Consider the following 57,057-nt stretch of genomic DNA (forward strand, 5'->3'; position numbering starts at 1 on the left):
AAACTAGTGAAATCAACATTTATATTGTGTGGTTGGTGGATCCCAAGATGGAAAATGAGGTGTTTTTCCTCCAGGCATCAGGTGGCTAGGATTTGGCAGTGGCGGAGGCCCAGGACTGGCATGTCCTTGGTAGAATAGGAGGGGGAGTTGAAGTGGTTGGCCACAGGGCAGTGGGCTTGTTTGGTGTGTATATCTCAGATTTTCCCTGAAATATTCTGAGAGTTGGTGTTGTCTCTCCAATGTAGAGGGCAGTGGATGAGGTGTTCAGATGTGCAGGAAAATCTTTGCTGGATGTGGAAGGATTTTGGAGGCATTAAGTGGAGGTGAGGGCACGGGGGAGGGGGGAGTTTAGAAGAAGGTATAGTCCAGGTAGCTGTGGGAGTCAGTGGGTTTGAAGTAGATGCCTGTGTTGAGTTGTTCACTAGAAAAGGATCCTTCCACAGCCAGCAAAGACTTTTCAGCACATCCAAACACCTCACCTATTGTGTCCGTTACTCTCGATGTGGTCTCCTCTATATTGGGGAGACAGGACGCCAACTCATGAAGTATTTCAGAGAACATCTCTGGGACACATGCACCAACAAACAACCTCTCCGCCCTGTGGCCGACAACTTCAACTCCCCCTACAACTCCACCAAGGACATGCAAGTCCTGGGCTACCTCCACCGCCAAATCCGAGCCACTCAATGCCTGGAGGAAGAACGCCTCATCTTCTGCCATGGGACCCTTCAACCACAAGGCATCCGTGTCAATTTCACCATCTCCCATCTCATCCCAGGTCCAAGTCTCCAACTTGGCAACCCCTCTTGAACTATCCCATATGTCCATCTTCCTTCCCACTTATCCACTCTGACCTGCAACCATCACCTGCATCTACCTATCTCCTTCCCAGCTACCACCCTCCCAGCCCCACTTACCCCCTCCTATTTATTTCTCAGATGAAGGGCTTATGTTCAAAACATCAATTCTCCTGCTTGACCTATGTTTTCCGAGCACCACATTTTTCGACTCGTGAGTCCAGTATCTGCAGTCCTCACTTACTCCTAGTCTATATAAATCTTGTACAACAGAAGTTATTATTTAACACATTGCAACTTACTGGGACATATCAAGGAGCTGATCCAGGTCAACACCTCTGTAGGTGAATTTCCTGAAAGTCCTCTTCTTCTTCTGTTCTACTTGGTCAGCCTATGTTAAAAGAAACCATAAAGATAAGCAAAATAAACATTGCTACAAATACATGAGCTTAAGATACATTACTGTCAGAAAAGTTGTTCGGACACAGGGACAATCCACATTTTTAAAATGAATGTAAATTATGTGTTGTAAAATACATCTAGTTAAAACCCATCAGCTGTTACATTTTTCTTTTGTTTCAAAAATGTTTGATGCTTCCAAACAGATTGTATGAGGTCGAGCAACCAATTTTTATTCCCTTTAGCAGTTTGCTGATGTTGACAATACACAAGATATCCACAGGATCGGGTAAACAGTGCAATCTATTCGATTCTGCCTTTAGGAAATCTCATGCCTTGGAGCCTGAACTCCATAAACTTAAATTCCACTACCAGATGGTTCTCACATTAAACTCACATTGGCACCAAGTCTTAAAGCACCCACCCCATCCCGCACCATTACCAAATTTAAAAGGGCACCAAGTTTAAAATAAGCCTATTCCAGGGTTAAGGAGTAAGCGCACTTTCAACATTATTAAGCAGCCCTAGGCCCACAAGAGACCCGTACTGACTCGATTGATATAAATTGGTTTTGCAAAAGATAATCAGCCCACATTATAGTCCTGACTCCGTTCTATGATATTATCGCCGATACGGAGGTTCCGCTATTAATAAGAGCATGGATGGACAACGATTGCATTGGATTATCTCAGCTCTATCACACACAGACACCCACCATTTTCACCCGCTCTCTCTGGAAAGGACAAATCTCGTTTCCGCTGCAGCAAATATCGCGGGATTTGGGCCCTAAACCATTGCGCGTGCGCACACCGGCCAATGTCCGCGATGTTTATTCTCTTTGTTAAAAATCACACACTAGGTTATAGTCCAACGGGTTTATTTACAGTTTATTGTCTTTTATTGAAGAATCCTTTTCATATCTATCTTTTCTAATGAACCAGTTCAGAGATGGTATTACCAGGGTTGGAGGATTTGAGCTATAGGGAGAGATTGAATAGGTTAGGGCTGTTTTCCCTGGAGTGTTGGAGGCTGAGGAGTGACCTTGTAGAGGTTTATAAAATCATGAGGGGCATGGATAGGATAAATAGACAAAGTCTTCCTTGCTGAAAAGTGTGGTGCTGGAGAAGCACGGCAGGTCAGGTAGCATCAGAGGAGCAGGAGAGTCAACGTTTCGGGCATAAGCCCTTCATCAGGAATGTGATGAAGGGCTTATGCCTGAAATGGTGACTCTGCACCTCCTCGGATGATGCCTGACCTGCTGTGGTTTTCCAGCACCACGCCTTTCGACTCTGATCTCCAGTTCTCACTTTCTCCAAGGTCTTTTCACTGGGATGGGGGAGTGTAAAACTAGAGGGCATAGTTTAGGGTGAGGGGAAAGATTTAAAAGGGACGTGAAGTGAAACCTTTTCATGCAGAGGGTGATGAGTGTATGGAATCAGCTGCCAGAGGAAGTGGTGGAGGCTAGTACAATTACAATATTTAAAAGATATTTGCATGGGTATATAAATAGGAAGGGTCCTGAGGTATATGGGCCAAGTACTGGCAAATGGGACTAGAGTAATTTAGGATATCTAGTTAGCATAGATGGGTTGGACTGAAGTGTCTGTTTCTGTGCTGCTGTACATCTCTACGACTGTGACCTCTGGTGCAAGTGGGGATTTGAACCACTGCCTCCAGTCTAGGGATAGAGACATCACCATTGCACTATAAAGACAAGAATCCTTTTTAATAAATGAATTAGTAAACCTGGTCTTTTAGTTACCCACACCCCACCAAAAATATACTACATAGTACTCATAACACCTGGGTGAACATACTTGAGTACTACAAATACTGGTATATAGACAAAAACAAAAACAGAAAGTGCTGGGAAAGCTCAGCGGGTCTGAGAGTCATTCGTCCTAAACCTTAATGCTGACTTCTCGTCGCAAATGCTTTTCTAGCAAATTAGCGTTAACGTTTCAGGACGAATGGCCCCTTCCTCAGACCTGCTGAGCTTTTTCAGCAATTTCTGTTTTGATTCAGATTTACAGCATGCACAGTTCTTTCAGTTATTTTGTGTAGGTAGACCTGGCTTTATTTAGTGGTCTCAAAAATCTCATATATATACCCTGTATATAAAAGGTCTTTTTGAGTTCTTGTGGTGCAATGATAACATCAGGAATGATGAAGAGCTTATGTCCAAATATCATTTCTCCTGCTCCTTGGATGCTGACTGACCTGCTGTGCTTTTTGAGCATCACACCTTCGACTCTGATCTCCAGCATCTGCGGTCCTCACTTTCTCTTTGTGCAATGATAATGTCCCAACCTGTGGGCCAGGAGGCTCAGGTGCAGGTGCCACCTATACCTGACATTTTTCTGAATAGGTTGATTTTAAAAATCTAGTGAACACAAAAACAGGGCTCTAAGGGTTCATTTAGAAGAGTGGTAGTGCCCCTACATCTGTGCCAGGAGGCCCACTTTCAAATTCTACCTGCTCCAGAGGAGTGCAATAACAATTCTCAATATCAATGCTCATGTGAATCAGAACGCAAACTGGAGGTACAATATCTCATCTTCAGACTAGGCACTTTACATCCTTCTGGACTTAATATTGAGTTTAACACCTTCAAATTGTAAACCAACTCCCATTCTTCCCTTTCTTTTAGCTTTACTTGTTACATCCTCTGTCACCAGGTTCTCTCTCTCCCCTCCCCTACCCCAGTGGGACTGTCTTTTAAGACACACCATTGTTCTGCCATTCTCACATTCCGATCACTTAATCTGAACATTTTATCTCCCTCATCCACACATCCCAACTATAGCATAAATGCTGCCTGTTCCCTCTACACTGCATTTCAGCTCTGATGAAGAGTCACCTAGACTCAAAACATTAGCTTGCTCTCTCTCCATGGATGCTGCCTGATCTGCATTGGTTACTTCCAGCACCAATTCTAGTATCTGCACTAATTTGCTCCTTCAATTCTCAATAGATTGATTAGAAAATATTCATAGCTGGAAATGTGTTGCTGGAAAAGCGCAGCAGGTCAGGCAGCATCCAGGGAACAGGAGAATCGACGTTTCAGGCATAAGCCCTTATGTCCGAAACGTCGATTCTCCTGTTCCCTGGATGCTGCCTGACCTGCTGCGCTTTTCCAGCAACACATTTCCAGCTCTGATCTCCAGCATCTGCAGACCTCACTTTCTCCTCCTAGAAAATATTCATGACAGCTCATGTGTCATAGTGGTAGTGTCTGCCTCTGAGGTAGAAGGCTTAGATTCACTTTGTACCTGTTCCAAACTGTTTCACCACGTCTGAACCAGTTACTTAAAATTATCGAGCCTGGGTATTTACATTAATTCTATCATGCTCAACATGCTATACTCATTAATCAGAATCAATTTTTCCTCCTGTAAACACCTTTGACATACCTTACAGTGGGGCGCGTGGTCAAGCAGGCACTATAAGCTATGCTGCCAAAATACACAGGAGTTAAGGCATGCCCAATTCTAGCATTGGATGCTGTTGACATTTCAAAATGGTGAGCAATACCTTATTTCAGCACATATATCAACCCATCTTGGAGGAATTTTTCAGGTCAACTTACATGCCAACATCTAAAACAAAACTGAAATAATAGCTAAATTTATTTAAATGTTTAATAAAATTCTTTCTGACCAAGGGCGAACTCGCCTGGAGCACACTGCTCAACAACTGAGTTTACCTGCTACTTTGTGCTCCTCCATTGCATGCGCTTGTTCCAAGGTGAGATATCCAACCGACCGTGAGATGCATTTATGGAAGTCACATTCTACTTCGCCTCTTGTATCACATCAAACCGCCTCAGTTTATTTTTTTTACTCACTACATGTCTACTCTGCAGACCCATTTGAGAAAAAAAACTGGAATACAGGTAGAGACCTTCCAGAAAGCTCTCTGCCTTTAAGACACTTAAAACATTGACACAAGTTTTTGGTCACCTGTCCTAATGTTGCCTAATAAGAACAGAAAATGCTGGCAAAACTCAGCAAGTCTGGCAGTATCTTCACTAGAACCGCAGAAGAGTCACTGGACTAGAGATGCTTTCTTCCCACTGATGCTGCCAGACCTGCTGAGTTTCACCAGCAATTTTTTTTTTGTTTCAGATTTCCAGCACCTACAATTCTTTATTTCATTGCTTAATAAGGCTCAGAATCAGATTTTGCTTTGTAATACTGCTCTGAAGCAGTTGCTTTATTACATCAAAAGCACTACACAAATGCAATTAAAGCAATGAATAAAATATTGAAAAAAAATGGAAATGGAAAAAAAGTTTAAAGGTATTTCAGTTTTGAGAAATAATAGCATAAGTAGGTTCAGCAAAGGAGCAGGCAAGTTGAATAGGACTTATACTTGAGAGTGGCTAATTATAAGGAGATAAAATGTGACCTTGCCCAGATTAAATGGAAAAAAATATGACCAGAACTATAAGAGAGCCATGGGAACTATGTAAACAGGATTTTAAAAAGTTACAAATTATCAGTGAGGAAGTGAAGTATACATAAGGGTGGTGTTGTGTGTTTGTATGAATAAACAAATCTGATGAAATTTGAAACTTAAAAATTAAATGCTTGTGCACTGAAGAACAGATGCAAAGAAAATAAGAACTACAGCTAACATAAAAAATTAGAAATTGTCCCAAAATAGGAAATTAGAAATGTAAAGTGGTAATTTCAGAAGTTTTAAAAAAAAACTTTTATTTAATAAGGGAGATCTGTTCATTTGGACAGCCCCTCACAATTGACTTGTTTCAAATCGAGTTTAATGGGATTGGAAATGGCTGATCTGGCCAATGTGCAACTGACCAACCTTGCCACATGCAGGCCATGTGTCACTTGGAAGTGTCAGGTCGATAAGTTACCTCCATTTTGGTTGGTCACAAGTTAGAACATAACAGTACAGCACAAGTTCTTTGGCCCATCATGTCTGCATTGACCGTGATGCCATTCTAAATGAATGGCAGGATCCTTAGGTGCATTCATATACTGAGCAATCTTGAGATGGAAGTCAATAGCTCCCTGAAACTGGCAATGCATGTGGATAAATTGGTAAAGATGCTGTACAGCATGCTTGCCTTCAACAGTCAGGACATCGAATACAGAAGTTGCTAAGTCAAGTTGAGGCTTTAAGATTTTGGTTGGATCATATTTGGAGTCGTCTGTATAGTTAAGGCCACCACATAATATGAAGGATATGGAGGCTTTGAAGAGGGTGCAAGAGGCTTACCAGGATATTGCCAACACATTACATACCAGGCAACAAGAGGAGGCTGGACAAACTTGGATTGTTCCCAGTAGAGTTTAACAGGCTGAGAATAGGAATGTTTTGACTTTGAGTGATGCCTTCAAGACATCCTCAAAAACATTTCTGTCATCATCCTGGGAATGTTATAGTTACACAGCATGGAAACCGCTCCTTCGATCCAACTTGTCCATACCAAAATTCTCAAATGAAACTAATCCCTCTTGCCCTGCATTTTGCCCATATCCTTCCAAACTTTTCCAATTCGTCCAAAGTTTTTTTGCAATTGAACCTGACAACCCATCACTTCCTATGACAGTTCATTCCACATGCAAACCACCGTGTGCAAAAGGTGCATCTCAAGACCCTTTTAAATCTTTCACCTCTCACTTTAAAAATATGCCCCCCAAATAGAGAAAAGACCTTTGCAGTTCACCTTACCTATACCCTTTATGATTTTAAAAATCTCCAAGGTCATCCTTTAACCTATGCTCCAGTGGAAAAAAGACCCAGTTTATCTTTATAACTCAAGCCCTCCAGTCCAGCAACATCCTGGTAAACTTTTCTGAACACTCTCCAAAGTAATAATTTTCTTCCTATAGCTGGGTGACAAGAACTGCACAGAACTCCAAAAGTGGCCTCACCAACATCTTGCACAACCTTAACATGATATTCCAATTCCTATGCTCAAATAGTCTGAACAATGAAGATGTGTGCTAAACGCCTGCTTAACAACCCTACTCATGGATGTAGGTTTGCTCACTGGGCTGAAAGGTTTTCAGATGTTTTGTCACCATACCATGTAACATCTTCAGATGAGCCTCCAGATGAAGCACTGCTGATGTCTCCTACATTCTATTTGTATGTTTGCGTTTCTTTGGGTTGGTGATGTCATTTCCTATTCTTTTTCTCAGGGGTGGGTAAATGGGGTCCAAGTCAATGCACTTGTTGATAGAGTTCAGTTGGAATGCCATGTTTCAAATCTATACTTGTGATGCAACTTTCAAAGAATTATATACCGGAATCCCTCAGCCTCTCTGTTCAACACTACCCAGGGCCGTACCATTAACTTTTTAGGTCCTGCCCTCTTTCGTTTTACAAATGGCAATACACCTATCGCTCACTTCAACAGTTGCTTTGAAAGTCAAGTATCAGGCATATTATTAACTCTTAGGTTCTGCTTGCCAGAGCCGGTTTTGAGCAAGCAGGACCTTATTTTGGGCATGTTGGAGTCATACAGGAATGGAAACAGACCCTTTAGTCCAATTCATCCACAGGGAACAGACATCCTAAAATGATCTGATCCCATTTGCCAGCATTTGGCCCATTTCCTTCTAAATCCTCCCTATTCGTCTACCTATCCAGATGTCTTTTAAAAGTTGTAATTGTACCAGCTTCCATTACTTCCTCATTCCATACACACACCACCCTCAGTATGATAAAGGTGCCCCTTGGGTGCCTTTTATATGCTTCCCCTCGCATCTTGAATCTATGTCCTCTAGTTTTGGACTCTCCTAGCTGGAGAAAAGACCTTCACAACTTGCCTTATCTATGCCCCTCATGATTTTATAAACATCTATAAGATCACGCCTCAGCCTCCAATGCTTCTAGGAAAATAGCCTCCACCTTTAGCTCAACCATCCAACCCAGCAATGTCCTTGTAAATTTCTTCTGCACGCTTTTTGAACTGGAAGAGGATAACACACTTGTACTTTCTCAGTTTCTAATTTGGAGAATCTTGCAAAGTCACCGTGTGAGTTACTTTTTAAACCTTATTTTGTCACAAGGTATAGACATTGCAAGGGTCAACATTTGCTGTCCATCCTTAATTGCACTTGACAAAGTGATTGGGTAGGTTCACTACAGCACATCCTACATTGGATAGGTCTTTTTTGTTTAATATTGCAATTCAAAGAAGTGCTGAAAGGTTTCACAATGATTGTTTGGAAAAATAAAATCACTTGGCAATTCTTCATAGCAACAAACACCAATGATAATAACATTCCTTTACAGAGCAACCTGCCAAATATACAACTAACTGAAAGATTCCATTGATCCTATTTCTCCACCCAATGCTTGCACTGTTAACCATATCCTTGTGATGGTCGGTTAGGTCGAACAGAACCAGATTTTCACATCATATAAACATAATGTGGTTTGAGTGTTGAAAACACGATTCAACGCAGTGCTGGAATTGCTGGTTGTCTGCAGTCATGAAGGAGGAAAATCAGCCAGCTTCCATTTTGAAATCACTGATAAGCTATTAAGGCTGTTAACAACCACAATGCCAAAGTCTGCAATGTTGTACTGCGCACTACTTTTCTGGTGTTGACCAAAACAAAATTCAGGAGTCTTTTATACCATCTAAGTCAAGGCAGCATAGCATTAGCCGATAAGGGCTATCGCCACAGTTGAACGTATGAACAGATTCTTGATGAAGGTAGCAGTGTCTGCATTTTAAAAAAAAATCTCCCTATGAGCCTATCTTACTTAAAAAGTGATGTGGAAAATTGTAAAATTCTAGCCATGATACACTTCTTGCTCTATTTTCCCTTTTCCCTGCTTACAATGAGGATACCAGCACAAAATAAATTGCTGGGGATATTCAGAAGGTCTGACAGCATCTGTAGGGAGAAAGCAAAATTCACATCGGGTCTGGTGATCCTTTATCTAAAGGAGGGTTACTGGACATGAAATGTTACCTTGGCTTTCACTCCACAGATGCTGCCAGAGCGGTGAATTTTGCCTGCAATTTGTTTTTCTTACAGATGTCCAGCAGCTGCAATTATTTGATATATTTTAAAAGATATCAGAACCCCCAACAAGAACCTTCCATGGTCTTTGAATTATAGCGATGTTAGCACACAAAATGAGATAAGGATAGGATGTCGAGTCACTTCCGACTCCATTATAAACATTTCATAATACAGTTCCCTGTAAAATTTTCCAATTTCAGCCTCAAAGGATTGAGCAGTGCATCATGCTAATTAGTGCTCAAACATAAAAAAAAACTTAAAAAGACAGATAAACCTGATATCGATCTTACTGGTTTACAAAACCTTACTGGATAGTGATTGATTGGCATGCTTAAATAAACCACCGACTGCAAAGCACACTAGGATGTAGAGGACACTAAAATTTGTTCCTGAGATGCAAGTCTTCCCTTTTCTCACTCAAATATGTTTGAACAGTTATTATAGGAAAAGCATTAGCACCCACAAAGCTGCTCCCAACCTGATGTTACTGCATTTGGATGAAAAGGCTTCTGGTTCACAGCAACTTTAAGAAAACTTCAGAACAAACCTGAAAACTTTCAGAAAGGTGACAACAAGCCATGAACAGGTACATTGCTCAGACTGAGAGGTTCTGTTCACAAACATGCCCTTAAATTCTATTACGCTCTAGATACTCCATCTTAAATACTTTAAAATCAACCATTTCTAATAGACTATTGACAAATACATATAACGCTTAGAATCCTTTAGGACTATTCACAAATGACTCAGAGGCCATATGTTTTAAACGAAATGTGCTCTCTTTATTTAAACTGGGGTCATCTGTCTTTATTTTGCAGTTTATTCTACAGCCATTCTTAAGGGAAATCTACATCTTAAATTAAAAAATAAGTCAGATGTAAATAGTACAAAATTTCTCCTAAAAATTGTAACGCCTGTGTTCAAATGTTTCAATTTTAAACATAAAGTATACTAGGGTAAAACAAAGGCTCAGAATAAGGAACAAATCAAAAAAATGAAATCAAGAGTTATATGGTACAGCAGAATATTTCTCCTAAACCTTGCAACACTCAGAGCACAAAGAGGTCATTGTGCTATTGGGAAGAGAGAGGAGAATAAATTCAAAGAAAATGCAGTCCAAAGCCCACAGCGTATCTTTCAAACTCCTTTTAAATTTTTTTTGTTGTTTTTGTTATTTAATCAAGTGATTGTCACAAAAGAGTCACAAAATTAAGGAATTTCTGGCCAAGTTTACACCAGAATATACTCCTTTATTTCCTTTCCCTGCCATGGTTTTAACGCCTGTAAGGATGGAACCCCTGAGCATTGTGGTTCTGACCGCGGGCAAATCCACCTGGTGCCGATGGTGGAGCCCCTGGAGGTGCTGGTGCTGAGGGTCCTCCATATGAGGGAGCGGGTTGATTTGGATCCGAGAAACTTGGGGCTTGGCCAAAACCACTCATATCTTGTCCATAACCTATTAAACAAATAGAACAGAAAAAGTTATAACTGCTTAAAGAGCATAAGTGCACACTAAAATCATTAACTTAACAGAAAGCAACTTTACAAAAATCAAACTAATTTTGCATAATTAGATCATCCTTGTACCAGCACAACAAATGCTCAACTGATTTAGCACACTATTCTCCCATTTAAAATAAAAGCTAAGTGAGCAAGGACTACATCCTACTTAAGCTACTCATCTTTGTTGAAGCAAGGCATTTCAAAGTCTATGCAACACCTACCTGCTGCACTATATCCCTGCTCAGCCTGACCGTAAGTCTGAGAAGGACGTGTGGGTCCGTAGCCTGAAGGATCCTGAGGATAGTTACCCATGCCTATTAGGGAGATGAGGAAACCAGGATGACTACCCCAGTAAGCCTGAGCCTGCTTCAATCCATGGCATAGATGCATCAGGTCACCAGTGGTATATGGATGCACAGAAATGCCAGCGAAATAGAAATACATTTAAGCAGATGTTTGGTGATTTTTTAAAATTCCAGGTAAATTGTGGCAACAAACTATCAATATATTAAGTTAAAACAAATGGTGTCTACGTTAATCATCGGAATTGCACCCCAAGGGCAAGTACCTTCAGTGAACGTAGTACAGCCTGTAGAAAAGGTACTGAGCTGCACAGTATATTTGGGTATAGGGAGATAACAAACATGCACCCCATAACAACAAGTAAATGAACAGAGTGTATTTTAGTGAACTACATGCTTTGATTCAGCTACTTCCAAATGAGTAAAAAAAAGTTAAAATAAAAACTAAATGCAGTGCCAGATAAAACAATCACAATTATCTTTCAAGGACTCCATTATAATAACGTTACAATTTAAGCTTTTACAATTAAGTATTACCAGAAATTGAGAATTATAATTTAGCATGGGAGTCCATTTCATATATTGAAGCCTTTGACAAATGACCATTTCCTTGTATAAGCAGCCCAGTTTTCATTTTCATATCATGAAATTCCTGCAATAAGTTTTCACCTTAAAAATGAAATCTGGCTAAAGCAGTCATCCTGCTTACTTAAAAGACTGGAAGTTAGACCTTCAATCTAGAACAAAGAGCAGAGAGTTGCATTTAGTCATGTTTATTTAAAAACTGGAAGTAGATGGACCATGGTTAAGATTCAGATCAGGAACAGTACAGAGACCAACAGGTGGGTTAGAAAAGTCCACATTCAAACTTAGAACACTTTTTAGGGTGACAAAGGGAAGAGCAGATTAAACTAGAAATCAGGAGACAAAGCATTAAAAATTACAACATTGCGTAGATGTAAAACGTTATTAATTCGTTTTTAGTTTAAACACAGTAATCTGCACTTGTCATCTGCTCTGACCCTTACAGTAGAATCTATTTGACGAACTGTTATATAATGCTAGAAAAGGATGATCTAATTCAACCCACCATTCTTTACCTCCTTGTCTTCTGGTATTCACGTAATACCTGTTTGTATTCCCAGCAGGTAGAGGGACCTCGGACTTCAGGAAGACATCTGCACTGAAAGGGGTTTTGTGCTTTTCTAATCCTACAGCACCTCAAAATCCTACACTACTTATTACCTACCATACTGGTTGTACCCAGGGAATTCGGGCTGTCCAGCAGGTGGCTTGCTCATGTCCTGAGGTGTCTGTGTTGCTGGTGGGTAGCCCATCTGTCCTGCTCCTGGTGTGGCAGGAGGTGCTGGTATTCCAGGTGGGCCAAACTGGTCAGCTGGAGGTGCGCCAAATCCTCCATAGCCTGAATAGCAACAAGAATTAGCTCAGGTCAAACAGATGTAGATGTTTTTAAAAAATACAGGGAGTGAGTGGCATGATCACATTGTTTCAATGTTTGTCACAAATGGGACAAGAACATTAAATATTATGAACAAATAAAAACACCAGGCATGGCCAGGAACAAAATCTTTTTGGGCATATGCCATACTGAGGTGTACAAATGTGTATGCAAAACATGAATTCTGCTGTGCTACACTCGGCCTAGCTGTTTATTCCTGGCTGCTTGTAAAATTGACAGCAGGAAAGTAATCTGTCACAAATTCAGTACTGTACAGCTCACTCTGCTAAAAACAGAAAAAACACAGCATGCTCAGAGCCATATGGGATCAGGAAAGATATTAGATTTTTTGATGGGCAAGAAAATCTAAGAACATTCATATGGTCAAGTAGAGAGTGCCATCAGTTAAAGATAACCAGAGAAAACCATAGATCAAACTCAACAGATATATTGCCAAGCATAAAGTGCAAACCAGCTTGGTCCTTCAATGGACCATATTATTTTAAAAAAAGGTCAGCAACAATAGCAATGCAGAAACTAGAATTTTTTAAAAATGTACATTTGAAGATACAATGGCAAGGCTTCTACAGGCTGCACTGTTAGGGTACAAAATGCCAGTTCTAAAAAGCAATTAATTGATTTTACAATTCTGAAATTGTTAGTTTAAGATCTAAACAAAAGAAAGTGTGCAGACCTTTAATAAGTGCTATAATACCCACCTGAAACCTTTACTAACTAACTGTAGATGAAAAGCAAATAGTAGAGCTGGTCAGCATGTCCTAATCAGTTGTTCTGAACATTCATGTCAGTTGCCTAATGTAACTGAATTTCTCTCTTTGCACCATTACAAAATACTTCCTGAACTTGCCATTGGATTGCTTTTTCATAGTTTTAAACTGACTGCTTCATTGTTGTGTCAATACAGTATAACCATTATCTTTGGAATAAAAAAGATCTGGGCAGATTGGATATTACTGTAATAGATGTGCACATTGTAAAAAGCACTCCCATCTCAATTTATATTACACTGAAAGATTAAAAATGTCATCATACACAATATAATGCAATATGTTAACAAAAACACTGATTTGATCAAAGTTCTAAAGTTTTTGCAATGTTAGCATGTTACAGGCAATTTTGTTTCTCTATCTCCAACTCAAAACCTGCTAGTACGATCAAATTAATTTTTCATTTTTTCTGGGTAAGTGGACATGCAATGTTAAAAACATACCATATTGTGGAGGAGCACCAAAACCCTGTCCAAATCCCTGAGGTGGCGCAAATCCTCCTGGAGGCGGCTGTGGAACTACATAGGGATTAAAGTGGGGAGGCTGTGGAGGGGCACCCCTCCCTCCTGGAGGTGGTGGCGGCCCATACCCACCTAAAAAAAAGACAAATCATATAAACAGCGTACCTTCCTTTGACAGTAATATACCAAGCATTACTCTATTTAAAAATAACTTACCCATTGGCTGACCAGGTGCCATCCACATACCTGAAAAATATGCAACAGTTAAATCAAGCCTACATTCATTTACAATTACTACCCAAAAAGGTCCAAAAAAGTTACAACCTGCACAGGGTCTTTTTAAAAAACAGGTTCCGTTTAAGTCCGTATTGTTTGCAAATTGACACTCATTTAGATAATTCGATTTACAGATATCCTAAAACAATTGTGTCTCAGCTGAATCAAATATCTTTAAGCACAACAGCAAGAAGACGCATGAAACAGCTCAAGTTATTTTATGCCTTTTTTGACACCTCACTCATCTATGTAAAAGAATAGCGGGCAACACAAAAGGCACTCTGCCTATTTCCCATTTGCCAAATTCTTTAAACAATGTTTGCTTTGTCAGAATTATTTGTTAGCATTATCAAAAAACAACAGCCAGCTAATTTCTTAACAATGTACACAGACACTGAACATCTTAGATGATAGACAGGATACAATGGCAGAATTAAGGGCCTTTTCTATTTCTCACTTCCCTAATGCTTTCCAGTCATGCTTATCAAGACAGTCTCCAACTGTTGCATCTGTTGGCAAATGACACCCAAGCGTCCAATAATTGTGTTCATTTCAACCTACTCTAAACCCAGGAGCAATGGGGAAAGTTAAGCCAGCTTTTCCTTCTGTAAAGTAATTCAGTACAGATAAGCTAATCTTAGGGAGCTCTTGTGGTGCAATGGTAGCATTCCTACCTGAGACAGGAGACCTGGGTTGAAGCCCTAACTGATTCCACCTGCTCCAGAAATGTGTAATACCTCCCAACAGGTTGATTAGGAAATAGCTAGAGACAAGCTAATCTCACTAGTCAAAGAGAATGTAGGTTCACCAATAGCATTAAGAATCAAAGTATTAACAGCAATAACTTAGTACAAGATCTATTCTGGATCACTTGCACAGGAAGTGTTCAGTGCTGCACTGCCAGTCAAATTTTGGACAAGCACACACAGATGTTCTAACGTGGGCAGATGCACAATCTGCATCCCTTAAAAAAACTGCATTATATACAAAATGGTCAGTGGAAAATCTTTCAACGCCCATTACAGGAGGCTCAAAACTCCTGCTTACAGGTTCAAAAGCAGATAAGCATAATTTGTAACATGGAGTGCATCTGCTGACTAGTATTGAACATTTCAATTGTTAAATCAATACTGCTGCTGAAACATGCTAGTGGTATATACTTCACTGACACTTTTGTTTAAGGTGGTATCCAAAAAGAGATTAACCACAAAAATGAAATGCTAAATTTAAACTAGAGAACAATTCTAGAACTCTAATAATATAATTTCAGAAAGATTTACATGCTGAAAAGCATATCACCTTAAATCACATTCATGGTTATTTGAATGACTAACCCGTTTACCTTGTGGACTACCATAAGTCTGTTGTTGCCAGCCTTGGGAGGGCTGACCTCCCCAACCATTAGCTGCATTTGGCAAACTCCTGCTCCACTGTGGTGCTCCTGGCTGGCCAGGCCCTGGACCTTTACTGTCACGAGGCTCTGCACGTTTCACTTCAACCTAATTAGGATAACAGAGGGAAGGATAAAAACACCACTATCTTCTCTTGCATACCCCTCTCCCTTGACACACCCACATCTATCAAACTTAACATTACACTTACATCTTATAACTTACAACTACATTAAATAGCTTAAATAGGCCAATATATATGAAAATATGTTTCTCAAGCATAAATTACTGTTTTACACATGTAAATTACATAAATTAGGCTTATTTCAAATTAAGATCTAGTTTTGTATTTAACTCATTTCAAATTAATATCAAAATCGCGTGCAAAAATCAATCTAACCATCACTTTTTTTTTTAAAAAAAAGCACAGATTCATATTACCTGAGAAACATAGCCTTTTGATTGCCGTGGCCTTACTTAAAAATGTTATTTAAACATCTAATGGAAGATAATGACTTACCTTCCCCAGGCTATGCATAAAGAATCTCAATTAATTACTTGAAACAAAATGTCAGAAGGGAATGGATGAGCTAATCGAGTCTTAAATTACATCTTTAACAGAAAAAAGGAAATACATGCAGATAAAATGGACAGTTGAGTAAATTAGAAGCAAATCTTCATACTGTGTTTGAATAAATCACACATCCCCCACCACCACTTAGCAAATAGCATTTGAAGTTCAAAGGTAAACTGCCATTTTCAAGGAACATACAAACTAATCCATTCACAAGTGTAAAAACATTTAATTAACTGCTCAAAGTGTATCACAATAATTTGTACATAATACCTTATTCAACTTCCTTAAAGTTTTGTTAAGTCTACCTTTTAAAGTTCACTTGAAAAAGTTGATACTACTCAAACCGGCTGAGTCCTTACATTCATGTCAATACAAAGACATTGTACAGATAGGAGAACCAATTATTTCAATAATAAAATTGAAGTATTGCCCAAACCATTGTCCAGACATCCATTTCATTGAACTGTAAAATTTCATAAAAGTCATACTGCTAGGTGCAAGATGCTGCTAAACTGAATAATTGCTTTGCATTCTAGCAAGTAAAACTCATTGTGACTCTTAACCAAAGTAATTTGCATCCAGTTGATGGGGGTAAAATCTACATAAAATTAGTACAGAATCATTATTTAAATCAAAAAGGCAATTATTCTTTTCCATCTTCTGGGATTGAACTTATGAAAGAAAATTAAACATTTTCAAGCCATAACTTCATGCCTTGTGCAATGGTTAAATTCATATTTTCGTGGTGTACATGCATAATACGAATGTTAATGTTCCTGTGTTAGACATTTTCAATGTTCACTATCATGCAAATGGGATCTGACCTACTTATCCCTGCACTTAATTTAAGGATGCAAAGTTTACTCCCATTAATGATCTTAAATAAAAATTCCTGTCAGTTTAAAAAGCATCATAGTGTTTATTTGAGTGCTCTATGAGTGAGTTGGTGGAAAAGAAGATAAGGCAAGCCCTCACAAATAGAAGTTATATCATTTTTGACTTACAAATTTTTATATCTGGGCAAAGGATTAAACAGTTTGATATTTTGCTAAGTGTGCTAAACAAAGCATTCTTCAATTCTTATTCCAAAGTCAAACTCAATATTCACCTTTTCACACCCCATGCTGAAGAAGGGCAATACACTTGCATTAATAAGGGACATCAGTGGCAAATAATAAAAATTGTAAATTCTAAAACAGCAAAAGACAAAACATTGTTAAGGGTTAAATAAGAAATTAAAATTGTCTGGTTTGAAAAAAAAACTGCACTCTTAGGACGAGTTACCTTCCTATCTAGGAAAACAGTTCTACCCCAAGTCAAACACCAAAATGCTCATTCATTTCTGATTCATTATGTTTGACCCAACAAGAAACAACAATGCAATCTTGTTCTATTTCCAAAAAAACCATCATACAGCCTTTAAAACTGTAATCATGTTCTATGTCAGGAAGACTTCTATACTCACTCAGAACAGGAATCAGAGATTCCCTTAGTCCAAGCAAGGAGATCCTGCAACCAGATTTTCACCCAATGGGTAGATTGGATATATTAATATAAAATCAGGCAAAGGCTGTCTAGCCCTTTTTATTTTCCAATCCATAATACAAATTTATTGAAGGCTTTATTCATTTACTCAGAAGCGTTGAAAATTTGAGATTATCAAGCAAACTTTACTTGCAGCATTGTAAGGTGACCCTGAAAATTAAACTATAAAAAAGTGATCTCTCATCAAATCCCACTTATGTTTTTGCCCAGTAACTATTTTGCAGTGAGGTATTAAATTTGAACTTTGGGACTGGTAAATAATTATAAACATGCCTCTCAAGAGTTCAGCAGCAATGATCAGCAATTGCATCATATTAGCGCTGTCACATGGCATGAGCATAGTGGAATATTATGGCTGTTGCACCTTCAATAAATCTTGAAGGCTAAATAATACTCAAGCCCCAACAACTGGTTTGTCACCAGAATCTGAGGATTTCATGCTCATTTAGTAACAGCCAAATTAGTACAATTGAATTTTAAAAAAATCTTTTTGCCCAATGCACTAATCACAAAGTTTCTAACCTGACATTTTAAACTCAAAATTGTTGTACATGATCTGGAGGACAGTACATGATCTGGGGTACAGCTCATGCACAACAAGAACCAGACTGATACCTGAACATAACTCCCCCCTTTCCAACTTAATTCACCGCTTCCCGATATATAAAAGCAAGCATTTACAGGTTGCATTACAACACAGTATGAAGATCAAGCAAATGAGGCCACTTAACTGGATTTTTACATTAAAGCAGGTTATTATCGACTAAAAGTATACAGCAAGTGACCTCTGACAAAACAAAATAAAATTGACCACCAGTCCTTCAGCATGTCAATACAAATATAACACTCATTACAAACACTACTAATTTTCTTACAATTCAAAGAAACTTAGCTAGTCACAAATTCTGTTCTTAAAAACATATCTGAAGGAGTGGTTTCTTAAACGGAGACTTAAATGATTAATACAGATTTCACCGGTCTTCTGATGAATAGCTAACTAATACAGCTAATTAATAGTAACGTGCAAGTAGCTAATAAATTCTGCTTAAATGCATGCAGACTAATTTCTTATGTATGGGCACAATTAATTTTACTAAGTTCCACTGTTTTGAAAAAGTGATTTTGTATATATAATTATTCAAAAGGATAAAAGCATGAAATATAACAGGATTAAAATCTAGATCCTTCTAAGAGTTAGGTTACCTCTTAACAGGATTTGTTTCAATGCAGAGACAACACAATATAACCCCAGTGAAATCTCCAGTCACCTAAGCCTCGGTTCAGTCTAAGGGTAAAATAAAACTACAACTACACACTTTTTTGCCCATGATGTCGTGATAATGCATGTTGACAGCCTGGTCCACTGATTGCTCGTCCTCGAAAGTAATAAATCCAAAACCTATCCAACGACGAAGAGTGAATCAAGGTAGCAGGGTGTAGTGACACAAAACAGGATGATGCACAGTATTAGGGCGGGGTAATTTAAAGGATTATCCCAGGGTTTCAGATAACTGGAAGCCCCTTCTAGTTAATCACTGACAGGAGGACAAGTTTCAGCCAGTCAGGATTCAGCTACAATACAGTATTTTACCAGTGAAAACTATTCTGGATTACAAAAGCTCAAACTATTTTATGGCAATCCCTAAGTGAAGCGATGTTTAAAAAGCTGGGATGCTATGAGTCCCATCTGACTTTTGTGTTTTAGGACAAACTGTATTTTAGTCTGATCAATCAAGGCTTAAAGAAGCTGACCAGAAAGTATAGATACGCCATTTCTAACCTCAAGGTGCAAAGTATAAATGTAACACGGTGTACAGTGATTTAGAAATTCTATGAAGAGCAAATTAACATTGAACCCTGCGTTAATATAACACAAGGGGGGGGGCGGGAGGAGAATAATTCATATTAGGACTTCCACATTTCCATCAGCAGTTGCTGTGGGGATGTTTGAGGCAACGAGAAGGTGGGAGTCATCAAAAGGACAGCCCTCCATGAGCAACTGCGTAACTCCTACGAGAGTAAGGAATAGCCTAGCATAAGTCTCAGGGCTCTTCAACCAAGCTCAACCTCTTCACATTGTTACAGGTTGCCTTTTTTCCCCCCAAAAGTGTCATTTTTATTAACAAACAGATTTTATTGACCTACTTTAGGTAGATATATGTATTTGACCATTAAAAGTTAATAATGAAAGTTGTTGGCCTCAAATAAAAAAGTGGCACATTGCATTGCACCAAGTAATCCTATAAATTTGTATTTTAGAATTAAACATGGGTTCTGAAGTAGTACTGCAATCTAACAAGTCACCAATATATACTGCTTGGAATCTTTAAACATCAAACAATAAATCAATTCTAAATTAACAGGATCTCCAAAGACTAAAATGATGGACACTACTCGTCAACAAATGTAGACAGAACTATTAAAGAAAAATATACAATAAGCTAATATCCACCATCTTATAGTATTTGGCTTTCAAAACAAAATCATAACTGTGTACGGTAGGGACACCCAGTGGCAGTGTACCATTTTATAATGTGCTCTAAGAAGCACGGAAATTATAGTGCCAGACACATGAAGTGATACACTATCACCTTTTATTTGCTTGTGGACCACAACCATTTGATCATCTAGATATAATAATCTCAGGGAGGCAAGGGAGCAAAGTAATAAATGATTGTAACATTGTACATTTAGAAGAACTCATTAATGTTATATTAAAAATTGAATTACACCCTTTGCAACCAATTTCTAGAAAACCACTGGTGAAACAATATAATTTCGGGGCCAACCAGTTTTATCTGAAACCCTGCGTTTTTCCTCTTGGTAGGCACATTGCTTTGCAGCTAGTGCTGACAGCAGCAACATAGTGCTATAGCTTTATAAACCAAACTAAAATATATATTATAATATACATACAATACAGGAAGCACCCTCAAAGCTTATCCAACGGTGTTGGTCAGCCCAGAGAAGTTCTATTTAAAAAAAACATCTGATACACAAAGATACAGGCCAAAATGGTTTGCAGCAGAAAATTCTGCTGTCAGCAACAAGAGCAAATAACCAAAGTCCTGCAGTTCCCAGACAGACATATCCCATCCCTCCTGTGTGTAGAACTGGCCTGTACCTGTGTGATACAACTTATCACAAACCTAGAGAAGAAAATCTAAAGAGATAAGTTAATTACATTAAAACAATGCACATTTGTGTTTCTTACATTATTGCACTTAGATTTAACTAAATACTTATGGAAATTATGATACTTAAATAACAAAGCAAAACTAAGACTGAATTCTAATTAACTTATATATATATATATTAAGACAAAAAAAAACTTGAAAATGAATATCCAAAACAAGTGAATGGATTCAGATGACAAACTAATTACAGGTAAATTATCAATGACTGTGAAGGCCACATAATTATCTTGGGCTTAGATTTTTGTTAAAACTGACCTAGCAAAGAACTAGTTTCAGAAATAATAATTTATAGAACAAATTTTAATCAATATCTGACCAATTAACATCTACACAGGACACAAAATAAGCTTGGAAAACTTAATTCATCCAAAATAAAACAACTCTGCTTTAAAAAATGTGCATTCAAATTGTTTGGGGAATAACTGACTTAAACAAAAAGGAGCATGATGCTCAAAAGCTTGGGAACAACCATTTTAGCAAGCATACTTACTGGCATGGATTTTTTCATACAGTTTCTTCATAAAAATGGTTCTCAGAAATGTCAAATAGACTCTATTAGCAATTTACAGTTCAAAGTAAATATGAAAATGAGCACACACTACAAAGAAATTTACCGCTGAAACATCAAGCTGCAGCAATTTACCTGATCTCACCATTCAGCTAATTCAAGTACCGCACCACCTCTAAAATCTGGGTGCCTAGACTACTTCACATGTACACGTTTATTTCAGCTTACAGGAGAAAGTGAGGACTGCAGATGCTGGAGATCAGAGCTAAAAATGTGTTGCTGGAAAAGCATAGCAGGTCAGGCAGCATCCAAGGAGCAGGAGAATCGACGTTCCTGAAGAAGGGCTTATGCCCGAAACGTCGATTCTCCTGCTCCTTGGACGCTGCCTGACCTGCTGCGCTTTTCCAGCAACACATTTTCAGCTATTTCAGCTTACAGTAAAAAAAATTGAACCAGTGTACACGATAGTTACACTTACCACTGGATACTATTTCTTCTTAATGGAGCATTTTGGACTTAAATGTTTGTGGTATTGTAAAACATATTTTCTTGTATTGTATTGGGGTGGGGAGGGTGGGTGGAAGGAAGGGCAGTCAAACAGAATATCATAGCAACCCATCAGACTACATGTAGAAAACATCTTATTCCACAACTCAATTATACCCAAGCTATGAATCAAACTCAAACTTTCTGACGCAATCAATCCTCAGTGGCAGCCTTGAAAGCTCACTTCATCTATTTATGAACTTCACATAAAGTCATTGCTAACAATGATTTTATTGCTCCCTTCCAAAATAATACCATTTCTCAATATACAACTTTTAATACTGCCATGGTGCCATTGCTGCCATATTTTCATCTTTAGCGTCAGAGTCATACAGCGCAGAAACAGACACTTCAGACCAACCAATCCACGCCAAACATAATCCCAAACTAGTCCCACCTGCCTGCTTCTGGCCATATTCCTCCAAACCTTTCCTATTCATGTACTTATCCTAATGTCTTTCAAACATTGTAACTGTACCCACATTCACCACTTCCTCATAACGTTCATTCCACATGCAAACCTTCCTTTTTTTAAAAAAAAAAATTGCCCGTTATATCTCTTTTAAACCTCACTCCCCTGATACAATACTGAGTTAACCACAAACATGAAAATGGAGATGGTACCATGGTCAAACTTGGACAGGAAGGTCTGACACCAACAACATTATGGCACCACATTGTCCAAACAGCAGAATTAATACACCTTCCTAGTCAGCATGACCACTAAATGTAAACAAAAATCTTCCATTTAACACTTTGCAGCCTTTTAAACAAGTATTTTTCTAGGTGAAACAACTACTCAGGTTGTAAAATCTGACAATACAGTTCTTGTTGAGGGCTTCAAGTTGCAGGTTGATACACAAGAATGTAAATCAAATTCTCAACAGCATGGCTCAAAATAAGTAATTACTGCACAATCAGATCATTTTAATTGGTGAATGATAGCACTTGGGATCCAAGGTCAGGGTTTCCAAAGCCTCCAGAGTCATGTTACCCAGACCACAATCCATTTTAAAAAATATATATAAAGTAGCCAAAAGACATTCCAAAGCCATTTAGTGCAATGCCAAGACTGCACACTAAAAAAGGGTGAAACAATCCTGACTAAAAGCAACAAGGACCAATGGTTCTTAAATGCTAATAAAACATTACGTTAGAAATAACTTGCATTTGCACAACTTCAGAAAATAAAGCACTTTTGAAGCAGGTCACTTATAAGGAAATGCGGCAGCCAACTAGCACAAGGTCCCACAAGCTACAGTTTTGATCATTAAAAATATGGAGGAGTGGCAAGTATTGTTCAAGACTCTGGAAAAGACTCCCCTGCTCTTCTTCACCAAAGCCAGAGCATCTTCCACATCTACACGAGGGTCAGGCAGAGTCTTAAAACATCTCACCCAACACTTAAAAACTGTACTGAAAAGTGTCAGCCTGAATTGCGCACTTATATTTCTAAAATGTTGCATGGACTCTATTAAATGCATAACAACACGCTATGGAACTCAAACCTGCTGCTGATACACAAACTCTTTCACACAACTTGGGTTTCACATGTTGTAATTCTTAAAATTATGCAATTGCAGAACACTTACCAAACTTAAAATTGCACAATAATCCACCTAATAAATTAACACTTATGCCATACAAGAAATGAGCAACATCTGAGCTTTTTACAATTTTACAGGGTCCGCTAGATCTTGAAAATGAAGAGTTTTCTTGATTCTAGATCTTTTTGTATAGCAACAAAGTTACTGGGAAACGGCAAACTGGTAGTCTAACAAACAAGCTATTGCAATATCATGTTTTGACCAAGGTTTCTATTGGTGTTGTATGAAACACGTGAGTTTCCTGGGTATAGCAACTTAATATGTATCACCTGCCCTCACAGAAGTTAAAATACTTCTCATTTGCTTCCTCAATAGCTTTTAAAAAGGAAAAAAAATTGGAAAATTGAGTCATATGCACATTTTTGAGAACCCACATTGAAAAATACTGTATGGCTTCATAAGAGATAGTTTGTCATCTGAATGTAATAAAACGGATTAAATTAACAACATAGTGGATCAGCCTTTACCTCGGGGCCTCTGCTTCTCGGCATCATAGATCATTACCACTTCAGAGACCTGAAAGGAAGAACCAAAATATCAAGAGCAGCAAGACAATAGTAATGTAAATACAGGATTTAAAATTATGAAGCAGTTTCTATTTGGACAAAATCAATTCATATAGTTCTCCTTTTAAGCCCCTGGTCCATCAATCTAGCATATGACAGAAGCATTTAGGAAATAAAAGGAATAGTTTCCAAGCTTAGATTAAGTGAGTTGGCAAATATCTGACAAAGAGAGCAAAATTTTGACAGAAAAAACAATGGAACATATTATCTAAATGTTAAAATTGTACAACTCTGAAAAGCAGAGGGATTTGCGCGTCTTTGTGCATGAATTGCAGGTAGCTCAGATGAATGTACAACAATTAGGAAAATTAATCAAATATAAGCATTTATTGCAAAGAAAACTGAAGAAAAAAATTAAACAAGTTCTGCTGTAAGAATAGAGTACTGTTGAGATCAAATACAGATTAGTGTACAAATTAGTCACGTTATTTAAAGGAGAATACGAAAACACTGAAGCAGTTCGAAGGTTTACCAAACTAAGATTTATATTAGGCAAGCTGTCTCACAAGGAAAGGTTGAATGGGCCAAGCTTGAATTTAAAAAAGCAAGTAACTTGATTAAAACAGAGGATCTTGAGGGTTACTGGAGTACAAAGTGACAAGTTTTGGTTCCTAGCCAAAGAAAGCTCTAGAAGGACCATTTAAAAAGGTTTACCAGACACATTCCTAGTGTGATGGAAATGACCTATTGGGTCAGGTATTTATCTATATCCCTTCATGTTTAAAGGAAATAGGTCATCAATTTTAAACAGTAAAATTATTAAAGGGGGTTGGTGGATAAATGCTGGGAAAAAGGTTTTGCACTGTCTGGAAACCTTTATTGCTTAACCTTTGGTCTGTGTTCTGTAATTTAGAACTGGTGCACAGTATGACCAGTCAAATGTCACCATAAAATGTTTTAATTTTTATAAGACTAAGACAAAACTTACCAGCGCTCTAAAGGATGTAACTAGTAGGGTTAACAGAGAAGTTTTAGCTTATTCACTTTAGTCCAACTGGATTTCAAAAATCTATTTGATAAGTTGGTCCAGAGTTATTAACAAATAGGGGCTCAGGACGTTAAGCGTAATACATTATCAATTAAGGTATTTTTCAAGTTGGAAGACTGTGCTCAAAGAATAAACTCAACAACTTTCAACACTGCCTATAAACAGAAGTTTTAATGTTTTGCAAAGTTAGGGTCAAGTCTGAAAATGATTAGTTACTCACCACTCCAAACCTTTTGAAGTAATCCCTGAGTTCTGTCTCACTGCAATTGTGAGGAATTCCACCAACAAATACCTTCTTTGATTTATTGCTGCTCTGGTTTTGTGAACTCTTCTGCAAAAAAAAAAAAAATTACATGGCAACAACAGCTTGTACTGTGGTACAAAACAGCTGTGGCTCATTCAAGTATTAAGAAAATGTGATGACGTGCTTGGAATTCGAAAAGTTAGTAAGCATTACTGTCAGTTCTACAGCTGGCAGGGGTTGGTTAGTTCAGTTAGCTGAACCACAAGTTTGCGATGCAGACTGATGCCAACAACATGGGTTGAACTCAAACTCTAGCTGAGGTTACCATGAAGGACTGCTTCTCAATCTCTCCCCTCACTAATGCTTGGTGATCTTCAGGTGAATCCACCAACACTCATCTCTAGTGAGAGTATCCCTATGGTCCTCTGAGACAGTAATGACTTCAACTTATTGTGTCACATCATGACAGAATCCAAAGATTTTCACTGATAGGAGTGAAAGAACTATAAAAGTAAAACCACTTCAAAGCAACCTTGCATGGACAAGTTCAAATAGTGTCTGCAGAGTTGTTAAAACTATGGGACTCCCCAAAATTGAACTCCACTGGGCATGGAACGCTTGTACTCCAGCTTGCTGCACCACAAAAATGTTTTAAAACCTAGTTTACACCTGAATAAACACAGACTGATATCTGCTCTTTCCTTGCTCCCCAAAAGTAGTAAACTGAGAATTTACTGAACATTATCACAAAATTTACATAACAGAACAGTAGGTCATTCAGCCATTCACAAACCTGCTCCATTTTAGCTGATCTAATTTTAACCTCAACACCCTTGACAATCTTTCATTTCCTTCATAATCAAGAATCTACTCACCTTTGCCTTAAAAATATTTTAAGATTCTGTATCAAATGCCTTAAGGAGGGGAAATCAAAAGTCTCTCAACCTTTACATTTTTTTCCCTCCGTCTTAAATGGACAGCCCCTTGATCTAACTCAGTTTTAGATTCTCTCAGAAAGAGGAATTCAACACTTCCAAGAAACTGAGAACAGAGGTAAGAATTCTTCTAGCAATTTGGTGTAGTCTACAGCATAGTACCGTCTACCCAATACTTACTCCCCATCCACCTTCTTTTGGTTTTGGTTTTTCCTGCTGCATGGAACGAGGCGTACATGGTTTTGGATCAATCTGCAAAGCAAAATAGAAGCATCTAATTAGAGTGGGACCAGGGCAGACTGATCAACAGTTTTCTAAAGTTGCAAACAAAAATTTTGAAGTAACATGACATATGTTGTACTTATTCTTGTAAAACTTACCCAAGAAATGTTTTGTCTATAAATTAAGAACATAGAACAGTGCAGCAAATGAACAGGCCCTTTGGTCTGCAATGTTGTGTCGAACATAACACCAAATTAAACTAATCCCTTCTGTCTGCCCATGGTCCTTTCCTCCATTCCTTGCTTATTCATGTGTTATCTAAAAGCACCTTATATGGCCCTATTGTATCTGCCTCCACCTCAACCCTTGCAGCACGTTCCAGGCACTTAGTGCCCTGTGCAATAAAAAAGTTGCCCCCTCGTCTGCTTTGAAAGTTTTCCCCTCTTACCTTAAATGCATGCCTTCAAGTATTCAACTCCGACTGACTGCCAACCCTGTTTATGCCCCTAACAGGTCTCCCCTCAGCCTCCACCATTAAAGAAAACATCACTACTTTGTCAAGTTTCTTCTTCTAATCCAGGCAGTATCCTGGTAAACCTCTTCAGCACCCTCTCCAAAGCCTTACACCCTTCCCATATTGTGGCCAGAAGTGAACACAATACTCTAAGTGCAGTCTAACCAAAAAAATTTATAAAGCTGCAAATCACTTCCTGACTCTAGTCCTCAATTACTAACCAATAAAAGCAAACGTGCCACACACCTTCTTTACCACCCTATCTACTTGCAAAGTCACTTTCCAGAAGCTATGGACAAGAACCCCAGCATTCCTCTGTATATCAATGCTTTTAAGGGTCCTGCCATTAACTGTATAATTTCCTGGAACATTTGATCTCCAAAGAGCAACATGTCTCACTCGCCAGTATTAATCTGCATCTGCCATTTCTCCACCAATATCTGCAGCTGATCTATATCCCACTTTATCCTTTGACAGCCTTTTACATTATCCATAACTCCACCAATCTCAGTGTCGTCTGCAAACTTACTAAACCACCCATCTACATTTCACCCAAGTCATTATATAAATCACAAACAGTGGACCCAGTACAGATCGCTGCTGAAGCACTAGTCAATTTAGAAAACTTGTTAAAGAAGTTCCATTACTTTAAAACAATTGCCTACTCAACTAGCAACCACGGCTTAATCCTCATGGTCCACACAAAATGAAGTAATCTTAAGTAATGGGATAGTTACACGTCAGCTTGAAACTTCAAAATACAGGACTGGACTTATAAATGCAACAATCTGAATGAAAAGTGCAATGTAGCAAGATTTAGGAATATCAGACAGGAACACAGTGAAACTGCTAAACTAAATTTTTAAACCTGCACGAATATGATTACTAGCTGAAGAACAGTAATGACAAACTTATTTTCTAATAGTTCTTTGAATGTTTGTAGGCGGTTCAACGATCAGAAAACTTAAAAGTAACTTTTTTTTTAAAATAAAATCAATTGGAAACCCACCGTTCTTCCATCAAGATTATGAGGTCGGCTGGCTAGTACTGTGGCCACACAGTTTGGATCCTTGAACTTCACAAATCCAAAACCTCGAGACTGATTTGTCATCTTATCTTTCATTATTACACAATCAACCACCTCACCATATTGAGAGAAGTAGTCTCGGAGCGTCTCTGAAATATTAAAAATTATCCATTAATCCAGCATTTAGTAGCTCAAATAGGTGCTGAAGTGTTTCCCAATCTACAAACTGGTGTAATTGCAGTGAATAAGATGATCAAGTAAATGCAACTGGGTACTTGCGTTCAAGTTACTCAGTTCAAATGCTCGTTCTAATATTCAAAAACAGAACATCAAGGATTTGAAGAGTCAATGTTTGACACTTAAATGAAGTAGCCGAGACATTGGACTCAGGTACGCATTGACAGAAAACCTAAGTTGGAAATGATTCATTCAAAGCATCCCATGATGTTATTTAAATTACGTACAGCTTTATTAATAGCCTTTACTAATAGAAGAGGTTTCCTTGATAGGGAATCAAAGATGCACTCCAAGACCAAACCAAGGGTTAAAAGTCATCTTTCAATTGCTAGCTAAACTATGCATTGTCAGAAATAGTGAAACAGTACATAACCTACCCTGTGTAGTGTTCCAGTCAAGACCACCCACAAACAGCTTCCTGAAAATATAAAATTTTTGAATTAGCATTTTCCCAAAACAATTTTACCATGTTAAACATAAGAAATTATATATAATAGGATTTCAAAACACTGCACTGTTAAATTCAGCATTGGATTCAAGATAAATACTTCACTTCACCTTACTTTCACTTCACTTGTTACACCACCAACATACTTCAAGTGTCTATCATTGTCAAGCTATGGACTGAATCTTCAATTCACATTACTCAGGAGATTAGACATTTAATCAAATACTAATCATAATTTTACTCAAGATGACAGTCAACCAAATACTCAAATTACCTTAGCTGTTCCACAACTTTAGTTATTTCAATTGTGAATTATAAAATTACCTTTTGTAATGAATTAAATGCATGACTGCAAAGCAACACAAATACAAATCACAATCTACTTTGGTAAACTGGAGAGATAGTACAAGTTAACAGACAGGAAGAGCTTTTACCTTTCCATGAAGGGACCCACAGGTTCTTTTAGCCCTGAGTACTCAGGCCTTGATTCGGCATCTTGTCCAAACAACATAAGACTGCCAAACACCAGTCAAGTTTTTCTTTGTTATAGCATAGAATCCCTAGTGTGGAGACAGGTCATTTGGCCCACTGGGTCCACACCGATCCTCCTATCACTCAATGATCCATAGAAGTCAATTGGTAGTTCTTAATCCTGCAGTTAAATCCATCAAAAGCTCTGGAATTTCATTATTTCAAACCTACAGAGATCTTGAGACCACTGTCTCAAACTCTACTCCAATAGCCACTACTGCTGCCATATGACACTAAGATAAGCATCTATTGCTGAACCTTCATTCTTACCTTTACAGCCACTACTCCAAATGCACTTTTGGCTGGCTTCTCTTTATCCCTCTATAAATTCCTTCCTCTATCTTAACATGCAGGGTGCAATCATCCAACTATGGAACCCATTAAAAAACACCATGCATTTAAAAAACTATCCATGCTTTCAAATCCCTTCCATAGCTTGGGTCATTCTTTCAATCAGGAGAAAGTGGGACTGCAGATGCTGGGGATCAGAGCATAAAAATGTGTTGCTGGAAAAGCGCAGCAGGTCAGGCAGCAAAAAAGAATCGACGTTTTGGGCATAAGTCCTTCTTCAGGAATGAGGAGGGTGTGCCAAGCAGGCTAAGATAAAAGGTAGGGAGGAGGGACTTGGGGGAGGGGCGTTGGGAATGCGATAGGTGGAAGGAGGTTAAGGTGAGGGTGATAGGCCGGAGAGGGGGTGGGGGCAGAGAGGTCGGGAAGAAGATTGCAGGTCAAGAAGGCGGTGCTGAATCGGAGGGTTGGGACTGAGGAAGGGGGAGGGGGGGGGGAAAATGAGGAAACTGGAGAAATCTGCATTCATCCCTTGTGGTTGGAGGGTTCCTAGGCGGAAGATGAGTCACTCTTCCTCCAGACGTCATGTTGCCATGGTCTGGCGATGGAGGAGGCCAAGGACCTGGATGTCCTTGGCGAAGTGGGAGGGGGAGTTAAAGTGTTCAGCCACGGGGCGGTTGGGTTGGTTGGTGCGGGTGTCCCATAGGTGTTCTCTGAAATGTTCCGCAAGTAGACGGCCTGTCTCCCCAATATATAGGAGGCCACACTTCCACTGACACTCTCCTTCGACTGACTGAACTGGTCCTCATTCTTAACTTCTTCCAATCCTCCCACTTCCTCCAAACAAAAGGAGTAGCCATGGGCACCCGCATGGGCCCTAGCTATGCCTGCCTCTTCATTGGATATGTGGAGCAGTCCACTTTCCGCAGCTACACTGACACCACCCCCCACCTATTCCTCTGCTACATTGATGACTCTATCGGCGCTACCTTCTGCTCCCACAAGGAGGTTGAACAGTTCATCCACTTTACTAACACCTTCCACCCCGACCTCAAATTTACCTGGACCGTCTCAGACTCCTCCCTCCCCTTCCTAGACCTCTCCATCTCTATCTCGGACGACCGACGCAACACGGATGTATACTATAAACCGACTGACTCCCACAGCTACCTAGATTACACCTGTTCCCATCCTGCCCCCTGTAAAAACGCCATCCCATATTTCCAATTCCTTCGCCGCATCTGCTCCCAGGAGGACCAGTCCCAATACCAAACAACCCAGATGGCCTCCTTCTTCAAAGACCGCAATTTCCCCTCAGACGTGGTTGACTATGCTCTGCGCCGCATCTCCTCCGCCCTTGAACCCCACCCCTCCAATCGCCACCAGGACAGAACCCCACTGGTCCTCACCGACCACCCCACCAACCTCCAGATACATCATATCATCCTTCGTCATTTCCGCCACCTCCAAACAGACCCCACCACCAAGGATATATTTCCCTCCCCACCCCTATCAGCTTTCCAGAAAGACCACTCCCTCTGCGACTCTTGTCAGATCCACACCCCCCACCAATCCAACCTCCACTCTTGGCACCTTCCCCTGCAACCGCAAAAAATGCAAAACTTGCACCCACACCTCCCTCCTCACTTCCCTCCAAAGCCCCAAGGGATCCTCCAATATCCATCAGAAATTCACCTGCACCTCCACACATATCATTTACTGCATCCGCTGCACCCGATGTGGCCTCCTATACACTGGGGAGACAGCCGCCTACTTGCGGAACGTTTCAGAGAACACCTCTGGGACACCCGCACCAACCAACCCAACCGCCCCGTGGCTGAACACTAACTCCCCCTCCATCGCCAGACCATGGCAACATGACGCCTGCAGGAAGAGCAACTCATCTTCCGCCGAGGAACCCTCCAACCACAAGGGATGAATGCAGATTTCTCCAGCTTCCTCATTTCCCCTCCCCCCACCTTTTCTCAGTCCCAACCCTCAGACTCAGCACCGCCTTCTTGACCTGCAATCTTCTTCTCCACCTCTCTGGCCTATCACCCTCACCTTAACCTCCTTCCACCTATCGCATTCCCAACACCCCACCCCCAAGTCCCTCCTCCCTACCTTTTATGTTAGCCTGCTTGGCACACCCTCCTCATTCCTGAAGAAGGGCTTATGCCCGAAACGTCAATTCTCCTTCTCCTTTGATGCTGCCTGACCTGCTGCGCTTTTCCAGCAAGACATTTTAAGCTCCTTTCAATCTCCACACTCCACAGGTATTGATGCTTCTGACATTTTCAATAATACCCAATTTTAATTGCACTACCTACCACACCTTAAGTTCCTAAATCTATTTTTTAAACTTTCCTCCTTTAAGATACTCAATATCTGACTGAACAACCTATCCACCATTTTCACCTTCTTACAAGATGCAGTATTACATTTTGATTGATAACACCCATGTAAAGTAACTTGTGATAGTAAGTTGAAGGTGCTATATAGGTGCAACTTTCTTAGAGAAAGTAATATTTATATTTGCACAACGCTTATTGCACTGCTGCTAGTCCGTATGCTACCTTTTTCATATCAGTGAGCAATATCCATTAATGTTGAATGTCTAATCAACATTAGATTTGCTTTTGCAACAAGTGCAACTTTAACAGCTACCTGTACAGTGAAGTTTGTGTCAGAGGTTTCCACAGACTATTTTGCCTTGCACATTTAATGCCACCTACTTTCTAGCCCATTCGTGCTTTCTCCATTCCCTTGCCTCAAATTTGATCCATCTTAAACTTATACCAACGCTGTCGAAAGTTCACTGGAATGATACATTCAACTATGCTTTTCTCCAGATTCCATAACCCTAAAACATTTTCTGTTGAAGATCTACATTACATTGCTTTGGTTAATTTGTGTAGGGTGGCACAATAGTGAGCAGTGCTCCTTCACAGCACCAGGGACCTGGGTTCAATTCCAGCCTTTGATGACTTTGCCGTGTTTTGAGTGGGTTGCTGCTGAGTGCTCCAGTTTCACCCCACAGTTCAAAGATAAGCAGGTTAGGTGGACTGGCTATGTTAAACTGCCCAGTAGTGTCCGTCATTTATTTTGGGCAGCACATGTACCAGAATGAAGGGCCTCTTTCAAACATTTAATATTAATTTTTCATTGATTTGAAAACAAAAAAACCTGAAGGGAGGAAACAGTATATGCCTCAAGTTGTTTGAATCTTAAGGTGCAAAAGACAACATTACCAGACAACAGAAAAATAATTAACATGAGCAATCATCGACTATAAGTCTTAACTAGTAGGTCAACAGGAATCATGTTCAGCCTTATTGCGACAGAAACTAATTTAACATTTTCTTTTCATGACCACCTGATTAAGCAGCACTCTGAAAGCTAATGCTTCCAAATAAACCTGTTGGACTATAACCTGGTGTTGTGTGATTTTTAACTTTGTACACCCCAGTTCAACACCGGCACCTCCAAATCATGACTTTCTTTTCGAGAGGACTTTTGTTTTTCCCCCCCTGGGTACGTGCGTGGAAAAACACTAACAAAAAAAAAAATTAAGAATTGCGAATATTGGAAAAACTCAGCAGGTCTGGTAGCATCTGCGCGGAAAAAGCAAGAGTTAACATTTCGGGTCCTGGGACCCTCCTTCAGAACCGATAACTAATCGCATCCACATGGTGTATAACACGTGGTGAAGAAGCTTTGAAATATTTTCTATTTCTGCAAAAAAAAAACCCCAGCTACTAACTAGTGTTTCTAAGAGGAGAAAATATGCCATAAATAAAAGGAATTTTTATTTTAAAAAAATAGAGGGTTTGATTTACACGTGCAGAGGATTTGGACTTGTGCCCTCCTCGCCATGCTTCTCCCTCCCCTCCCCCACCCCCCCAAAAAATCAGCATGTTTTAAATAAAGAAAAAGGATGGAAGAGGGGATTTTTTATATTTAGTGCGAAATAAATGGGAGAACCCTCGTGGGCAAAATAAATGAACGAATTGAAATCAGGGTAAACCCTCGGAGAGAGATGACGAGTTGAACTCGGGCGGTGAAAGGAGAATAAAATTCCTGTCTCCCGCCTGGACATTGACCTTCACCAGGCGCCATTACCCTCCTCCCTCTGTTCCCTTTCAAATTCTCCTTCCCAAGGCATTAACGGGGAAGGACAAAAACAAAACAGATAAGTAAATAAACGGCGTAGTTAGATAAAGGGTTTTAAATAAAACTTGAGCGGTAGGTCGCCGACGCCACCAATCTCAACGGCCGCCCGCGCACGCGTTGAGGGGAAAACTTTGATGGTCTCCAAACTCAAGGTAAGGCTTCGGGGCCTAGTCTCCGGCCTCTTACCCGATCTCGTCGCCGCCCTGGTTGTTCATGGCGGCGGGTGGAGAGGAAACGGGGCTGTCGGCGCGGCTCGACGGCAAGGTGGTTTCTCGGTGTTGGTCGGCCGTTTTCTCCGATTTTCAGTGGATCTCTCTCGGTGCTGGTCTTTCTCTTCCTTTCCGCCGGAGCTAACGGGTCCGGTCTCCGAGCGGTTCGGATCAATTGGCGGCTCGTCCTCACAAGCTTTTTTTTTCCCCCTCTCCTTTCTCCCACCCCCACCTCCTCCTCGTCGTCCACCTCCAACAACAACAGCAGCAGCACCTCCACCGCCGGCGGCTGCTCCGGCGCCTGCGCTTCGCCGAGACTGAGAAAGGACACACACAGAGCGAGTGAGAGCGGCAATGAGGGTGGGGGAGGGGGGGAAAGGAAAAAAAACCAACCGATGTTGAAACTGCGCAACAACCGCAGCGCTACGGGGTCTCCCGCTCTTCACGTCAGAGCGTCTCCATGGTAACCTGCCATCCGGGGCCCTCCGAGTGGCGGGACGGGACTGTGCCGTCCGCCGGGACTTGTAGTTTCCCTTTCTTGCAGCCGCCATTCTTGGACTTCCATTACGGGAAGGAGGAGGAAAATGAAACGTCAAATTCGTCGGCGTTGCGTGTTTTGCCTTTTTTTTACCCCTTTTTTCTATTGAAATTTGAATTCGGGTCAACTTAAGTAGGCGACGCCCGATTCGCGTACTGCAAACCATCCCCAACAACGACGAACAACAAAAAAAACCCCAGAGAACTGCGGATGCTAGAAATCAGAAAAAAAAAACAAATTGCGGGGGAAAACTCAGCAGGCAGCCTTCCTCTCCTTAGATCCTGCCAGAGCCGCTGAGGTTTCCTCGTAATGTGTATTTCAGTTCCCTACAACGACGAAGGCAGACTTGCATTTATGTAGCGCCTTCTGCAGTCACTGTTCGCTTGGAAGCGTTTATTTCACCCGGCGAGCAGTGTAGTTGCACAGAGACTGCTGTCAGGTACGAAACCTAATAGTCCGACAAGCAACGAAGAAAATAAAAGTTTCATTTGCTTAGCACGTTATGCAACCACTGCGTTTTCAAAAGACTTTATGGAGTCATAAGAGTTTTATTGCACTGAAAATTGACCTTGAGCTCATTTCGACCGGAACAGTAAACAAACGCATGTTTTCATTCCATTTCCTAGTTGATCCATAGTCTTGTACGCTATGGCGCTTCAAGTACACATTTAAGGCCTCTTAAACGTCTGGAGAGCTCCCACATCCACCACCCATTTTAGTCAGTGAATTCCTGATTACCCACCATTCTGACTGAAAACGTTTTCCCTATGGACTTCCACTCCTTAAAAATGTATCATCTGGTAACAACCCCTTACTAACGAAGTATTCTTCAAACTCCTTCACCTAATTTAGGAAATATGACAATCTATTTGCACACACCCAAGCATGTTAGATTAGATTACTCACAGTGTGGAAACAGGCCCTTCGGCCCAACAAGTCCACACCGACCCTCCGAAGAGCAACCCACCCAGACCCATTCCCCTACATCTTAACACTACAGGCAATTTAGCATAGCCAATTCACCTGACCTGCACATTTTTGGACTGTGGGAGGAAACCGGAGCACCTGGAGGAAACCCACGCAGACATGGGGAGAATGTGCAAACTCCACACAGACAGTTGCCTGAGTGAAATTTCTGTACTCTGGTCGTTATCTTTTTTGGCAAAGCTGAGTTATCAAGTTGGGAAACATTCGCTTCTGCCTTTATTGGAATGGAAAATCAGGCTGGATTTGTACCTGGAAGCTGATGTGCTAAGAATTTGCTTTGGTAGCAAGCTGAAAATTACCCAGTGTGGTAGTTGAAATGCGTTAAAGCTCAGATTGGTGGCACAACATATAAACATGTGCAGTCACACACACACCATAGGTGCTGGGGCAAAAATAAGCACTACCTCACTTAGGTGGTAGTGTGGGGGTTAAATAAAAAAAAAGGAAAAAAAAAAGAAAAAATAAACGTGCAGTACATAACCACAGCTAAAAGAAAGAAACAGCATTTTTCAAAATTTTAATATTCCAAGTTGTCTTTAGAACCAATGAAGTGTAGTCACTCTAATATGGGAATCGGGGAGACACACTAAGCTCCCACAAACCGCAAATGATATGAATGTTTGATATTGACTGACATTACCAAAGAGGATTACCCTGTTTATGTTCAAATTCATGCCATGGGATCTTTACTTCCAGCAGAAAGTGAGGATTGCAGATGCTGGAGATCAGAGCTGAAAAATGTGTTGCTGGAAGAAGGGCTTATGCCCGAAACGTCGATTCTCCTGCTCCTTTGATGCTGCCTGACCTGCTGCGCTTTTCCAGCAACACATTTTTCAGATCTTTACTTCCAGCAGAGAGGGTAAACAGGACTAGGGTTTTATATCTGTTCCAGAAGCTGCCACAAAAGTTTGCAGTCCAATCTGGACTTCCAGTCTAATGACTTTAATTATCATTTTCCGTTTTTACTTAGAGTCATAGAGATGTACCGCATGGAAACAGTCCCTTCGGTCCAACCCGTCCATGCCGACCAGATATCCCAACCCAATCTAGTCTCACCTGCCAGCACCGCTCCTTGTTGAATCTTTATTTTGATCCTGATTAGCTATTAAATAACTCAGGTGGCTATTCAGGCCATGGTACTTCCATTAATTAACCTTTGCTTTTTATTCCCCTTTTGAAATTTTCTATTGAATTTGTTCATAAATTCATATGATATAGGAGCATAATTAGGCCATTTGGCCCATCGAGTCTGCTCCACCTTTCGATCATAGCTGATATGCTCCTCACCTTCATTTTCTTGCCTCCTCTTCATATCCTCTTCATTTTGTGCTAGTTTTCTTTCATAATTTACCTTAGCTCTTTTTATTAAAAATTTTTGTTTAAAATCACATAACACCAGGTTATCGTCCAACAGGTTTATTTGATGTTGTGACTTTTAAGTTTGTCCACCCCAGTCCAATGCTGACAACGCCACATCATATTAATTTTTTATCCCTTTGTTTATGTTTGAAAGTTGCCCAATCTTCCAGCCTGCTACTGGTCTTTGCAATACGGTATACCTTAGTTTTTGACTTTATTCTTATCCTCGACCTCCTTGTTTAGCCATGGATGTTTTTTACTCCATTTACCATCTTTCTTTCTCACTGGGATATATTTTAGTAGTGAGGAATTGAGTAGCTCCTTAAACATCTGCCACTATTCATCCACTGTCTTACCATTTGCTTCCAGTTCCTTTTCAGGCAGCGTATTTCTGACCACTGGGTAGGGAGAATTATCCCAACTAGTTTTAGAAATTCTATCCTTGAAACTCTCTAACCTCCCATTTTTCCTTCAGGTGCTCCTTAAACCTATGTATTTACAAAATGTTTGGTCATCCGTCCTGTTATGTGATTACAAGTAAAATTTTGTTTGATAATGTCTTTGTGGAGCACTGAGAGGATGTTCTTTATGACAAGTACAGTAGCCTCCAATGAATGAGACCCATTAAAGGTGTAGGATAAATGCATTTTGTTTTTATCCATTTGGTTTAGACTCCAGGATAATGCAGCATATTTGACTGAATAAAGATAAGGCTACTAACGGAAGACCGTTTTAGGACTATTATCAGGAAGTGTTTTGTGTGATGGACCTGGACCCATTTGGAGCAAACTCAAACCCATTACAAACCATTGCAGCTAGGAAAGATTTGAAAGTCTGAGGCCCGGGAACAAGTGTGTGCTAGACCATTCCTGATGAAGGGCTTTTGCCTGAAACATTGATTTTCCTGCTCCCTGGATGCTGCCTGATATGCTGTGCTTTTCCAGCACCACACTCTTGACTCTGATCAACAGCACCACTTTCACCTTGTAAATCCAGCCTGGAGAGAGCCTTCCAGAGTACATGGCTGCTATTGAAGAGAGAGCGCAATTTCATGAAAGAACAGTCAGTGCTGGAAGTGAAGACATTGAACATTCAATGAACCTATTTATTTTGCAGAAATTCAAGGAAAAACATGGAGGAAAGGAGCTGAGAGAGTGAGTTAAAAGACACAAATTTGCAAGTGCTTCAGATGATTTCAAGACTGTTTCTACAAAGACTGTGACTATGAAATTAGAAAATAAATTTTCCTATGTTATTGGACAAATTAGAGATTAATTGTCTTTTTTAGAATGCCTATATTAAGACATATTAGATTGTACTTTGCCTTTTTTGTGCTTCAATCACAGTGGCATATAAGGTAGGAGCAAATTACTACAGATGCTGGAATCTGTACTGAAAACAACAAATGCTGGAGATCACAGCGGGTCAGGCAACATCCAGGGAGAGAGCAAACTAACATTTCAAGTCTAGATGACTTCATCAAAGCTGACATGAAGTGTGGAGGGGACAGCATTTATGCTATAGTTTGTAGAGGGGGTAGTGGGTGTAGGGTGCCAATGTAAGGGACGTTGAAAATCTGATCCATCAATGCTTAAGCTAGTAATGTTTATTCTTATATTAAATGTAGTACACATTTGTTTGGAAGATTGACCCCCTGAGTAATCGGATGGTGAATTTAAAATGGATTCTGTAGAACTGAATATTATTTAATTTCCCTCTCTGCCAAAGAGACCATTAGGGAGAGTCAATTGCACAGTGACGCACAAATCAAGGTGCCAAGGATTAAGGACATGGCTTTTGAGACAGCAGCAGTAACTGTATCAACTTTGCATGTGATGAGAAAGAAGAGGACACTTGAGGCCACAGTTAGTAAGATATAGAGTCATAGAGATGTACAGCATGGAAACAGACCCTTTGGTCCAACTCGTCCATGCCAACCTGATATCCTAAACTAATCTAGTCCTATTTGCCACTTTTTGGTCCATATCTTTCTCAACCCTTCCTATTCGTATACCCATCCAGATGCCTTTTAATTGTACCAGCTTCCACCACTTCCTCTGACTGCTCATTCCATACACACACCATCCTCTGCGAGAAAAAGTTGCCACTTAGGTCCCTTTAGAATCTTTCCCCTCCCCCCGCTAGTTATCTTTTCATTTAAGTCATAGAGTTTTACAACACAGGAAGAGGCCCTTTGGCCTATCATGCCTGTGCCAATCATCAAACACCCGTCTCCTATAATCCCATTTTCGAGCAATTTTGGTCCATAACTTATAAACTGTGGTGCATCAAGTGATCATTTAAATAGTTTAAAATGCTGTGATGGTTCACAACTCTAACACCCTTTGAAACAATGAGTTCCAAATACCCACCACCCTCTGTGCGCAAACATGCTTAACTTCCTGACCAGCACAGACTCAAAGGGAAGAAATGTGTTTTTCTGTGCTATTAACGTCAAGGACTCTATGAACAAAAGCCTGCTCTTTACTTTTAAATCTATGCTCCCTTGTTATTGACCTTTCAACTATGGGGAACAGCTGCTTTCTGTCTACCTTTTCCATGTCCCTCATAATTGTGTATACCTCAATCAGGTCACCCCTCAACCTTCTCTGCTCCAAGGAAAACAAACCCAGCCTATCTAGTCCCTCTTAATAGCTGAAATGCTACAGCGTAGGAAAAATACTGGTGAATCTCTTCTACATCCTGTCTAGTGCGACCACATCCTTCCTTCACAATTCTTCCTAGTAGTGTGGTGACCAAAACTAAACTCAATAGTCCAGTTGTGGCCTAACTAATATCATAATCTCCTTGCTCTTATATTTAAAATCTCAACTGATAAAGGCGAGTAACCAATGTGTCTTCTTAACCACCTTACCTATCTATCCTGTTGCCTTCAATAATCTGTGAAAATGCACACCAATGTCTCTTTGTATTTGCAACTGTTGTTGGAGATATATTAAAAACTTCTGATGGCTGTGACTTCACAATTCCTGAATGCTTATTTCTCCTCAAGAAGAAAAAAATTGTCCAGTTGAAGGTAGCCTAAAACGCTGGTTCACGATTGCCACAAGTGAAATCATGTTGGAAAGTGTCAATGGAGAATGTGTGACTTAATGGCTGACCTCAGCTTCTTGTCCACAGGAGCAGGAGGAAGAAGCACAATCCTCCAGTTTGTAGGAAAGACCAGAACTGCAGCCCCAAAACCCAAACACAGCTTCCATAAAGAGATAAAAACATCTCCAACTGCGACAAAATGTTGAGAGACTGAAATAAGAGAGGGCAGACAGTGCCAGGGAATGGAACCGCTTCAGGCTCAGAATACAAAGCTTGTAAAAACACTCAGAATTGGGTAACTCATTTATTTTGTACATTAATTACTTTGTGGTTAAAACAGCACTGAATGTGAGACAGATACCTAAATGTGCTTTGGCTCAGGGGCCTCCTGAAATGGTACTAATGATTTTTCATGTTTGCAATGAGTAAGGCAGCAGAATCCCTAACTACAGGGGCCCCAACATCAAAGAAGATTCACTCCAACATGCTCCAAAACATTGGAGATACCGTGACAACCTATATATTCCAACTGATGGCAAGACAAGTAATCTTAAATTATTTTCAGAGCAGCACTTGAATTGTGCCTTTAAGCACAACTGCATTTAAAAGTAGATAATACTGACTACAGTTTTCCCTTGCCTAGTGCCAAATCACTGGCACTGCACTTTAATCACTTGATATATCTAGTATTTTAAATGTATGATGCTGATCTGTCCCTATGAGAAATGCAAGAACTCTGGAATTCTGTCCACAGCCAGAGGACAAATTCTTTGAGTCCCTGACTGCTGGCATCTGAGGCTCCGATACACTCTGGAAGAGGTTGATTTGGGGGAACACCGCTCCCACGGTTGGTAAACTATGGGGATACTGCAAAGCTGGGATTTTCACCCCAAAGTTGAATGCAGTCAAAGATATTCACTTAAATACACACATTAAACTAAATTGTCATTTCTTTACCTCATTTGCCAGTTATTAGGTGTTCCTATTGTGCTGTGGCTAAAGACTTAAATAAATCCCTTGCTTAATACTTCTCTTCACCCAGCAACATGTATCCTCTGCCATCTCTGCAACCAGTGATTAAATGAACGAGCAGTGACAAAAGTAAGTGGGAAGCTGAATGAGTATACTTCAGAAAAAAAATCAAGACCTCAACAGAAAATGAATAGATGAATTTCTCTAAACATAAAGCAATTGTTTGTTCAAGTTACTTTTTATTTGATTTATGTAACATTTGTTTTTTTCAATAAAACTTTGGAATTTACATCTACAGTCAGTGTATTTTGGTTATTTAATTAGTTAAATATACACTTCCAACGGACAAACTTGAGTTAATTGTTGCCAACTGCTGAGTACGGTTAGCAATTAAACTGCTTTTTTTTTACTCTGGAATATGATACTGATTTTTGGGTTAAAGATGAATAAAAGTTAAGAGACCAAACAGACTTTTGATTTCAGTTCAATGCATCATGGGGAGGTATATGTAGCATATGCTGTTACAATTTAAGACTGTAAGTCCCATCAGTAACAACAATTTGCATTTTAAAGACGTCTTCAATTATATTACAGTAACTCGTCCCAAGACACTGCGCAGAAAAATACAGCGTCAATGCAAAAGCAAAGAAGGAGGGCTGACTAAAAAACAAGATCTTCTTTCCAAACCATTTTGATATCTTGATTAATCCAAATTAACATGCTTGGAGGGAAATGGAGGAAAAATCAATTGCGTCATTAGAAATAAAGGATACCATCATTGTTATTGACAATTCAACTTTCAGCACAGATACTGCTCCACATACCGCAGTGAAGTAAATGGGAGTGGTTTCATGTCCGAGTTAAAAGAAGGCTAAAAATACTTGTCGTGATGACCTGCTTTTCTTAAAATAATTTGCACAGTTACAATTGAAGAAGTATTTAAGGCATGAGATTTGTAAATCCTAAGTAGACAGATTTTAGTAAACTGAGCTACATTTATTCTTAAATGCTGTGTCTGGAAACAAACTGCAATCATGAATATTGAAGAATGACCATAAGACAATGGAACAGATGTCGGCCATTCAGCTCAACAACCCACTCTGCGAGTCAATGAAATCATTACTGATCTGATAATCCTCAACTCCACTTTCTTGCCTTTTCCCCACAACCTTTGATTCCCTTACTGATTAGAAATCTGTCTATTGAGGCCTTGATTATACTTAAATACTAGCTCTCTGCAGTAAAGAATTCCTCAAAATCCCTAACATCTGAAAGAATAAATTCCTGCTGTGTCTTAAATGTGTGACCCTAATTCTGAAGTTATGCCCTCTGGTCCTAGACTCCCACAAGGCGAAACAACATTTTCGCATTTACCCTGTCAAGTCCCCTTAGAATCTTGTATGTTTCAATGGGGCTGTATTCATTCATCTAAACTCCAATGAATACAGACCCAACCTATTCAACCTCTCATAAGACAGTTCCTCTATACCTGGAATCAACCTAGGGAATGTTATCTGGACTGTCTCCAAGGCCAATAAATCTTTCCTTGGATATGGGGACCAAAACTGATCACAGGATCCCAGCTATGGTCTAACTAGTGCTTCATCAGAAGGAAAGATCACTGGACCTGAAACATTAACTCTGATTTCTCTCTATAGATGCTGCAGACTTGCTGAGTTGTTCCAGCAATTTCTGTTTTTGTTTCTGACAGAAGGCTAAGAGGTGATTTGATAGAGACATACAAAGTGATCAGAGGATTAGATGGTGTAGACAGTGAAAGTCTTTTCCTAGGATGATGACGTCAGCTAGTACAAGGGGCATATCTACAAATTGACGGATGCTAGATTTAAGACAGATGTCAGAGGCAGGTTCTTTTTACTCAGAGAGTGGTAAGGGTGTGGAATGCCCTGCCTGCCAATGTAGTTAACTCAGCCACATTAGGGACATTTAAATAATCCCTGGACAAACACCTGGATGATGATGGGATAGTGTAGGGGAATGGGCTTAGATTAGTTCACAGGTCATATTGAGTTCTGTGCTGAATTGTTCTATGTTCTATTAGTTAGCTAATTTTTCTATCCATGGCCTTAATGACATCTTTCAAGTGCTCCCAAGACTCTTAATTCCCAGTCCTCCATGGATCCATTAATAGTTAAAGTTATCATTGTCCTATTAGACCACAGAGCACTGCAACATTTGAGTGAGACAACCAGTGTTGGTTTAACTTGAGAGTCACCATGCCTCAGATGAAGGGAGAGGTATGAAGTAGAGTCCTTCATGAAACCCCAGCCAGTGCAGGAACTGAACCCACACACTGTCAACATCACCTTTCATTGCAAACTAGCTGTCCAATCAGCTGAACTAACCAACCCCTTTTTGGGTATTTATACCACTCCCCCTGTAAAGGTCAGTACAGAGTTTCATGTCATCAACTTTTAGTGTTATTTAATCAATAATATCTATTTTGATTAAATGTGCAAGTTTATTAAACTTCTACATGAATTAGGAATTTATATTATTTCCATAAACTCATTGAGGATTATTGGGAATGTAGTAAGTGGAGTTGATTAAGAATGAATAAATGCATAATTTTATAAGTTCTCTTGATATAGTTTTACAGATATAGATTTTAAAACCAGGCCATTTAAATATAGCAGTTAGTTGGTCCTGCCAGTATCACTAGTGCAATCAAAAACAGAAAATGCTGAGAACACTCATCAGGCAGAAACTGTGGAGAGATGAACAGTTACCCTTTCAAAGCAATGACCTTTCTTTGGAACTGAAAGGTGTTGGAGATGAAAAGATTCTAATCAAGTCTGTTGTCTGAAACAGAAACAAAATGGGTGGAGGCCAGGAGTGATTAAATGATAGAAGTGGTGATGATGATGCAATGCAAAAGGAAGTGATATTCAGACAAATATAGACACATATAAAGATAAAATATTATCAATGTGAAACATTAACTCTTTCTCTCTACAGATGCTGCCTAACCTGCTGAATATTCCCAGTACTTAAACTGGGAAATAGTGTCTAAGCTGAGGAGGCCTCAATGGCATAGGAACATGATGCAAGAAAAGCAGGTAGACCTACAAGCTATACATTAACAATGGATCCCCACCTCAAGCAAGGGGCACAACTCCTCTGCACCCTGTGAACTTGGTTCCAGAGCACCCAGAGGAAACCCACGCAGACACAGGGAGAATGTGCAAACTCCACACAGACAGTTGCCCGAGGCCGGAATCAAACCTGGGTCCTGGTGCTGTGAGGCAGTAGTGCTAACTGCTGAACCACCGTGCTGCACTGTCACACTGACACTGATGTTACACTGATTTTTATTGAAGTTATATAATGTTGATTTTTGATATGTTTTTGAATTCTAGAGTCTGGGTACCCTTTAAAGCTGTGATTTTCTTAAACAAAAGCAGCAACGTAACTCACGAGCTATTATAATGAATAGAGACAGAGCTGTTCTTTCAAACTAAGATGCGCACAAAGAGATTGCACTTTGATCCAAAAAAAACACAAAGTAATTGGAACTGGGAAGAGGTAAACTTTGGTGTGCCATATGTCTTGAGCTGACATTTTGAGACAAGGCAAAAAAAAACTCACCCTAACTTGTGTTCTCTGATTGCATGTGACCAACTAGCTTTGCGATTTATTGTCTTCGAGCTAACTTCTCAAATGCTTTTCAGCTCACACATCCATCAAGTGACAATCCAGCATGTCACATTTGACAACTGCATTCATTGGAAAATCTATTGATTCATACACTGCTAGTCAGTTGTTGTCAATCAACCTGACTATGCAGCTGCCAATCGTTAGAAGTATTTTGTTTGACTAATTTAACTTTATTTCTGTGCAGTTATATTGTGTAAAGGTTTGGCAGCATTTTTGTACTTTCCTCCCCACTTCTACTGCTGACTCTTTCCTGGCATTTGGTTCCACAGCTGGTGGACGTTCCTCACCAATCCACTCTTATGATTTAACTTTTCTTGTAGTACTTTACTGATTTGTGTGGCTCAGCTGTTTACTGAATAATTTCTGTAAACTCCATTCGTTGTTTTCTTTTCCAATTTACCTTTCCTCTCTTCTTGAAGGTACTTACTCAGGCTGTGATGCAAGATATCAATTCTATCCAAGACAAACAAGACTTGATACTTTATAGTATCTGGGCAGTAGATTACAAGCTTTGATAAAAGTGCCTAAATTTCACTAAACCCACCATGAGCTTACACCCATGTTCCTATTATCCAGTTACAGAACTCCCATGAACAAGAAGTGCTTTGGTTTTAATCTTCTGAACAACTTACATCACTTGTTTTCCACTGTCAGGAGTTGTTATCAGATACATGTTGGCAAAGGTGTCTCAGGCAGTATGTGATCCCAGTGACAGGAACCCCTATCCTTCTGGATTCAATACTGTACATCAATTATTCCCTTGTTCCTCATCATATTCGACAACTAAGTTAAAAATCACACAACACCAGGTTATAGTCCAAAAGGTTTATTTGGAAGTACTAGGTTTCGGAATGCTGCTCCTTCATCAGGTAGCTGTGGAGCAGGATCGTAAGACACAGAATTTATAGCAAAAGATTACAGTGTCAAGCAACTGAAACAATATATTGAACAACTTACAGTATCTGGGCAATTGTTCAATATATTGTTTTCAGTTACATGACACTGTAATCTTTTGCTATAAATTCTGTGTTTATGATCCTGCTCCACAGCTACCTGATGAAGAAGCAGCAATCTAGAACCACAGACTGATGTTCTAGGGACATAGCAGATGGTGAAATTTTAATTCAATTAAAAAGATCTGGTGTTGAGTAACCATTGTTGATTGTTGTAAAGATTCATTCAAATCACATCCTATGTCTGTATTTTGGTTTTGTATAATACTGCTCCTGCAAAGTGACATGGGGAATTTTATGAATGAAACACAGTAAATATATATAAGTTGTTCTGCTTCAGACTATCCATTACAGTCTATGTTTAGTTACTTATTTGAGCATGATAGCAAGTGGCAGGATAACTATAGTTAGCCTTAATCACCCAAATTTTTAAACTCCCAAATGCTATCCAGTGATTCCTGCTGGAAAGTACATGAGCATAAGTATGAATCGGGACAAGTTCAACTGTTATGCCCTTCACAATAACCTGGCCAGCTGGTCCCACTTGTATGGAAAGAATGACCATTTAGCTGAGCAGTGGTCCACATGCGATATCTTGAGATCTTGAGGGAAAGGAAGATGGAGGATTCTGTCAGATTGTTCACAGACAAACTGTCAAATTCAGGAGACAGTAAGGACTGCAGATGCTGGAAGCCAGAGCCAATAGATATGAGCTGGAAAATCACAGCAGGTCAAACGGCATACTGTTTCCAGACTGTCAAAATCACTTAACAGAAGGCTTCATCACAAGAACTTTCAAACCAGTGCCAGGTATTATGTATGCTGTTTAAATCATACCCCTATCTTTAGGAGGACATCAAATGAAGGCATTTTTTTCCCTAAAAGTATAATTTATTTATTAAAAGTTATAAAATGATTTTTCACAACTATTTGGACATTACTGAAAGTGTGATATAGTATGAGCAGGAGAGTCAACATTTCGAGCATAAGCTCTTCATCTTGAATGTGGGCTTGTGGAGAATTTCTTCAAGGTGGGCATCCTTGGAAGAGGCTTCGCAGTGAGGTTTTCAATAACTAGGAGAAAGTGAGGACTGCAGATGGAGGAGATCAGAGTGAAAAAGTGTGGTGTTGGAAAAGCACAGCCAGTCGGGCAGCATCCAAGGAGCAGAAGAGTCAACGTTTCGAACATAAGCTCTTCATCAGGAATAAAAACAAATTACTGCAGATGCTGGAATCTGAAACCAAAAGAGAAAATGCTGGAAAATCTCAGCAGGTCTGGCAGCATCTGTAAGGAGAGAAAAGAGCTGTTGTTTCAAGTCTAACTGACCCTTTGTCAAAGCTAAAAAAAGGGGAGAAATAGAGAGGTATTTATACTAGGCTGAGAGAAGGTGAGTCATGGCTCCAGAAGCAAAGGTAGCAATAAAGAGGTGATGATGACAGTGCATAGAGAGATTATAGGAAGATTAGAAGCTGTGAATGACCAAGGCTGAAACCAGTGCTATGTGACAAAATATGTGGGGGATGGGGGGGAGGGATGAAGCAGAGACAAAATGGAAAACAGGGGAGACGGGTAGCAAAGGGGGAAGAGGAGAGGAAAAAGGTGATGAGAGAGTGGGGAGCGAGAGAAAGAGAGACTGTTTCTCCCTTTGCCATGTCTCACGTTAGAACATAGAACAATACAGCACAGAACAGGCCCTTCGGCCCACTATGTTGTGCCGAACATTTGTCCTAGCTTAAGCACCCATCCATGTACCTATCCAATTGCCGCTTAAAGGTCGCCAATGATTCTGACTCTGCCACTCCCACAGGCAGCGCATTCCATGCCCCCACCACTCTCTGGATAAAGAACCTACCCCTGACATCCCCCCTATACCTTCCACCCTTCACTTTAAATTTATGTCCCCTTGTAACACTCTGTTGTACCCGGGGAAAAAGTTTCTGACTGTCTACTCAATCTATTCCTCTGATCATCTTATAAACCTCTATCAAGTCACCCCTCATCCTTCGCTGTTCCAATGAGAAAAGACCTAGCACTCTCAACCTATCCTCGTACGACCTATTCTCCATTCCAGGCAACATCCTGGTAAATCTTCTCTGCACCCTCTCCAAAGCTTCCACATCTTTCCTAAAGTGAGGCAACCAGAACTGCACACAGTACTCCAAATGTGGCCTAACCAAGGTCCTGTACAGCTGCAACATCACTTCACGACTCTTGCTAATGCAGCCTATTTCTCCCCTTTTTTTAGCTTTGACAAAGGGTCAGTTAGACTTGAAACATCAGCTCTTTTCTCTCCTTACAGATGCTGCAAGACCTGCTGAGATTTTCCAGCATTTTCTCTTCTTCAGGAATGTTTATCAGTGCTACACTTCTTGGTCTGCCCAAAGAGTTGATTGTAACGGAATGTTGCAGACTCGGAAATTCCAAGGTCCAGGATAAATGCTGAGAGTTGCACTAAAGTTTGGGGATGATTCACAGCATAAGGCCTTCCTATCATAGCATTCAGAGCACCTGGAAACAGTGTTTCAGGCAATTACTTTATCAAGGAATGGATGTTGTAAATATAACAAGTAATTGTGATTGTTTTGAGGCACCCCAGAGTGCTACTGCTGTGTGGAAAGAACTTGAACTGTATCACACTTTCAGTAATGTCCAATTTGTTGTGAAAAATCATTTTATAACTTTTTATAAATAAAGTACACTTTTGGGGGAAAAAAATCCTTAATTGATGTTGTCGTAAAGATAGGGGTATGATTTAAACAGCACACTGGTGTCACTTGTGGACCTCTCCCTTTGCTGCCAGGACGTGTAAAGTTCAGGAAAAACTGTTAGGCCCCATTTTATTCATGCTTATTTATGGTAGGGTTAATATATAAGCTTTACATTGAGGGGGGAGGGACAGATGGAAGCTGCATTGTCAGCATTAATCGGAGTTCTTATAAACCAGCTTCCAGCTGCCATCAGCCCCTTTCTTCATCTTGATTGTAAACAGAATGAGTTTGGAAAGCAAGGATGCCATTTTCTCACAGGGTGAGGACTGCAAACTGGACTGGAGGTTAGCAAGAGCTGAGTACCATGACAGTGACACCCATTTGAGGATCCTGGGAAAACCGGTGATGGAGGACTGGGAGACCCCATATACGCATTCCCTGGCTACTGTTGCAGCTTCAAAAGGTCAGTCCACTCTCTCTTTTAAGCAAATTCAATCTTTTTAAAAGCCATTCAGATGGAGGTAGTTGGACAGTAGCAAGAATGATTTCTCTTTCCTTAGGAGGACGTGTTCTGGAAATTGGATTTGGAATGGCAATTTCAGCCACCAAGATAGAGTCTTTAAACATTGAAGAGCACTGGATCATTGAATGTAATGAAGGGGTGTTTAAAAGATTACAGGAGTGGGCTAAAGATCAACCCCACAAGGTGAGTGCCCTGTGCCTACACATTACATAGTTTTGCAGTTGAGATTTTGGACAAGATTTGTAACTCAGGTTGTGGATCAGATTGTAAGTTTGTTCACTGAGTTGGTGGTTTCGTTCTCAGACATTTCTTCACCATGCTAGGTAACATCATCAGGGAGCCTCCGATGAAGCGTTGGTGTTCTGTCCTGCTTGCTATTTATGTGTCTTGGTTTGTTGTGGTGGGTGATATCATTTCCGGGAAGTTGGTAAATGAGATCCAAATCTATATGTTTGTTAATAGAGTTCCAGTTTGAATGCCAGACCTATAGGAATTCCCGTGTGTGTCTTTGTTTAGCTGTCCCAGTGTGGATGTATTGTCCCAGTCGAACTGGTGTCCCTGGTTGTCTGTGTGTATGAATACCAGTGATAGTTGGTCATGTCTTTTGGTGACTAGTTGGTACTCATGTATCCTGGTACTTATACAACATATTCAGGAACAATGGTTACCTGATAAATGCAGTCCATCAATTCATGCACAACAGAACTAAACAAGAAGACACAACACGCCCAGAGACTCTCACCACCCTACCATACATCAAAGACAGTTCAGAGATGATGACCAGACTACTCTGGCCCCTAGGCATCATGGTGACCCACAATTCTGCCACAACACTGAAATAGCTTTAGGGTGTAGGTTTGCTCGCTGAGCTGTAGGTTTGATATCCAGACATTTCATTACCTGACTAGGTAACATCATCAGTGGTGACCTCCAAGTGAAGCGAAGCTGTTGTCTCCTGCTTTCTATTTATATGTTTGTCCTGGATGGGGTTCCTGGGGTTTGTGGTGGTGTCATTTCCTGTTCATTTTCTGAAGGGTTGATATATGGTATCTAGATCTATGTATTTATTTATGGTGTTGTGGTTGGAGTGCCAGGCCTCTAGGAATTCTCTGGCATGCCTTTTCTTAGCCTGTCCCAGGATAGATGTGTTGTCCCAGTACAACCCATGGACACAAACCAACGTCGTCTACAAAATTTCATGCAAGGACTGCCACAAACACTACATAGGACAAACAGGAAGAAAGTTAGCCACCAGGATACACGAACACCAGCTAGCTACAAAAAGACATGAACCTCTCTCCCTCGTAGCCCTACACACGGAGCAAAAAAGACATCATTTCGACTGGGACAACATATCTATCCTGGGACAGACTAAGCAAAGACATGCCAGAGAACTCCTCGAGGCCTGGCACTTCAACCACAACGCCATAAACAAACACATAGATCTAGATACCATCTATCAACCCCTCAGAAAATGAACAGGAAATGACATCACCACAAACCCCAGGAATCCCATCCAGGACAAACATATAAATAGAAAGCAGGAGACAACAGCTTCACTTCACTTGGAGGTCACCACTGATGATGTTACCTCACCAGGTAATGAAACATCTGGATATCAAACCTACAGCTCAGTGAGCAAACCTACACCCTAAACCGCAACCTGAACTACAAACCTTCACAAACCTTGCACTGAAACAGCTCCTGATTAATTTAAAGTACCCCCTACCCACAATCAGCAGAACAAATGTCATATATAAAATATCCTGCAAGGACTGCAACAAACATTACATTGGAAGGACGGGCAGGAAACTAGCCACCAGGATATATGAGCACTAGGATACATGAGCACCAACTAGCCACCAAAAGACATGACCAACTATCACTGGTATTCGTACACCCACCACAACAAGTCAAGACATATAAATAGCAAGTGGGACAGAACACCAATGCTTCACCGGAGGCTCACTGATGATGTTACCTAGCATGGTGATGAAATGTCTGAAAACAAATCCACCAGCTCAGCAAGCAAACTTCAACCTGAGTTTTGCAGTTGTTATAATAAAGGCATCATTTTAAAATGTTACTGACTTTTTGCATGGTAACAGTAGGAATGCAGTGATTGCAACCATTCTGATCTTATTTGGGCTTATTATCACATTTATAAATTCAAAATTTAATCACAAAGGTGAAGGTACAATGTTGGAATAAAATGGGACAATCCAACCACATCAACAAAAAGAAACTTAATTTTGACACAATTATGATGGGGAATGTTGTGTGGCTTGAATAAATTGATGCCCATGTGTATCGACTGCAACTGTTGCTCCAGGTGTTGGATGTGAAAACATATAAAGAATGATTGTGGTTTTTATTATGTAGACATACATAGCAAAAACCAATCAAATGCTACAGTCTACTGAGGCATTTTATCTCAGTGAAGCAAAAACCATGCACCATTCATCTTGCTATTTTCTCTGGCTAATTGCTCTGGACTAGTTCCACCTTCTGCCTGGAATACATTTCAGTGGAAATAAAGATGAACAGCAAAATAAAAGCAATCATTTACAACATGGACAATTTGGGTGGAAGTTGTAGAACTGTGCAGCAGAGAGCTCAAACAATTTACAAAGTAGCATCTTGTTAAGGTCACCAATGCAGTAATTAATTTGTTTTTCGGGTGTAACTGATCATTTTCAAAGTAACCTCTGCTGTTCAATAAATAATGTTTCCGAGCTGCAGCCAACAAGGTTGTAATCCATTGGATGAGCAGTACAGCAGGCTTCAGAACCTGACTGGCATACCCCTGATTCAATGTGACATTAAACTCCAGTCATGACCACCTGTTATACCATTAGACCATAAGATATGAGGGCAGAAGTAGGCCAGTCAGGCCTCGCGGATCTACTTCATCATTTAATAAGGTCATGTGGCTGATCTCATAATTCTCAACTCCACTTTCCAGCCTTAGTCCCATACCCTTGATTCCCTTAGTGATCAAAAATGTATCTTTCCCAGCCTTGAACATGCTTAATGGTCTAGCCTCAAAAGGCCTCTGTGGTAAGGAATTCCACTGATTGATGACCTTCAGAGACAACAAAATTCCTCCTTATTTCTGTCTTAAATGGACAACTCCTTATACTGAGATTATGTCCTCTGATCCAACACTCTTCCACAAGGGGAAATAACCTTTCCACAATCTACTTAGAATCTTATAAGTTTCATTCTGCTATACTCCAATGATTACAGGCCTAATCTACTCAAACTCTCCTCAAAAGAAAATTTCTCCATACCCAGGATCAACCCAGTGAACCATCTCTGGGCAGCTGCCATTGCCTGCATATCTTTCCTTGAATTAGAAAGCCAAAACTGTTCACAGTATTTCACCTGTGGTATGACTAGTGCCTCATATAGTTTCAGCAAGATCTCCCTATTTTTAAACTTCCCTCCCTTTGAAATAAAGGATAAGATTACATGCCTTCCCTCTTACTGACTGACCTTGGCTAGCTTTTGTGATTCTAGGACCTCCAATGTGTTATAGATTGCTTCAATCTTTCCCAATTTAAACAAATTCAGTTCTTCTAACTTTCCTGCCAAAGTGTGTAACGTCATGTTTTCCCATATTATTTACTTGCCCACTGCCCTAATTTTTGCCACCTCATTTAACTGTATCCCTCTGTACACTTTTTGTCACCCTCACTCCTTGCCTTCTCACCTATTGACATCCACAAACTGGTTAATTAAAAAGTTTGCTTTAGATACCAAGATTAAGAGTTGTGAGCCCTTGCTGTATGCAACAAGATCAATGCGTCCTTGCCTACACAGCAAAAGTCATTGCATTTCAGAGTAACACAGGATATGGGAAGTGCATTGAGATATGCCAGATTGTATTACTGCATATAAATAAAAGTCTCCTTTATATGGCAAATGTAATAGAATAATAGCATGGTACAGCACAGAAATAAACCATTTGGGTCTTCAAGTTTCTGGCAGTGATTCTTTTCCAAAGGGCCTCCTAGTTAAATCCCAATTTCTTGCTGGTGCCCAAATAATTAGGAAAGGAAAGTTATAACTTAACTGTAATTTATGCTTTCCAACACAGATTGTTCTTCTCAAGGGGCTCTGGGAGGATGTAGTCTCAACATTACCAGACTCACATTTTGATGGTAAGTTTGGCATCAGTCTTTTATCTCTGAAATTTTTAAAGTGTTCTTTACGAATGTCATTTAGAAGTAGTTTCTGAAGACAGGAATCCATTTAAATCACTAGGTCTAATTTTCAGTAGTAATAGCAATATGTTACATGTATGTAAAGCCATTACTGTAGCAAAGCATTTCACTGGTATGTTATCAAAGAACATTTGTTGCTGAGCTAAATAATGAACTATTAAAAGTGGAGGATCAAAGGTTTGGCTAGGGAGGTTTGTTTCAAGGAAGATCTTAAAGAAGAGTGGGGAGATCACAAGATTTTAAGTTATGGATTGAAGGAGCTGAACTCTCCACCAACAATAGAGGGCTATAAACCAGGGAAGAGGGAGAGATCAGAACTGTGGGAGCATAAAGATGTGAGAAGGCTGAAAGGAAAATTTAAGGAATTAAAATGGAAAACAAAATGATATGAATGTTTTGCACCTTGATGTCCTGGAATATTTTGTGAATATTTAATAATAAGCCTGATCAGAATATCATTACATTATCAACCATTAGTTTATTTATACAAATTGTATAATTTAGACAACCCTGGACTACTTTGTTTATAACATCTACTTGCATCAGATGGTTCGACTTATAAATTATTTATACATTTGGTGAAGTGGAATTGTCGGAGATAGATTATGTTCAAAATTCCTAAGGAATATCTTTCCAGCAGTAGCTGTCTGGTGTTAAAAACCTCCACCTCCTCCAATGGCTCAGTGAAGTTAAACAGTGCTAATAGAATGATTCTCAGAGTCATTCCTCTATCTGTGTTGAGTAAGCCAATTTATGGGAAGCTAGTTTGTATTTCAGAGCCTGGTTTAGGTGAGTTAATGATTTGGCTATCATACTAGTTTCAACTGAATAGGCTTAGAATTGCTGTCATTAGGAACACACTGAAACAAACGAATAGGGGCAGGATCAGGGCATTCAGCCATTCAAGCCTGCTGTACTATTCAATGGTATCATGGATGATTTGGTTGTGGTCTCAATTCTTCTTTACTGCCCATTCACCTCTATAGCCCCAACAACCTTGTTTATCAAAAATCTAAATCAGCCTTGAATAAATTCAGTAAGCCAGCTTTCAGTACTTTCTAAGGAAGAGAATTCCACAAACTAATTTTTTCCAGCTCAGCCACCATTTGCATATATTTTACACTCAGTTTCAAATCCAGTTTGTCATTGGTAATTTCCTTCATAGCACCACTAAGTGGCAAACTCTTGATAAGTTAGTTGCTCTGCAACACTGGCAGGACTGTTTAATTCGTGTGGCTGTTTGCCCACTAGTCTTTCTGTATACACTTCATACCCTTGTATTTTAAGTAATACTGTAACAGTAAACTACACAGGTCATGAACAAGCTCATATAGGTTAGATTAAAGAATTAAAGATTTAAAGATTAAAGGTTAAAGATTTTAAGCGTACATGATAAATGATCATTGATTAGGAAATGTTCTGAACTTTTATATACTGATTTGAACTGTGTTGACAGGTTGATCTTTTTACAGAAAATGCAGTTCACTTGATTTGGATGTGCGTATAAGAGGTACAGTTAGTAAGTTTGCAGATGTCACTAAAATTGGAGGTGCAGTGGACAGCGATGAAGGTTACATCAGATTACAACAGGATCTTGATCAGATGGGCCAATGGGCTGAGGAGTGGCAGCTGGAGCTTAATTTAGATAAATGTGAGGTGCTGCATTTTAGGAAAGCAAATCTTAGCAGGACTTATACACTTAATGGTCAGGTCCTAGGGAGTGTTGCTGAACAAAGAGACCTTGGAGTGCAGGTTCATAGCTCCTTGAAAGTGGATTTGTAGGTAGATAGATAGTGAAGAAGGCATTTGATATGCTTTCCTTTATTGGTCAGAGTATTGAGTACAGGAATTGGGAAGTCTTTTTGCAGCGCTACAGGACATTGGTTAGGCCATTTTTGGAATATTGCGTGCAATTCTGGTCCCTTTCTTATCGGAAGGTTGTTGTGAAACTTGAAAGGGTTCATAAAAGTTTTACAATGATGTTGCCAGGGTTGGAGGATTTGAGCTACAGGGAGAGGTTGAATAAGCTGGGGCTGTTTTCCCTGGAGCATAGGAGCCTGAGGGGTGACCTTATAGAATTATAAAATCATGAGGGTCATGGATAGGATAAATAGACAAAGTCTTTTCCCTGGGGTAGGGGAGTCCAGAACTAGAGGGCATAGGCTTAAGGTGGGACTAGATTGGGTTGGGATATCTGGTCGACATGGATGGGTTGGACCGAAGGATCTGTTTCAATGCTGTACATTTCTATGACTCTATCAATGGAAGTCATAGAAATATGAAGCCAGAATTGGACCAACAAAGAGATCTGAGTATTGTCCGGATGGAAGAATTGACAAAGCTGGGAAAAGCCAATGCCATAAAAGGTTTGAGCATTTGGATGAGAACTTTAAATTGGTGATAAAAACATTTTCATTTAATTATTAGTTTAAATAGTCACCTAGGAATACAGAATGTATAGTGCAGAAAAAGCATTTTTATTTTCAATTTTTTTGTCTTGCACTCATCATGACATTTCAAAAGAATAGAAACTCAAGGGAAAACCAACAGTTATCCTGAATAACAGGAGATTGCTGATTGGTTGACCAGTGGACTCTGATTAGTAGTGATGTTTCTGTGGAAAATGCACCTATTAATGTTGATTGACAGATAACAGACGGGCATTTTATTTAATTTTAAGCCATACAGGTTAACTCTGATTAGTTTTTTTCCCTGGGGTCGGGGAGTCCAGAACTAGAGGGCATAGGTTTAGGGTGAGAGGGGAAAGATATAAAAGAGACCTAAGGGGCAACTTTTTCATGCAGAGGGTGGTACGTGTATGGAATGAGCTGCCAGAGGATGTGGTGGAGGCTGGTACAATTGCAACATTTAAGAGGCATTTTGATGGGTATATGAACAGGAAGGGTTTGGAGGGATATGGACCAGGTGTTGATAGGTGGGACTAGATTGGGTAGGGATATGTGGTTGGCATGGACAGGTTGGACCGAAGGGTCTGTTTCCATGCTGTACATCTCTATGACTCTATGAATGAACCAATGTATATCTATCATCTGCCCTGAGAAATGAACCAATGAATGTTCATTGTCTATTTTGTTCAGTTGAAACGAGAGCAATGCATGCCCATATTCTTTCTGTTTGCAAAGTACAGGTCATAGTGCATTAACATAGGTAGCTTTCAGTACAAGCAAATACACCATACTGTGAATCTGACTGATGACACTCTATTAATTATCAGCTTAATTGCTTGCTCATTCAGGATTATCCAACAAATGTTGTCAAATTGCACAATCAACTGCACACTGTTGTGAATTTGCAAGCAAGGGAGATTGGGTACAGTTTGTCCCCTGCTTAGAGTCATAGAGCCATGGAATCAGAGAGGTTTACAGTATGGAAGCAGGCCCTTCAGTCCAACTTGTTCATCCAGTTTTCACAATTAAACTAGTCCTATTTGCCTGTGTTTGGTCCATATCACTCCAAACCCATCCCATCCATGTACCTGTCCAAATGGATCTTAAATGACAAAATTGTACTCGCTTCCACCATTACCTCTAGTAACTGTTTCAGACAATCACCACCCTCTGTATGGAAGAATTGTTGCCCTGGACCCTTTTGTATCTCTCACCTTAAATCTATGTCCTCTGGTTTTAGACTCCCCCACCATGCAGAATTCTTGTGAACTGCCAAAGCATCATGCAATTTGATACAAACTGTCAGATTTTTGAACTATGGCTTTTTTACACAAAATGCCCTGATGAGAGTTTGATGGAAACTTTCAACAAAACATTTCTTCTTTTCAGCATTAGCTTAATTATTAAGCGGTAGCCTCATGGACTATACCTTGTCCATAACTGACCGAGACTAATTTACAAGGTATAACTTTTTCCACTAGTCTGTGCCAGGTTGTTAATCTCAGTTGTTTAATGATATTACTAGTCTTAGTGCTACTTGGCTGGAGATGAGAAAATTGAGCTGAAAATGTGTTGCTGGAAAAGCGCAGCAGGTCAGGCAGCATCCAAGGATCCAACCGTCGTGTTGCTATGGTCTGGCGATGGAGGAGTCCAAGGACCTGCATGTCCTTGGTGGAGTGGGAGGGGGAGTTGAAGTATTGAGCCACGGGGTGGTTGGGTTGGTTGGTCCGGGTGTCCCAGAGGTGTTCTCAAGTAGGCGGCCTGTCTCCCCAATATAGAGGAGGCCACATCGGGTGCAGAGGATGATGTGTGTGGAGGTGCAGGTGAATCTGTGACGGATATGGAAGTTTCCTTTGGGGCCTTGGAGGAAGGTGAGGGGGGAGGTGTGGGC

General features: G+C 40.0%; 2 protein-coding genes, 1 long non-coding RNA gene, 1 other non-coding gene and 1 pseudogene across 7 annotated transcripts in view; 2 read left to right on the forward strand and 3 right to left on the reverse strand.

Moving 5' to 3' along the window:
- The window catches only part of rps15 (ribosomal protein S15), a 10,467-nt gene extending 8,493 nt beyond the window's left edge, over positions 1-1,974 (reverse strand). Inside the window, exons 1-2 of the mRNA XM_043721339.1 lie at positions 1,912-1,974; positions 1,100-1,188 (exon numbers count right to left, since the gene is read on the reverse strand). Of these exons, the coding sequence (XP_043577274.1) occupies positions 1,100-1,188; positions 1,912-1,914 (92 nt within the window). The 5' untranslated portion in view covers positions 1,915-1,974. The remainder of the gene's footprint in view (positions 1-1,099; positions 1,189-1,911) is intronic.
- Positions 1,975-9,972: 7,998 nt separating this feature from the next.
- Positions 9,973-34,184, reverse strand: dazap1 (DAZ associated protein 1). Of its 4 annotated transcripts, XM_043721340.1 has the most exons (13): positions 33,734-34,137; positions 28,485-28,525; positions 27,853-28,019; positions 26,288-26,359; positions 25,149-25,259; positions 23,842-23,890; positions 18,833-18,915; positions 15,346-15,502; positions 13,944-13,973; positions 13,710-13,859; positions 12,269-12,442; positions 10,939-11,031; positions 9,973-10,670 (listed from the first exon to the last, which is right to left on the reverse strand). In XM_043721340.1, exons 1-13 carry the CDS (start codon positions 33,760-33,762, stop codon positions 10,489-10,491), a joined length of 1,338 nt encoding a protein of 445 aa, XP_043577275.1. In that variant the 5' UTR covers positions 33,763-34,137; the 3' UTR covers positions 9,973-10,488. The 4 variants fall into 4 exon arrangements, with proteins under 4 accessions (XP_043577275.1, XP_043577276.1, XP_043577277.1 ...); XM_043721341.1 differs by lacking the exon at positions 10,939-11,031 and having other exon boundaries at positions 33,734-34,122; XM_043721342.1 differs by lacking the exons at positions 10,939-11,031; positions 12,269-12,442 and having other exon boundaries at positions 33,734-34,184.
- On the reverse strand, positions 14,150-14,282 carry LOC122539227. The gene has a single exon (XR_006309007.1). It is a non-coding gene; the product is annotated as a small nucleolar RNA SNORA13 (small nucleolar RNA).
- Positions 34,185-34,356: 172 nt separating the features above from the next.
- Positions 34,357-37,904, forward strand: LOC122565397. Its single transcript, XR_006316153.1, has 2 exons — positions 34,357-34,733; positions 37,312-37,904. It is a non-coding gene; the product is annotated as an uncharacterized LOC122565397 (long non-coding RNA).
- A 10,145-nt stretch (positions 37,905-48,049) lies between these two features.
- LOC122565107 overlaps positions 48,050-57,057 on the forward strand; it is a 25,510-nt pseudogene continuing 16,502 nt past the window's right edge.

Source organism: Chiloscyllium plagiosum, chromosome 31, assembly GCF_004010195.1.
Source record: "Chiloscyllium plagiosum isolate BGI_BamShark_2017 chromosome 31, ASM401019v2, whole genome shotgun sequence".
Taxonomy (NCBI): domain Eukaryota; kingdom Metazoa; phylum Chordata; class Chondrichthyes; order Orectolobiformes; family Hemiscylliidae; genus Chiloscyllium; species Chiloscyllium plagiosum.

Coding starts and splice junctions, on each gene's coding strand:
- dazap1 (XM_043721340.1), bottom strand. CDS start 33,762: ATGAACAACCAGGGCGGCGACGAGATCGG. Junction 26,360..27,852: donor ATAATCTTGATGGAAGAACG/GTGGGTTTCCAA, acceptor TTTGCTTTGCAG/ATTGATCCAAAACCATGTAC. Junction 13,860..13,943: donor GGCACCTGGTCAGCCAATGG/GTAAGTTATTTT, acceptor TCTTTTTTTTAG/GTGGGTATGGGCCGCCACCA.